The 71,445-nt window shown below is 45.5% G+C and overlaps 1 protein-coding gene across 1 annotated transcript; it reads left to right on the forward strand.

Annotated features, from left to right (window-relative positions):
* Nucleotides 1–7,596: 7,596 nt before the first annotated feature.
* Nucleotides 7,597–31,305, forward strand: RIPK4 (receptor interacting serine/threonine kinase 4). Its single transcript, XM_066571687.1, has 8 exons — nt 7,597–7,866; nt 16,945–17,236; nt 25,066–25,214; nt 25,954–26,003; nt 27,014–27,172; nt 28,052–28,158; nt 28,677–28,929; nt 29,865–31,305. The coding sequence occupies exons 1-8, from the start codon at nt 7,685–7,687 to the stop codon at nt 31,040–31,042; spliced, it is 2,370 nt and encodes a 789-aa protein (XP_066427784.1). The 5' UTR covers nt 7,597–7,684; the 3' UTR covers nt 31,043–31,305.
* Nucleotides 31,306–71,445: the final 40,140 nt, after the last annotated feature.

The raw sequence follows: 71,445 nt of genomic DNA on the forward strand, positions 1-71,445 counted from the left end.
TTCAAACTTTATGTTAATATTTTAATAAGATGTTAAAATTTTAATAATATTTTGTTAAGATTATTTCAGCATTTCTTCAAATTTTTTGATAATACTTTTAATAATCTTGTTACAATTTTAATAATCTTTTGTTAAACTTTTAATAATACGTTGTTAATTTTATTTCAGTGTTTTTTCAAACTTTATGTTACTATTTTAATAAGATGCTAAAATTTTAATAATATTTTGTAAAGATTATTTCAGCGTTTTTTCAAATTTTATGTTAATATTTTTAATAATCTTATGCTAATATCTTAATAATCTTTTGTTAAGATTTTTAGCATCCCAAGATGCTGGTGCAAATGTACAAAATAAAATACCCATTCAAAAGCATTTTGGTGAAAAGACACACCTTTCCCCCCCCGATTTTGATAACAAATTTTATCTTTTTTGTACTGAAACGACTGTGAGTGAACCCATTTGGGTTTAAAAAGTGGAATTTTGGCTGTGCCTAATTTTGAAAATTACTCTGAAGTTGATGTCCCATAGAGGCATGGGTGCTCCCACTGGTGTGGTGTTTGTGGGGTCCCCAGGATGAGAGAAGAGATGAGAATCTCACTCCATGTTCTTCAGAAAGCTGATTTATTATTTTATTAGATAGTATTATATTATAAAACGCTATACTAAAACTATACTAAAGAAACAGAGTAAGGAACATCAGAAGGCTTAACAAGAATGAATAATAAAAATGTGACTGCTCAGAGCCCCGACACAGCTGGACGGTGATTGATCAACAAATTAAAACAATTCACATGCTGGGTAAACAATCTCCAACTCACATTCCAAAGCAGCAAAACAGGGAAGAAGCTGAAACTTCCCAGGAGAAGAAATCCTGGGATTTCTTCTCTTGGGAAGCAAAGGGATTTTTCAGGAAACACCACGGTGACACACCTGTGTCCCGCAGTGCAGGGGGTGCCTGCGCATGGAAATCTGAACTCACTCGGGGCTTGTGCCACGCAAGTCTCTTTGTCCCACACCCCCTGCATCAGGAGGGAGGAGGCTCTGCCAGGAACAAGGCATCATTTGCCGGGATTTGTGGGATCCAGCCTGAAAAACAGCTCCTGGTGCGCCGGGGGAGGAGGCGGCCGTGAGTCACCGGGGCTGGTTCTGGAGGAGCCGGAGCATCAGATAAGGAAGGAGCCGGCTCCGCTGTGCAAGGGTGGAAAAGCAGCGCGGTGTCTGCCTGGGCCCTGGCACGGCATCCTGCTGGATTTTGGTCCTGGATTCCAGCCCTGGGCTCTGGGGAGGCAGCAGGTGCTGCCAAAGAGCTCTTCTGACCATGCCTGAGGAGGTGGTGCCCTGCAGTGCGGCCAGCAGCTGGAAAAAAGATGTAGCTGAAAAATGTAACTGAGAAATGTACCAGAAAATGTACCTGAAAAATTGAAGCTGAAAAATGTATCGGAAAAATGTAACCGAAAAAATGTACTCAAAAAATATACCCGAGAAATGTACCCGAGAAATGTAGTCAGAAAAATGTACTTGAAAAATGTACCCAAAAATTGTAGATGAAAAAATGTACCCAAATAATGTACCTGAAAAATGTACCCAAAAAATGTAGACCAAAAAATGTACCCAAAAAATGTACCTGCAAAATGTACCCAAAAAATATACCCTGAAAAATGTACCCGAGAAATGTACTCAGAAAATTGTAGATGAAAAAATGTACCTGAAAAATGTACCCAAAAAATATACCCTGAAAAATGTACCCCAAAAAATATACCCTGAAAAATGTACCCAAAAAATGTACCCGGAAAAATGTACCTGAAAGATGTACCTGAAAAATGTACCTGAAAAAATGTACCCAAAAAATATATCCTGAAAAAATATACCCAAAAAATGTACCCAAGAAATGTACCCAAAAAAATGTACCCAAAAAAATGTAGCTGAAAAACGTAGCCAAAAACGTACCCAAAAAAATGTACCCAAAAAAAAAGCACTTGAAAAATGTAGCCAAAAAACATACCCTGAAAAATGTACCTGAGAAATGTAGCTGAAAAATGTACCCAAAAATGTAGACAAAAAAATGTACCTGGAAAAACATACCTGAAAAATGGACCTGGAAAAATTTACCTAAAAAATGGACCTGAAAAATGTACCCAAATAATGTACCTGAGAAATGTAGCCAGAAAAAATGTATCCAAAAAAATGTACCTGAAAAATGTAGCCAAAAAATTTACCTGAGAAATGTACCTGAAAATTGTACCTGGAAAGATGTACCTGAAAAATGTACCTGAAAAATGTACCTGAGAAATGTAGCTGGAAAATGTACCCAAAAAATGTAGATGAAAAAATGTACCCAAAATAATATACCCAAAAAATGTACCAGAGAAATATACTTGGAAAAATGTGCCCGAAAAAATGTAACCGAAAAATGTAACTGAAAAATATACCCTGAAAAATGTACCTGAAAAATGTACCCAAGAAACGTAGAAAAAAAAATGTGCCCAGAAAAGGTAGACGAAAAAATGCATGCAAAAAATGTACCCAAGAAATGTACCTGAAAAATATATCCCAAAAAATGGTACCCAAATAATGTACTGAGAAATGTGCCTGGAAAAATTTACCCAAAAAATGTAGCTGAAAAATGTACCTGAGAAATGTACCCAAAAAAATGTACCCAAAAAAATGTACCTGAAAAATGTACCTGAAAAATGTACCCCAATAATGAGTGTGGCTGCCAAGGAGCAGAGCAAGACCAAGCTGGAGGAAATCATGCAGAAAGCATTTTCTGTTCTCAGAGGTTGAAGAATTAAAATTTAAAACTGGGCATTCTTCTCCCAAATACCACACCAACAACCATGTTAGTCATTTGCTGCTAATGCAAACATGATTAATATATTTTTTTTAATTACTGTTTTTTCACATTGTACAGGCCCTCCATCATTAACAGAACTGATAACAAGGTGCATGTAAAAATCTGGGTTGTTTAATACTTCTCAATTAGGTTCCTGAATGTAGGGCTTTTTTATTATCCTTGCAGAGGAAGAATGTTAGCAAAGGTAGTTCAGTAGTTTCTAAGAAAGCAGTAGAGAAAAAACCACTTTATTTGAATCTGGGAAAAAAGAATCTCAAAGCTGGTTCACTAAGCAGTGCTATCATTTTGCACAGGCTTTGACTTTGGTGTCTGGGAGAGGAGTGGTTGCCCTGATATGGTTTTTAGCATATAATTCCATGAAATAAGACCTGTTAAAAGCAATGTGCAAAGCCTGCCTATTGCCCCAAACCAGTAATTTTCTTAGTAGATCACATCAAATACAGAGTTTGTTCTGTTGCTGTCTACAGCAAGGAGTTTGTGTGATCTCCAGCAAATGATGATGTGCCTCAGTTCTCTGCCTCTTAAAGAAGAGCTCTCATCTTTAAAAGGAAGTCACAAGGTTTTTATTAACCTGTGCTCATTTGTTCAGATATTATGAGTACTAAAACCACTCTGCTGAAGGCCCAAGTGTGGTCCTCAACCTGCCTTTTAATTCCTGGCTTCCTTTAGTGCATTCAAACCAATTTATAAAGGAACTGACTCTTGGGCTACTGAGCAGGCAGAGCTCTAATACCTTCAGCTCTGAACTCCCAAAAACTCACACATGTGCCCAGAGCAGCCCAGCTCCAGTGTGCCATTGACTTCAGCAGGATTATCTACACTTTGCTTTTTAAAAAATGCTCCTCAGCATTGTGAAAAGCTGGTTTCAGAATTACCCCTGTCTTCCTGTGGAAACCCAGGGCACAGGGAATATTTCTCTGTCTGCTCTGGGGTGCCCTGACCCCCAGGGGAGCACTGACTTTGACCCTCATTCATGGAGAAAGTTTCCCAAACTTCAAGATAGACTTGAAGTCTATCACAAAAGCGTGAAATAGATTATAGAGAGCAGTGTAGGTGCATCACTTGGTGAGAAATTGAGGTTTTGGGGTTTTTAGTATGTTGTGGATGGCAGCAAGATGGAGGGCACAGGGTGCTGTCCTGGGTTTCTTCTTCATGCTTCTCCTTCCTTCTTCTCCATGGGTTTGGGTGGCATTTTGTAATTGGGCAGAAAATTCCCCATTGCAGCTCTGTGGGATCAATTATTGGGGTAAAAGGGAAAATAATCCAGGTGTCAGTTCTTCATTGGATAGTTTAGTCTTAAAAGTCCTCGTACCAAGAGATTGTTGCCATTTTGTGCCTTCTAATGAAAAGCTGCAGAACTCACAGCAGTGAGACTGTTTTACTGATAAGAAATAATAAACACCTGAGTCTGAACATGAAACACCATCTCAAGTGTCTTCAATCCAGACCCAGAGAAACCCACAACTGGCACCCCCACATCTTCCCACTGTTCATTTCCATCTCCACACTTCTCCATGGTTGGTGAGGGTGCTTTAAGTGAGACCAGCAAGGAGCTCCCGCATCTCCTCCAGCCCAGCCGTGCCCCTTTCATCACCTCCTTGTGGAGGCAGTTTCCTCCCAGCCCACTCCTCTGCCTTGCTGTTGACATTTAGGATCACCTGGTAAGTCAGACCAGCTTTCTGATCTGGCTGCAAACTAACCAAGGGAGTTTTTTTTCAGTGAGATCACTGAGCTGATCCAGTTACTGTTCAACCATGTGAGTGGAAACGCAGCCGTGGGGATGGGAGCACAAGAAAGGGATGGCAGCCTCCTCCAGAGCTTGGGGTTGGCTCAACCCAGCTGCACTATTGCACCATCTGTGTAGGGAAAAAAAAAACCAAAAAAAACCAACACAGCTAAATATTTGCAGAGTGGACAAATAGATGGATGTTTGTTTAATAGTTTTGCAAATTAGTGCTGTTTTATATCGACTTTAAAGCTATTACCTAGTTGCCAGCTGCTCTCTGTGCGCAGAATGGAAAAGGAAAATGTTTTAGCTCTAACATGCAGGACAAAGGTGCCCTGTGACCTGCTGAAGCACCAGGCTGCTTGGGTTCACTCATGCCAAGCAACCCTTTAGAAGCATTTTGTTCTAAAAGGACCAAGCTGATTGGATCCAACTGGATTGGATCCTGTTCTCAGAAAGGACTGGGAGATACTGCAAGACAACAAAGCAGAGTAAGAACAGAGCTTCTCCGTGGTGCCCCTGCTAACATACACTCACAGGAGAAAGGGAATTATGTGAGACTGGTTATCTTGCCACAGAAAAGATAAATTAGGTTGCTTGCATGAGATTTGTTCTCAATAAACCTGGTACTCACTGTTGTTTGTCAGCCTGGCCAACTGTTAGGATATTTTAAATTTTTAATTAGTTAATGCATCTATTTATTTATGTATTCATTTTTATTCAGTGACCTGACTGCTCTGGAATTCCCTTGCTGGCTTCTTTTCCTGCCTCTGGAAGACAAGGTCTTCTGGTGTCCTTTTCCAGCCTTCCTACACTGCATCAAGAAAAAGCTCAGAGCCTGGGAAGCCTATCCTCCAAGCACCTTAAATGTGAATTTTATTTAGGCTTACCCCTTTTGAAAGCATTTAAGTAACTGAAATTCTCTCAGATGAGCTCTTTCCGTGTACTGTCATGCTCTGACTCTGTTCTTGCTTGGTGTTTGTTGGATTAATTCTCAAATCACAGTGGAGGCAGAAGGTGCACGATTCAAATTTTGGTTAAATTTAACTGCCAACTAAGTGCAAGGTGGGCTTTGTCTTGCTTAACTTTCACCATCTGCCCAGTGAAACAGGGGTTTGAATGACAATGACAATTAGAGGAATTAAAAATATCTGCTGTGGACAAGGTTGTGCACTCTTCCAGAAATGTCCAGGGCCCTGGTCCTCCAAATCCCTTCAGTTTAAGCAGAGCTCCTTGAGAGCATGGCACACTCTCCAGGCTGACCCACTGAGAGCTGAATCCCAAATGACAGCAAGGAGCAGGTCAGGATGATATCCAGGAGCAGGAGACCAGATAGAGGTGTACTGTTGGGTCATAGAGGTGACCCATGGGCTTGTCTCTGCACACAGCTGTTTCTTATTCCTGATTTATTTATACAAAGATGTTCTCATTCAGAGTAAGCCATTGTTTAGTTTAATCCAGAGTAAATTAAGCAGGAAGAAATCCATGTGGAATAAAGCCTTGAGAATAGGCTTCATGTCCTGTGTCTTTTGAAAGTAATTAAATGTCTCCGTAGACTCTTTTTTAAATAGAGCTTTGCAAAGAACTGCTATTATCCTGGCTTTAAAACACATTGTCCTCTATCTATTGCCCAACCTGCCAGATTAAATGACACACACTGGCTGCCTGGAACAATCCCCTCGAGTCTGATACTCAGAGTAACAAACAAAGACCAGCTTTATTAACCTTCAGACCTGTGATAGGTGGTGTGAAGGTTGTGATGCCTTCAGAACAGCCTCTTCACCAATCCTGTTACACACCAAAGGGTGCAGGCTCCTTCCTTCCAAATGCAGCATCTCAGGGTGAGACCCCATATCCACTGGTCACAGCTGGACATGAGCCCAGGTGTGCCCAGGTGTGCCCAGGTGGCCAATGGCACCTGGCCTGTGTCAGCAGTAGCGTGGCCAGCAGGACCAGGGCAGAGATTGTCCCTCTGTGCTGGGCACTGCTGAGGCCACACCTCGAATCCTGGGTCCAGTTTTGGGCCCCTAAATTCAGGAAAAGTATTGAGGTGTGTCCAGGGAAGAGCAAAGGAGATGGTGAAGGATTTAGAGAGTCAGTTCAATGAAGGGTGGCTGAGGGAGCTGAGGGTGTTTAGCCTGGAGAAAATGAAGGTCAGGGAGGACTTTCTCACTCTCTACAACTCCCTGACAGGAGGGGGCAGCCAGGCAAGGTCAGGCTCTGCTCCTAGGGAACAAGGCACAGGACGAGAAGCCACAGCCAAGCTTCACCAGGAGAGGTTTATGTTGGAATCAGGAAGAATTTCTTCACTGAAAGTGTGGCCAGGCATTGGGAGGACTACCCAGGGAGCCCCCATCCCTGAAGGTGTTCAAGAAACTGGATATGGCACTTGGTGCTGGTGTTTGGTTGACAAGGTGGAGATTGTCCAGAGGCTGGACTTGATGATCTCAGAGTTTTTTTCCAAACAAAACAATTCTGGGAGTCCTGTGGTCCCTGCAATTAGATCCACAGAGGGATCCTAGCACTGGCATCATCAAAGCTTCTAACCCCACGGGCAACTAAAAACCCAGAGATGTCTGAGTTCTCGGAGACTAAAAACTGTGGCTTCAGAGCATGCCAGGACAGACAGACAGCAGCAGCCTGGGGCAGGCTGGCCGGAGTCCCGCACTCCAGGCTGGGATGCACGGATCAGGGCATGGAGGGACAGAGACCCGCTGCGGTTCCCTGGGCAGGGGGAGGAGAAAAGGCAGGAATGAAGGAGAAAAGGCAGGAATGAAGGAGAAAAGGCAGGAATGAGGTGGCTGGCGCTTCCCTCTCCTTTATTTAACAGCTTATTTGTCCCAGCTTATTTGTCACAGTTTATTTGTCCCAGCTCAGCAGCGTGCGCGGCGCTCCCCTCCCGGGAGCGAGCATCGCCCCGGGGCAGCTACAACCGGGGACCTGCCCCGCTGCTCTATCCCGGGCCAGCAAAAGGAGCCGTGCAAAACCCACCCACGGGCCCGTCCCAGGAAGTGACGGCACCCGGTGCACACCTGAGTCACCTGGGCGGCAGCGGCGGCGCTGCGCTCCGCGGGGCCGGGCGGGTCCGGGCACACCGAGCGGCCATGGCGAGGGACGGCGGCTCCCCCTGGGCCATGGGGCTGCTGAAAACCTTCGAGGAGAGCGAGTTCAGCAGCTGGGAGAAGATCGGCTCGGGGGGGTTCGGGCAGGTGTATAAGGTGCGGCATCTCCACTGGAAGACGTGGCTCGCCATCAAGTGTTCGCCCAGCCTGCATGTGGATGAGAAGTAAGGGGGGGAAAAGGGGACGGGGACATTGCGGGGGGACAAGGGATTCTTCCCATAGAGGCGTTCCGAGCCCTCGGTCACCCCGCGGATGCGCAGCCGGGGAGCGCGGGGCGAGCGAGCGCTCCCGGTGCGCAGCCCTGCCCGTCTCACAACCAGCAGCAGCAGGAACCATGAAACATCCCAAATATCCTGAATTTAGGGGCCCAAATGTCCTGCGTGTTCCTTGGGAACCATGAAATATCCCAAATATCCTGAATTTAGGGGCCCAAATGTCCTGTCGGTTCCCTGGGATGCATGAAATACCCCAATGTCCTGCGTGTTCCTTAGGAACAATGAGATATCCCAAATGTGCTGCGTGTTCCCTGGGATGCATGAAATACCCCAATGTCCTGCGTGTTCCTTAGGAACAATGAGATATCCCAAATGTGCTGCGTGTTCCCTGGGATGCATGAAATACCCCAAATGTCCTGCGTGTTCCCTTGGAACAATCAAATACCCCAAATGTCCTGCATGTTCTCTGGGATGCATGAAATATCCCAAATATCCTGCATGTTCCCTGGGAATCATAAAATACCCCAAATGTCCTGCATGTTCCTTAGGAACAATGAGCTATCCCAAATGTGCTGCGTGTTCTCTGGGATGCATGGAATATCCCAAATGTCCTGCGTGTTCCCTGGGAACCATGAAATGCCCCAGCTGTCCCGCCTGTCCCTCGGAGCCATGCGGAAAGCATTCCTGCCCTGCCCAGGCTCTGCGTGTGCCGGCTTGCACGGACCCGCTGCGGCCCCAGCAGGCACCGACCGCGCCGGGAAGGGATGGGAAGGGAAGGGCAGGAGGATTGGGAATGTGTCTGGGATGCAGGGGCTTGGTAAGAGGCAGGCTCGGTTCACAGGTGCAGGAGTTGTGGCTGATGTGCTCGGGGATGTTGCGCTGCGGGCGCTGGAGCCGCGGGTTTGGTGTCTTTGGGGAGCGGGCGCTGAAAGGAGCCGGGCTGGGGAATGTGTCCGGCTCCAGGGCAGGGGCAGCGCTGGTCCGTGTGTCTGTCTGCTCGGGATGAGGCCGTGCAGGGGTGTTGTACTGCAGGTACAGGTGCCCCACGGCGGGACTCCCCTGCCCTCTGCCCCTCGGTGTGGTCCTCGATGGGCTGCGCTGCTCTCGCACCGTGCGTGATTGCAGAGTCACACATGGGTCTGGGTTGGGAAAAACCTTACAGCTCATCCCCTGCCGTGGCCAGGGACACCTTCCACTATCCCAGGTTGCTCAAACCCCATCCAAGGTGGCCTTGAGCACCTCCAGGGACGGGAGCTATGGAGTGCAGGTCTCCTTTCCAGGAGGGGAAGGCTGTCAGGCGCATCTTTAGCAACATCCCTGTGTTGTAGGGACAGTGGTGGCTTCAGCCTCTATGCACAGGGTGCTGAATATGCACAAGTCGTGCTCCTGGAGCTTTCCCAGCTCCACTTGATCTTTGGGATCTCCACCAGCTCACAAGCTGATTCTGCAGTTCAGTTTTTGAGGCGTGGGTTGGCTCAGTCACAAAAGGTTTCCTGTTGGTGCCTTTCCTGCAGGAGGCAGATCAGCTGGCCCAAGACTAAAAACGTTTGCAAACCCATCTTCTGCAGGATTTCTGGGGTCCTTGAGCATTTTTTCCAGTATGTGAATTGCTGACTTTGCACTAGGCATGGCTTGTAGAGTGCAGTAAATGAAATTAAATGTCCTTTGGAGAGGGAGAGTTTACTCTATGCATAGGGTAACTGTGCTGTCTGTGAATAAAATTGAAAAAACCTTGAAGTTGCAGGGTGTATTTTGTACTGTGCTAATCTGCAAGCCCCCTACTATTAAAACCTCAAAGGAGATTTCAGGTTTGATGCTTATTGATCAAAATAGTGCCATGGCTGATTAATTTTGAAGTTAAGATTAAATGACGTCTGAAAAATAAGCTAGAACTTTTCATTTGTGGTGTACATCTAGAAATTTACTCTGAAAGTTAATTTGCACTCTGAGACAAAGGATGCTGTCACTTTTTAATATCTTTAGTAATTAATTTTAATATTTATTTATTATTTTAATATTTAATAATTAATTTTGAGATTTGCTATCAGATCTCTATATTAATATGTACCACGTGCAGAGAGCCACCTGTCCCTCCATGGCTGTGAGTTGTGCAAATACTGGAAGACCATACAAACATGCAGCTCAGGAAGCAAAAAGCGCCCTGAGAATTTGGGAACTTTGAGGCCATAGGGGTCCTGCAGCTTCTGATTGATTTTTAATAAACCAGTCCTTGAAGCACTAATTTATTTTACCGCAGAATCTGTGCTTCAGATGCTTGAGGAGAGCATTGATAAGAAATTGGAGTGTCCCTGGCCTTTGAAAGAGCTGGCTCTGCTAAATAAATGTAAACTGATTTTTAAGTTTTTTTTTAATTGCTCGTGTGATTCTTGGGCTGTTCTATCAAACCCCTTTCAGGAGATGGTTATGCTGAGACTTTTTACCCAAAACTTTTCTAATAAACCTGTGCTATTCAAATGGTGGGGTGGGGGGCACAGACAGAATCAAACACAGCCTCTTTAGCTGGCAGGTTGCAACAAGCCCGTGTAATTAGGTTGTTAATCCAGGAGATTAACTTGACTAGCTGTTTCTTGGAACCCTGTGAAGAGTTAGAAGAATTGCCAGTGGTATCAGAAACATTAACTGAAAAGCACAGAGGCTTTTTCTGATGTATTTATTTGGTACCACATTAAAACCCTGTTTGTAATGGCTTGGTGGTGGTAATACCCTGTGGAGTCTCTCTTACCGTGTTTCTGCAGACAGCGAGAGATTTGGAGTAATTCCCTCGGCAATTATCACATCACAGAGCCAAGTGGCCTCAAGCAGAAGAAAAACTGAATGTAGAGCCAGAAGTGTTTTTTACCTTTAAACCCAAGCCCTCTCAGACAATCCAGCCAAATTCCATTCCTAACACCTTATTTACTCCCACTTTCCTGAGATCTCCTTTCTCTCGTGGGATTCAGGATGCCCTCAGTATGGGGGGGTTCAAGGTAAATCTGAACAAAAGAATTCTGTGACCCTGAAGGGTGGAGGAGCCTCGCCCCCAGGACTTGCAGTGGAAGTCTCTTCTTCTCTTTATCCCTGTGGTCTGGAGAAAAACAGTGGCAAACTCGGAGAGAGAATCCTTTGTTGATTTCTTCTGCTGAACATCAAGGTGCTGGCTGTAAGGTGTAACATTCCTGGAGAGGGATCTTGACTGGAGGTGTTGGCCACGGGGGTGTCTACAGGGTGTGGAGGTGGAAAAAAATTCTTGATCAGGCAGGAAAAAACCCCCAAAAGACAAGCAAAACCCTACATATTTCTCCTTCTGCACATCCTGGATTTGGGAATGGAGCAGGACTTTGAAGGTGAGGAGGTTTTAGAAATGCCTTGCTGGTAGTGGAAGCTGCATTTATTTAGGTGAATGAATGTATCTTCTGTGCAGGGAGAACCTAAGAGTCACCTTGTGCTCCTTAACGAGCTGGGGAGAGCTGGCTGTCCTGTAATCCTCTGCTACCAGAACTGCACAGATCTGTCAACCTGGAAAAAAGGGATTTTCTTCCTTTTTCCCACCCTCCTCCCCCCCAGCATCCCCTGCCCAGACTGACCACGCAGTGCTTTTTGTCTTCTCATATTCACATTCTTCTCTGCGAGTCAGCAGGGTGGAAATTGTTAAATATGTACCCTGCAGAGCAGAGGCCACTCTGTGCTCTCCAAAGCTCTGCCATGATGCAGGTGAGAGGAACTCTGAGGATATTCAGGGGTGGCATAATGTGGTGGACCCCCAGCTGCACCACCAGCAGCTTGTGAAGAGGGAGCTGAAATTCCTGGCTGCAGAGCAGGGCTGGATCTCCCCTGGGCTGGGAGAAGCCTGGCTGCTCTGTGTCTGGAGGTGGCTCACACAAATGGCCCCAGCTGCAATGTTTTTAGCTTCTCTGGAGCAATTTTTGAGTTTCTCTGGAGCAACTTTTAACTGCTCTGTCTCAGACTCCATTAGGGAAATGCGGTGGGGGAATCTAAAACTGCAAGGACTGCCTGGTGAGTCTAAGGTTGTAGTTTTACAGCAGTGTTATCTCTAGGGCACAAAGATTGGATCCATGCAAATGCAGGCACAGCTGCAATTCCTGCTGTTCTTGTGGCAGGGTTTGTGGGACAAGGGCTGGGCACTGGGGCAGTGGGCAAGAGTGAGGCCCTTGTGTCTGCAGGAGAATCCAAGGAATGCAGCCCTGTCTGTCTGATGTGGAGTGGGAGCAGACAGCTCTTTGGAGGTCTCCCATTCATGTAATATTGCTAATTGCTTTGAAAGTGACTGATCTGTACAGGCTTTTGTGACAGAGATGCTCTTTTGGCACTGGACCCAGTGCTGGAGCTCTTGATGTGTGGGCCCCTGTCTCCTGGTAATATTTACAGGAGAAAGTGTGTGCAGCCCATCATTTACATGACCTCAGCTGTCCTGGCTGTGTTTTCTTTCTTTTTTCTTTTTTCTCTTTTTTCTCTTTTCTTTTTTCCTTTTCTCTTTTTTTCTCTCTTTTCTTTTTTCTCTCTTTTCTTTTTTCTCTTTTTCTTTTTCCCCTTTCTTTCCCCCCTTCTTTTTCCCCTTTCTTTTTCTTTTTCCCTTTTGTTTTTTTCCCTTTCCCCCCTTTTTTTCCCTTCCCCCCTTTTTTTCCCTTTCCCCCCTTTTTTTCCCTTTCCCCCCTTTTTTCCCTTTCCCCCCTTTTTTTCCCTTTCCCCCCTTTTTTCCCTTCCCCCCTTTTTTTCCCTTTCCCCCTTTTTTTCCCTTTCCCCCCTTTTTTTCCCTTTCCCCCCTTTTTTTCCCTTTCCCCCCTTTTTTTCCCTTTCCCCCCTTTTTTTCCCTTTCCCCCCTTTTTCTCCCTTTCCCCCCTTTTTCTCCCTTTCCCCCCTTTTTCTCCCTTTCCCCCCTTTTTCTCCCTTTCCCCCCTTTTTCTCCCTTTTCCCCCTTTTTCCCTTTTTCCCCTTTTTCCCTTTTTCCCCTTTGTCCATATTTTTCCCTTTCCCCCTTTTTTATTTTTCTTTTTTTCTTTTGCTTTCCCCCCTTTTTCCTTTCCCCCTTTTTCCCTTTCTCCCTTTTTTTCTTTTCTCCCTTTTCCCATTTTTCTTTGTCCATTTTCTTTTCCCACCCCTTCTTCTCCCCCTTTTCCCCCCTTCCCCCCTCTTTCCTCCCCTTCTCCCCCCTCTTTTCCCTTTTTGCTCTTTCCTTTATTACAATTAAGTTCGGATACCCCACTGGAGGGAGAGGGGAGCGGAGCCGCGGCTCCTAGAGAAGATAATCCCAGCTCTTCAACCGCGTGGGTACGAAACAAAACCAGGCTTAAACCCACAGCTCTGGGCTGAGAAACCCCATCAGGAGCTTTGCTTTTCCTTCCCTTCGGATAGCTCAGGGTAACTCCTGAGCGCAGAACACCCGAGCACTCCCATCCCCAGCCCCGCCGCATCCTTTGATCCTCGGGATGCGCTCCCGGGGGCAGCGCTCGGTGTTGGGGCCCCGGGACGGCCTCGCTCCGTGCCCAGCGCCGGTGGCATCCTCAGGGGGAAGGGAAGGGAAGGGAAGGGAGAGACCTTTGATCTCTGCCTGCTGGAGGAGATCTTGCTTTAACCAGCTGTTTGTGCTAGGAGCGTTAATGCAAGCGCGCTCCCAATGACTGCTTTGGCTCCCTCCCTTCGCTGCTTTTGTCTTTCCCTTTCTGCTTTCAGAAGGTGACAGGGTCCTTTGGAAAGGTGCCTGAAAGCTGTGCCAGGCCTCTGGCTGGCTGGGTTTTGAATGCTCTGGGGATGGGAAAGTGCTAAGGGTGGTAATTGCTGCATGGGGGCTTTAAACAGGCAAATTACACAGAGGGTACTTGCCTGTTATTCTCTTAATTCACTCAATGAACTGCATCTGGTACAAGCAGAAATGAAGTTTTTTTAAAAAACCATTATTTTGGGTGGTAATTGTTGCATGGGGGCTTTAAACAGGTAAATTACACAGAGGGCACTCGCCTGTTATTCTGTTAATTCACTCAATGAACTGGGTCTGGTCCAAGCAGAAATGGAGCTTTTTTTAAAAAAACATATTATTTTAATGAAACAGAAAATTCAGTTTTTTTTGTCCTTTCCTTTTCTGCTTTCAGAAGGTGACAGGGTCCTTTGGAAAGCTGTGCCAGGCCTCTGGCTGGCTGGGTTTTGAATGCTCTGGGGATGGGAAAGTGCTAAGGGTGGTAATTGTTGCATGGGGGCTTTAAACAGGTAAATTACATAGAGGGCACTTGCCTGTTATTCTGTTAATTCACTCAATGAACTGGATCTGGCCCAAGCAGAAATGGAGGTTTTTTGAAAAAAACCCCATTATTTTAATGAAACAGAAAATTCTGGTTTTTTTGTCCTTTCCTTTTCTGCTTTCAGGAGGTGACAGGGTCCTTTGGAAAGCTGTGCCAGGCCTCTGGCTGGTTGGGTTTTGAATGCTCTGGGGATTGGAAAGTGCTAAGGGTGGTAATTGTTGCATGGGGGCTTTAAAAAGGCAAATTACACAGAGGGCACTCGCCTGTTATTCTCTTAATTCACTCAATGAACTGGATCTGGCCCAAGCAGAAATGGAGCTTTTTTGAAAAAAACCCCATTATTTTAATGCAACAGAAAATTCAGGTTTTTTAGAAAATGCCCCATTTCCAGCAGCCAATCTGTGCTTTTGGCGATGCTCTCTGAGGCTGTTGCTAGCCTGAGAGCCTGAGTCTAGTGGCTCTTGTCAGCCCTTGGCTGTTGCTGGGCTCTTGCTTTGCCTAGGAGGGCTCAGACAGGTATTTTACATCCCTGACTCCAGCTCAGGTGAATTATGCTGGCTGTGCGTGTGGCTTGGGGGCAAGGAGTTGGTTGTGTTATTCATGGGCGCTCCCTTCCAGCGTGCCAAAGAGCAAACTGGGTACTTGTCTGCAAAGGCAATTATTTCACAAGAAAGTTGCTGTAGGGAGCAGCAGGAGCCAACATGGTTAATGGGAAAGATTTATCTTTTTTGTTTCTCTCTCTGTGTAACATGGTTAATGGGAAAGATTTCTCTTTTCTGTTTCTCTCTCTGCGTGTACGTCCCTCTTTAAGGCATTTTTCAGCCTGATCTTGCCTCTGAAATGGGTTTGCTGCTCTGGCTGGGTCCTGGTGGGAAATGTTACCTGCAGCAGGCAGCAGACCACATTGCCAGCCTTGGGGAGTGTCCTGCTGCTGAGTTTGGGGGGCAAATGACAGCTCCCAAAATCTGAGGGTCCCTCACAGGCTGTGCTTCAGCTTCTGCCAGGTCATCCAGGCATTTGGGGGACTCATGAGAAGAAAAGTCTCAGCTATGTGCAGGCTGGATTTGGTGTTTTCTCTTTTTAAAAGTGCACAATGCTACTAGCTGGCCTTGGATTTGAAATTTTAAAACCAAAACGGTTTTGGCTGAGCTGAGGATCTGCCATGAGGCTCCCCCAGAGGTAACTGGCATCACTTGTTGGTGGCAGCACAGAGCACAAACTTTGTCCTTTTACTTCAGGTACTGTTGTCCATTAGATAGTTTGCACATCTTTGTGTGCATTGCAGGAGCTGCTGTGTAATAAGAGAGGGTCTGCTCAGGAAATATTACCTGCCTGACCTCCCTGTGCCCCCTTCTGTGAATGTCTGGCAGCAGCAGTGATGTGTCAGTGCCCAAAGCTGCTCTGGGCAGGGTTCATAATCACTGATAATGCAGTTTTACAGATTGAAGGGTCCAAACCATCAAGTGTGGCCCCTCTTTGTGGGCACAGCCAGCCTGGGGACAGGACCCTTTTTTCTTCTTTCCAACTTGAGGTCCTGTGGGCTGCTGCAGAAGGCTGTGAGTGAGGTGCAGAAGAAAATCACAGCAATTAAGGGTCCTGACCTGGGAGGCTGCAGCTTGGACTGAGTAACACTTACCCCTGTGCAGGGTCAGGCTGAAGTGACCTGTAAACAACCCGGGGTGCTCATTACAGCTGCCAGGCCCAGGCCTGTTACATCACTGAAAATGGTGAGCTGGGAGATTTGGGCACCTCCTGGAGCTGAGTGAGTGCAGTGTTGGACTTGTCAGAGCTGTATTTTGGGGAGGGGTTTGTTGTGTCTCCCTGGTTACAGCCAGCAGTTTGCTCCCCTCAATGGTGGGTCCAAGGATTCCTCTCCCAAGGTTTGGGTTTGTGAACACTCAGGAAGCACCAGCAGGGCTGTTGAAGAGATGCTGCCTGGCTTCTCTTCTGATTAACACAGCCTTGTGACTCACCAACAGGTAATTACTTCAGCCCAAGGAGTTCCAGCAGTGTAAAGCTGGGCTCTAAGTGTATCATCCTCCTTCTGAGCAGCACAGCACAACCATCAAAGCAGGGAGATGGGCTTTGCACTCAGGATATTCACACCATGGAAGTGTAGGGCTCACCTGTGCTCCTGCAGCTGGGAGCTGCCTGCTCTCATAGTTGAGATGGAGACAATACAAAGCACACACTCCATTTCCAGAAGGCTTCACACTGTTTTTTATTTTTCTTCTCTTAATTCACTCAATGAACTGGATCTGGTCCAAGCAGAAATGGAGCTTTTTAAAAAAACATTATTTTAATGAAACAGAAAATTCTGTTTTTTTAGAATATGCCCCATTGATAATTAATTTTTATTATGGCATGCATACTTTTTATACATTCTTACAAAACTCCTAAGTTTACATTTTACTCATTGCTCATGAGAGACAAAGTGCTTATTGGAATAGGCAGTTGCAGGTTTCTCTAATTTATCCTTCTTTCTTGGTTTCTATGTCAATGACCTTGATAGAAAATTCTTTTGGGGGTAAACATGGATCCTCTTATCAAACTTCTCTCTGGCTCACAGAAGTTGCTGTAAAACCTCTTCCCCAGCCAACCATTGAAAGCATAAAACCCCAAATCAGTAAATATGGAAATACACCTGGGGTGCAGCATGGGTCAGCCAGGGGATGATGTGAAATATGGCATTGGGTTTTATAAGAAATGTTTTGTGCTGTTTGACCTGAGCAGAAGCAGCTGCTCCATCCTTCACCTCCCACTCTCTTCCACCCAGGGAGCGCATGGAGTTACTGGAAGAAGCCAGGAAGATGGAAATGGCAAAGTTTCGCTACATCCTCCCTGTTTATGGCATCTGCAGAGAGCCAGTGGGCCTGGTCATGGAATACATGGAGACAGGGTCCCTGGAGAAGCTCCTGGCCTCCGAGCCCCTGCCCTGGGAGCTGCGCTTCCGCATCATCCACGAGACTGCGGTGGGCATGAACTTCCTGCACTGCATGTCCCCACCCCTGCTCCACCTGGACCTGAAGCCTGCAAACATCCTGCTGGATGCCCACTACCATGTCAAGGTATGCACTGGATGCTCTGTGCCAGGGTATCCAAGCTTTGGATGGTCCCCCAAATGCAAAAAGGCTGAGAGAAACCAGCAGCCTTCCTTTGGAATTAGAGAAATGCTCACTCAGCCAACCCCTCTGATTCCCATGTTAAAATCCACCCAGATAGAGCCCTTAAAGAAATGCACCTGGTTTTTGCACCATTTTATGCATTTTATTTTAGTACATCAATAGAGGTGTGGTTAGGGAAGTTGTGAGAACCCCCCTGAAATTTTAAAAGGTTGCAGTTCAGGAACTGCACCTCAGTTCAGGAATTGCATCTCTTAACTGCATTCAGGAACTCAGGAACTCAGGTTCTGAGACCTAATGGGTCCTGCTACAAATTTCTTTGAGAACAGCGGGGAGAAAAGTGGTGTAAACCTCTAAATCATCTCTGCCACTTCCACAGTTGCCACGATTGCCTTGTTCTGGGTCTTTGTCTGCACCACTAAATGCACAGATCTCATTTACAGCTGGAGCCTGGGGAAGCCTTCCCAGAGGCAGCTCATTTCCATTTGCTCAGGGCATGTACAGTGAGGAAGGATCTCTGTCCTGACTGTTCATGCATGCCAGAGGTCACTGAAAGGAATTTCTTTTGTGGTTGTAAAGGCATGAAATTATTTTCGTTATCCATTTCCAGAGTAAACAGGCAAACTTGTTAGCCTTCTCTGCTGGAGGTTCTGTGGTCAGCTGGACCCAAGGAGGTTGTGCTTGCTTTCCCAACTTTCTTTTTAGGGAGCACAGAGACTGAAATAGAGTTTTTTCCCTGTTATTTTTATTTTAGTGTTCAATTTTTTTTTTAGCAATGCCATAATTCATCTGGCCCCCTCACTGATCAAGTGCCTTTGATCTTGCCTGTATCATTCTAAAAATGAAGATTTCATTAAATAAAGACAGATTTCCTGATATCATGGTAGGGTTGGAGCCATAAGGAGGTGTGTGCCACTAATGAAATCACACTTGTGACGGTCTCAGCTTTTTTACTAGGCCTCTTAGTCATTTATTTCTTAGAAGGATTTTCTTTCTGAGGCAGGAGGCATCTGCAGGTGGTCATGCTATTATGACCAGAACATCAGGATTTCAACTGTTGAAAGCCTGTTCTCACACAATAGTGCTGGGAGACCTTTGCTAAGTATTTATTTACTTAAAAGTTCATGCTTGCTTGCATAACTTCTTAAATTCCTGAATCTTGACTCATCCATGAGCCCAGATAGCAAGGCTGTGTTTTTCTCACTGTTTCAGGAGGTTGAAGTGCCTGATGCACAGCCCATATCTGGATGGTGATGTAACACAAGGGGGCAAAGTGCAAAATGTACAAAAATAGAAAAGTCTCTGGTGAGGTCATTGCTGACATCCCTGATGTGCTTCTGTAGGAAACACATCAAGGTCTTCAGATCCTTTCCATGGAGTCCAGAAAGGAATGGTGCAATCCAAGCCTTTTCCAGCCAGCAGTCTTTTACATCCACAGGCATCTTGGAAAGCCCTCCAAGAAGCAGAGCAGGCACAGGAACCCATATGCAAAATGAGAGATGAACATATTCTGTGAGAGATGAACATATTCTGTGAGGCGCCTTCCCTTTAAAAGTGTGGCCCCGAACCTTCTCTTTGTGTGACCTGAAATTTACAATTAAATTTCAGACCCTGCAGCTTGATTTAATGTGCATTTTCTTGCTGGAAGGCTAATGGGAGCTGCTGATTGAAGTGTTTTTAAATGTCAGCAATAATTTAGTATGTGACCTGTCCCTAATAGAGTCCTAAGGTGAGCGAAGAGACATTGCAGACTGCAAAAGAAGAGTTTGGAGGTGGGGAGGACTTTACAAACTGTTTGCCCTTGAGCCAGGAAGCAGTCAGTCTTCCAGTGGAGAGCACTGGAAATGTTGCTGTGCCATCCTGCAGTTAAATGCAAACACACCCTCCTCCTTTTACGAGTGCTGTGCTCACTGTAAATCCCTGAGTGAGGCTGGTGACTCAGGCAGTGCTGCTGAGCAGAACTTATCATCAAGTGGGTGCCTCCATATCATAAAGCCTGGCCATTACATAAGCCTGTGCTGAACTGGGAGGATAATTAGGAGGATGGGCAGGGATATAGATAGACAGATATTAACTTTACCAAAGGCACATTGGGGGATTCCCTGGTGATTTTAAATGTTTGTGTGTAACGCGTACGGCGCAAGGTAAAGGTTTGCTGTGTTTTGGAAGGTGGATGCATCCATCCTCCCTTGTGAGTCGGTGCTGGGAGCTCCCTTCCCTGCCATGTCCCGCTCCATCTTGTTTGCCTTAAACACTGTGCTTTCCTTGGCAGGATTATTCCATCTTCCTTCATGTCAACCCTTTTCTCCTATTTGTACCAAGATCCTTCCTCCCCCCTTTCTCCAGTCTTCCTCATATCCAATCTTCCAGTATTTACACACTGTCTGGCATCCATTTCTTTACTCAACCACATCTTTTGTACTCATTCTTCATCTCTGCTGCCCTCCACACACATTCTGGACGTGTCCCCTGAGCTGCTGTGATGTGGCAATCGCTGGCACGGGGGAAGCAATGCCACATTCCAGCACTGCCCTCGTGGGCTGGGAGTTTGCTCCTTCCCTGCTGCAATGTGATCTCTCTGCAGGGCCCTTGGTAGGAGAATAAACACCCCACCACGTGCAGAAATCTCATGCCCAACTTGTTGCCAGCTGCCATGCCCTCGTGATCTCTGTTGCTGCTCCACAGCTCTCGTGTCTTCCAAAGTCTCGTGGTCAAGAGTGTTACTTTTTCGTTTAAAATTAAGCCAACCTGCAGCTTAATACTTTTGGGGGAAAACATTGTTTTTAAACTCTTGTTTCTCTCACTATCCAGCCTGGTTTTTTTGCAGCTCCTCACCTTGTCATATATATATTTGTACAGATACACACAGAGACATACATGTATATATGTGTGGGTTCATGTACACACAGAGACAAGCCTGGCCAGCTGTTATTCATCTCCTACATTTTGGTTTTCAGGAACTTGAAGGAGAATGAGCTGCTCTCAGCTGTGCACTGCTTTAAGCTCTCTGTAGTCACTTTTCTCCCCTCCCCAGTTCTCCAGTTTAAACCAGTGTGAAATTTGCTGCTGTGTTGTACTGTGCTGATGGTCTTGCCTCTGTGGTCTTCACTTTTATTTGCTTCAGCTGCAAAATTTCTAAGAATGGAGTTAGAAGCAACTTAGGCAGATGGCAAATTTCATGATGAGAAAGCTTCTTCATGTAGGTTGTTAAGTGTAGGTCCAAGTAATACCCAGAGGCCAGGCTGGTAAAGAGCAGTTGTCTCTTTATTAGACTGCCTGATGTAGGTAGCACAGCCACTTTTTTATCAGCTGCAGTTGCTCTCCTGTTATTACAGATGAAGAGAGCCTTTGTTTTGTGTGTCCCTTCTGCTTGTTTCCTACCCTTCCTGATCAAGGTTTCCATGCAGGGCTGTTGTTGCATGGCTCTTTAATCCCAACGAACAAAGCTGGTTTGCACCTTGATCAATTCTCTGATTGATCTGATTGTGGTGGTAGGGGAGGGAACAAAACCATCCCTGTTATGGTAATGCAGATTCACGATGGATTAAAATGGGTGTTTGGCTTTGGGTTGTTTTGTGGTGCTTCTGAAAAGAGCATTGCAAATGTCCCACTTGAAATTGGTTTGGAGGAGTTAAAAGTTTCAGGGCAGGTTGAAAAAGGATGGAAATACAGCCTGTTTCAGAAAAGTTTACTTTAGAAGCTAACTGAAGTGCATTCATTAAGAAAAACCTGTTCATAAAGACATAGGTGTGAAGTGCACATTGTGTTGGTATTTGGAATTAATTTTTAGTCATAATTTTTAGTAGTCCAAGTCTGTGACCCGTGCAAATTGCTTAAAAATTTCAGGCAGTTTTAAAGAACAAAAAATGTAACAGCCTTTCCCTCTACCCCAGAAAAAACAAAGGAAACATCCCTGCCACCCGAATACCCGACAGACAAATGTGGGGGCATTCTCAATATCCAAGTCAGAGACTTTGTACAGAGACAAATACTGGATGTTGGAGCACAGATTAAAAATTAATCCAGTGGATTTGATGCAGAAAACCTTTTGGTGAACTCTGTCCCTGAGTCCATTGCAGTGGGTTCTTGAGTTTTGCTCGCAGAAAAATGTCAGAAAGCATCAGGAGCTAAGTGCACAGTTCAGGACATCAGGAGGTGAGAGCAGAGTTCAGGGCAGCCTGTCAGGAAAAAAAAGCACTTTCCAAGCACTCATTTTGTTCCTGAGAGCTAGATCCCTGCAGTGCTTGGGAATAGCTGACTGGAGTAGCTGTTGTGGTTATGTGAGTGTATCTTCTAGTTTTCAAAAAAAAACAAACAAAAAACTACAAAATAGAAAAAAATTACAAAAAGCATCTAAAATTTTGCAAGTGAGCGTTTTTGTACAAACTAGAATGGAAAGATCCATGAATAGCAGAGGCAGAGAAAGTCTTGCGTGCATTGAGTTGAAAAACAAACTGAACTAAAAATAAAGACAAATAAATAGAAATCTTCAGATCTCGGAACCCTTCAGCAGAGTGAGCGTTGCTGGAAGTGGGCAGGAGAACACGTGCAGCTCTTGTCCCTGCTTGGTGCTCACTTGTTGGCTCTCATGCAGCCCTTGCAGGAGCAGAGCTGCCTGAACATGAACACCCCAGAGCCTGCGTGGGCTCTGGCCAAGGCTCCTTCCCCTTCTCCCAGCTCCTGCCGTGGGTTTTGTGTGCAGCGCTCCGTCGCCTCCGTGTCTCCCCTGCTGCTGCCACGTGTGCTTTTGAAGGGACCCACCTGAAATCACTGATGTTGATGCCTCAGGTTTTAGGTTTTATATGTTTCAGATTCTGTGCTGCTTTAGTGTGTGGGTTTGGGCTTCGTATTATGGGATGGTGAGCTCTGTGCACAGAGCAGGGAGACAAAACAATTCCTGCTCCAGCTGGGCACCAAGGACAAATGATCCAAATCTCAGCCCAAGAGCACAAACCCCGTGGGCTGGAGAGAGAAAAACAAGCAGGGTGGGACTGCAGGGGCTAAAGCTGCAATGGGACAATGAACTGCAAGATGCAAATGGAGCAGAACTGATCCCAGGGAGAGACCCCGTGCCCGGCCGTGCATTTTGGGGCCATTTTGGTTCATCTTGGGTGCAGCCCTGGCTGGGCTCTGGTGCTGCCCAAGGTGCATCCATGGAGGCCTTTGAATAAATCCCTGCTTTATTCTGTAGCTCTGCCCAGCCTCTGCTCTGGGTCAGCCTACACAAGGCATCAGCGTGGGGAGCAACATTGTGGATTCCCTTGGAATTTAGGGGAAGGGCAGAGCCTGGGGTGGGCTGCAGGGACCAGCAAGGATGTGGAGGAAGGGGTGAGGAAGGGTGCTCCACTTTCACTGCCTCCCCCAGCAAGGGAGTTGCAGAACGAGGTGCCTGGCAAGCAATTTAAAGGCAAACCAGGCGAGTTAAATGGCTGCATCTTCCACCCACTGCACAGTTCCCACTGGTGTTTAAAGAGCCTGCATGACTAAATACACCATGTAGTGTGGAAAATTTGCCCTAGAGGAACTAATAAAAGCCACAAAAAGCTGTCTGCAGAATGTTGCTGTTTTGTTGCAGCCTGCAAGATAACAATTCCTCAATTTCCACTGCTTTCTCCTGCAGAATTTGGTATGATTGAAGCCCTGCCATACAGGTGATTTTTTTATTAATTGACACAACACCCAGTCCTTCACACTAGGTAGGGACAGATCCACAAGGTGAAGATTTTGCTAGCCCAGGGAGGGTGTATGCTATGTACTTTAGCTGTTTCTTAGTTTGTAGGGTGACTTTTTTCTGTCTGAAGTGCTCAGCTCTGCCTTAGCCCCCAGCCTTAGATTCACACACTGTAGCTGGTGGCTCCAAACACAGGAGTGTCACCCTGCTGTCTGCATTTCATCTTCAGTTCTTAACCCAGGCAGTAGGAAACATGCCATTGTTTAGACAAAGAGGGAGGTGTGTGGCTTTAATTATGCCTGGATTTCTTGAGGTGTGCACAAGCCTCTGCCTCATGTTAATCAAAGGAGAGCAGCGCTTCGGATCCGTTCAGACTTGCAGGGTTCAGTTCATCTGTGAACCTGACACCACAGCCTGCTGTGATGCTGGGCTTGGGCTTTTGTTCTCCTGTGGAGCACCAAGTGCCCCAGACTTACGCAGCATTTCCCGTGGTGGTCAGTTTGACTCTTCCCAGGGTGACCTGGTGTGTGGACAAGGTTTCTTGCTGCTTTCCTGTGCTCCAGTGCTTGGCTTGCTGAAGAGTCCAGCAATCCCTCCCTTGAGAGTGTAGCTGCACAAGGATGAGAATCTATTCCTGCAGATAACTTTGCTTCTTTTTCCCTCATCTTTTGGTTTTGTTTTTTTTTTTTTTCCCCTGTGTGTGAGCTTTTTTGTTCTCAAGTCATTCCCACATTACCCTACAGAATAAAGAGGGACAACAGGTTGGACATAGCTGTGTTTTAGGGTGCAGGACTTCTCCAGCTCCTCAGAATTCCTCTGCTGAGCTCTTTGTCCATGGGAGAAGTTCTTGCTGAAGCTGTGTGGGTTGCTTTGTTTGTTTTATGGCAAAGGGAGATTCCTTGCATGGCTGTGTAATGTGCCTGTTCTCCAGGAGGCTGAAGCTGGCAGCAGTTTTCTCCCTTTCCAGTAATGGACACATGTTACAACTAGTTTTGTGGTATCTTTAGAGAGAAACTTCTCAAAGTGTACAGTCAGAGCCTATTAAAAAAAAAAAAAAAAGAGAAGCTTTTTTTTAATTATGCTTGTTGTTTTGAGGGAAAACTTTCTCAAAGGAGAAGCTGTGAAGATCAAAAGGGGAATGAGTCATTGAAAAACCTGAGTATTTATTAGATAAAAGGAATGTATAAATTAGGGGAAGGGGAATCTTATCTGACATGTAGACAAAAATCAGTGGGCTCAGTGGTCCAAAAAGACTTGACTTTTCTTGAAATTACCACTCGGCATAATGGACATTTTTGTTCAGTGGGAAATAAGTAAGACAAAGGAAATTGCTGCCCTATCTGTTTGCTCGATGATTGGTATGCCTTTGAGAGCAAATGAATGCATATTTGCCTGACACTTCAAATTAAAGTGGAGGTGTGTCCTTTTTATAAACTTGCTGTCACTTGTTGTGCTCATTTCAGCTGTGCTCCCTGCGTCACTGCACCAACTTGCTGTATCTCCTGGCTGCCAAAAAGAGCTGCCAGTGTGGCTTTTTGGTGTGTGTATGTGTGTGTTTCCATGTGGGTTTTTGTAGCATTTGGTGGCTCTGCTGTTGGGCTTGGTCCTCACTGGCATGGTCAGTGTAACAGGGATACCTGAGAGGGTGATTCTCCTGAGTTCATTGCAGAGCCAGGGCATTTAAACACCTCATACAGTGTGAGGTTATGTAGGGAAAGGGGGTGGCAGGGCCAATAATTACATTAAAGTAGTTTGCAGTAGCTAAATTCGACTGGTTTAAATTACAATAAATTGTCTTGACTGTTTGTTGTGTTTGCTATGTAATGGGCTGGCATGCTGCTGCTTGCAAGAACTGCTTGCCTTTATTTTTTTTTCCTTCTTCTTCTTTTAGCTTAACCATAAAGAAAAACCTACCATAGCATTATGCTTCCAGAGATGTTTTATTGGCTTAATATTTCTGAACAGCACTCCACTGTATTTGTTGGGCGATCCTGTTGCATCTGTTGTTCTTTGCAGAAAATATTTTCTGAACACCTTGAAAGTTTGACGGTACCATGCACTTTTCTCACCTTCTTCCTCCTTCTTTTTCTTTTTTTCCCCCCAGATTTCTGACTTTGGGCTTGCAAAGTGCAATGGCTTGTCCCATTCCCATGACATCAGCATGGATGGCTTGTGTGGCACCATTGCCTACCTTCCTCCAGAGCGCATCAAGGAGAAAAACAGGTGTTTTGACACCAAACATGATGTGTACAGGTCAGTGAACTATGAAAACACCTGAATGTTATTTTAGTAACCCTGTAAAATGAGCCCTTTTTTAAAGCATGAAACCCCTAAATCCAATTTGAGCCTTGTCTTGAAATGTGTCACATATGCTTTGGGTTTTGCAAAGTCTTTGTAGGGTAGAGGCCTTTTAAAAACTGCAGGTGATCCTGGGTCTTGAAATCATTTGTTGGCAGTGGGAGGCACTCTGCCCACCTTTAATTTCCCTTCTAAAGGTACATCCTGACCTACTTTTAAAGTCTGTGATAAAATTCTGAGTTATCTTCAGTGGATTTCATCACTAGGTCTTTGGCTCTTCTTTCATGGCAAGATTATTAGGAAAAGGAAATCACAGCTTTAGATTAAAAAGATATCTCTTATTCTAAATTAAACTGATTTATTTGAAGTCATCTTGCAGGGCAGAAGCATTAAATTAAACCCACTGTAATGCTTTCTCTGATTTTGTCAGGGTGGATGTGGAGGGGTTGGTAAATGCTACCAAGGACTTGGCAGCCTCCAGCAAGTCCCTGTGTTTGCTGCCTCAGGTTCCTCCCTGCCAAAGCTAGACTTTGAAATCATGGTTCTTAGCTTCATCCCTCTGTGTGTGTGTTCATCAGCTGAATTAGGTGCAAAAGTGGAGGGATAAGGAAAATAAATTACACTTCTCTGAGGGTGTTTTGGTTAAAAAATTTTCTAGAACTTTTTTTTTACCTTTTTAAAATTTTTTTTGTAGCTTTTCCATCGTGGTTTGGGGAGTTCTTACACAGAAGAAGCCTTTTGCAGGTAAGTTATGTGTTATCTTGGATTTTTTTTTCCTTTTTCCCATTGATAAGCACACTTCTTGCCCCACCAGCCTCAGATTTTTGTGCATGACCTCCAAATTCTGACAGTCTTTGTGTAGCAGAGACTTTGAAGCTATCGAATTCTGATCACAAGCTTAAATTCTCCTTTGTCCTACGTCATGAAAACAGAACCTGGATTGCTGCAGGGGCCCTTGTCTGCACATTTCTGCTTCTGCTGGGGTTTGCTGCACAGCTTCAGATCAGTGTGTGGCAAAGCCAACTTGGCAGGAGCTCTGCTGTTGTTCAGAGGCAGCTCCTCTGTGGAGAGGTTCTGTAGATTATTTGTAGATTGTGGGTACAGATTTGTTCCTTAAAAAAAAAAAAGAAGAAAAAAAAGAAAAGCTGTCTGTGAGAATAAGCCCTGTTCCACCCCACAGTAAATGCACCCCAAGAGGCAGCTATTTATTCTTTATGACTTTCCTGTGTCTGTGACTGGCCTATGTATAGCAAACATGTCCCAGCAAGTTCCAGTCTACTATTAGTTTTTCTCCCAGTGAGGGATTCCTTTTAGCCCAGTGATTGATTTACAGTCAGGAGCTGCATTGCTGCACCTCTTGGCTTGTGTTCCTCCTTCACCTTTATGAATAGTTCAGGTACCTGGTGAAAATAAAACCTGAGGTTCTGTTTTCTTACAGCAGATGTGGAAATCCAAAGAAAGTAGCAAAGAACTGTTTGAGGCTTTTGGTTTTTTTTTCTTTTGTTCTTTATCTTCAATGGGTGGAAAAAGAGCAGTCACTCGCTGCAAATTGTTTCTTTAAATGATAAATGAGAATCAGGTGTTACTGTACTAAAAAACATCTTGTTGGAGAAGACAACCAAAAATTTTTTTCCCTATTGATAAGAAATCTAGAAAGAAAAGTGTGAAAACAAATTTTCAGCTTAATGCTCTTGGAAAAAAGAGAAGTGATTTCTTTTGCTGGGACATCTAAATCTGTTGCTTTTGCTTTGCAGAGGAAAACAACATTTTACATATTATGGTAAAAGTAGTTAAAGGGCACCGCCCAGAGCTACCTGCTGTTTCCAAATCCAGACCTCATTCATGTAATAACTTGATCAAACTGATGCAAAAATGTTGGCAAGATGATCCTGGTGAACGGCCAACATTTCAAGGTAAGATTTCCTCTTAACTTGGCTGCCCATTTATTCTGCTGTGAGTCACATTATTGCTCAGGACTCTGCTAATCCTTGGGGTAAAGGCTGAGAAGCTCTGTGACAGAGTAAATAGAGCACCTTGTGTGGTGGAGACAATGATACAGGCCACTTACTCATTTGTGGAGGAAGGGATTATCTGAGGACATGTCTGACCATGATGGTGTTATGTAAACACGCCAGGAATAAAACTTGTACTGAGCCAGTTGGTCCATTTAGCCAGAAATGATTATTTCTGATAGTGAGTGTCAGGACATAAGCCAAGCTAGAGCTGCTGTGGTTTGCTGTGTACCAAAGCGTTGAAGGACCTGGCTCTTGAAATTTGTACTGTTGTGTGTTGAGAAACTGAATTGTTTTCTTGTCTTGAAACAGTTTGTACAGTCACTTCCCTGCCAGTAAAAGGTTTGAACTTGTCCAAAGCACCTGTTAGGAATTCAAGTGTGCAGGGGGATGTAGCTTCAGAAGAATGGGAGAGATTTGCCTCTTCCCTCTCCTCCTGCTCAAACAAGGAATGAGGACTGAAGGGATGTGGGATTCCATCTTTTAAAAAAACCCCATATCTAAATCTGCCAGCAGTACAGTGGTTCCCATTTCCCAGTCCTGCAGTGTGGCCCCTGTGTAACAGCAGCCTGGTGTGACTGAAAATGAATTGTTTGGGCAGCCTTGTGTGCCCTTGGCTTGGCTGCACACTTGTGCCCACTGGAATGGTCAGCACTGGAGTTCTTCTCCCTCAGAATCTCAGAGATTTAAAGCTCAATTGGTAGAGGAAGGCAGCAGGGTATCTCAGAAACTCCTTCTGAAAAAACCAAGCACTAAAACCTTCTCTCGTTTTCTTTAAAGAAATCACTTCAGAAACAGAGGCCCTTTGCGAAAAACCAGAAGATGACACAAAAGAGATGATAACTCAGGACCTGGACACCAAGAATGCCCCAGAGCAGCAGCCTGAGGTATTTTCTCTTTCACTTCTTGCTCAAACTCGCAGGGTTTTGGGAGGAACAGGCTCCTTTATGACCTGGAAGGTTCCGAGAAACCTTCTTTTTGGTGCTTTTGAGCACCACCTTGCCTGATAGAAGTGGGTCTTGGTGAAGGACTGGGATGCACAAATGACAGCAGGGGCATGGACCAGCTCAGGAAAACCTCAGGGCAGAACCAAATCCAAGTGCATCTTATTCTGTGGAGGAGAGCAGGACAGTTAGGAAATAAAGGCTGGAACTGTGTGGGTGTGACTGATCTTAAAAACCATCATAGACAGAAGAGCCATGAGGCTTTAGTGGCTGTGTGAATACTGATGGAAACTGCCCTCCTGCTTCTGAAAAAATTCAGTGACTTTATTCATAGATTTCATTTAATACAAACAGTGCTTAAAGGCTACCTGCAAACTAACAAATTTATGTTTCTTCTGTAGGGCCTCGTGCTCAGTTTTGTTTGCTGACCTTTCTAAAATGCTTATGTGCTTCTCTTGAAGGGGATTTGTGCACTATCCCAGAAGAAACAGGAGCCCGCTCTACCATCAGTTAAGGATTACAGTCTCTCAGAGTTGTTGTCCCAGTTGGATTCAGGGATTTCACAGACTATGGAAGGCCCTGAGGATCTCAGCCGCAGCTCTTCTGAGTCCAAACTTGCCTCCAGTGACAAGAGGCTTTCAGGAGTTTCATCTGTAGATTCAGCTTTTTCATCCAGAGGATCCCTTTCCCTTTCCTTTGAACGGGAGAGTTCAGGTAATGGTCAAGTTTTCCTTTGTAGTTGTTTGGACTGGGGCATGGGAGTCAATGGGTTGGAGAGTAGAATAACATTCTGGAAATTACTGTTAGCCTTGCTTTCTCTTGCTGTCAGCACTACAAATTTGTTTACTGGAGGTAGTTATTTAAAAGGAAAAAAATAAAAACAAAAAAAAATTATGTGGTTCCCAAACATGATCTAATGAGAAATAATAAATCTCATTTAGTTTTGTAAAGGAGTAAACTCCCATTAAAGCAATTACAGAATCAGTCATGTAGAGGCTGGTTGGAAGGGAGGTCACTACTAGTCCAGCATCCCGCTTGACATGGGATTAAAGCCACTGCCCAGTCAGGTCAGCTGAGTTTGTGGCTTTTTCAGTTATACTGAGCCTAAACCTCAGGACTTTAGTTTTTGAGAGGACTTCACCTTCTCAGCAGCCCCTGGGGTCATTGTGATAAAGACCCCCTCACTTTTACTTTTTATTCCAGGGCTGCAAACCCCAGACATCTGTTTTCCAGTGAGGTAAACAATGGTTAGTGCAGGGAGATGAGCCACATCCTTTGGTCTTCATACCACAACAAAGAGAATTAGTGGGGGCCCAAATCTGACCTGAAGATGTTTTGGGACTCCTGTGGGGCAAGGGGGGGTGAATTGCTGTGCAGGCAGCTCACTGCTGAAACCATGGGCAGGTAAGGTTTGATGGGTATCAGAATTGTGATGCTGTCTTTTCCATAGAATCTTAGAACAGTTTGGGTTGAAATGGACCTTTAGTGAGAAGGGACATCTTCAAATAGATTAAGCTCAGGGATGTGGCATCCACCACCTCTCTGGGCTCTGGGCAACGTGTTCCAGTGTTTCACCACCAGGGTAAAAATGGTAATCATGGTAAAATGTTTCTCATAGTAAAAAAATTTTCTTCCTTGTATCCATTTAGATATTGGTACCACAGACATACAGAAGAGGAAGCTAACGGAGGCAATTTTATCCGGAGATACCAGCAAGCTGATGAAGATCCTCCAGCCTCAAGATGTTGATATTGTTTTAGATGGCAACTCCAGCCTTCTGCACTTGGCTGTTGAAGCAGGTCAAGAAGAATGTGTCAAATGGCTCCTGCTGTACAACGCTAACCCTAACCTCACCAACAAGAAAGGGTCCACTCCTCTTCACATAGCCATCGAGAAGAAATTCAAAAGCATTGTGGAACTGATTATGGCCAGGAAAATCAACGTCAACGCCAAAGATGAGGACCAGTGGACCGCTCTCCACTTTGCTGCCCAGAATGGGGATGACTTCAGCACCAAAATGCTGCTTGACAAGAACGCGTCCTTAAACGAGGTGGATTTTGAGGGCAGAGCCCCCATCCACATAGCCTGCCAGTATGGCCAGGAGAACATCGTGCGCATCCTGCTCAGGAGAGGCGTCAACGTCAACATCAAGGGCAAGGACGACTGGGTGCCCCTTCACTACGCCGCCTGGCAGGGCCACCTGCCCATCGTGAAGCTGCTGGCCAAGCAGCGCGGCGCCGACGTCAACGTGCAGACCGTGGACGGGAGGACCTCGCTGCACCTGGCCGCCCAGCGGGGTCACTACCGTGTGGCCCGGCTCCTCATCGACCTGGAGTCGGACGTCAACGTGCGCAACGGGCTCCTGCAGACTGCTCTGCACATCGCCGCCGAGACCGGCCACACCAGCACCTCCAGGCTGCTCCTCAAGCACGGGGCAGACATGGAGGCTGCCACGGCTGAAGGATACACGGCCCTGCACTTGGCGTCGCGCAGCGGCCACTTGGCCACAACGAAGCTGCTGATGGATGAGAGGGCCAGCGTTCTAGCCAGAGGGCCTTTAAACAGGACAGCGCTGCACCTTGCTGCAGAAAACGGGCACTCTGAAGTGGTGGAAGAACTTGTCAGTGCGGAAAATATCGATATTTCTGACAGCGAGGGGTTCACGGCTCTTCACCTGGCTGCGCGAGGGGGGCACGCCAAAGCGGTGGAGGTTCTGCTCAAGCACGGGGCCCACACTGACATGCCGAGACCCAAGGGTCAGACCCCGCTCCCTCCTGCTCAGCACAGCAGGAATAGCTCGCTTACAGTGTTGTTAAGTGATACTTAAGCCAAAGGTGCCCAGTGGTGCTTTTTTACCTGGTGTGAGGAGGCTGCTGGAGCTCAGGGCCTTCTCCAGCCACACAGGGATGCGCTCACCAGCGGTGGCAGATGATGGACTGTGGTGAGTGGGACTGAGACCAGGTGCTGGAGTCTGCCATGGTCTGTGTCACTCATTCCATGCCTGCCCACCCTGCCTGGATCCGGACATTCCCCTCCCCAAGGACATTTTGAGAGAAGGATGCAACTTGTGTGCTCTCCCTGCTTTTTTTTTTTTTTCTTATGTGCCAAACTAATTTAAGAACTAACATTATGCTTTTTTTTATTTTCATCAAAGCAAAAAGTAAAAAAAAAGGATGGCATAGACTTGTGGTTCATTATTTTCATCAAAGCAAAAAGAAAAAAAAAAGATGGCATAGATTCGTGGTTCATTGATATATTGGGCTGAAAGCCTCCAGTGTAGAATAAGCACAACAGTAGTCTGCTGGAAAATAATGCAGGAGTTGAGGAAAGGGCTGTTTAAGGTACAGTTAATCACATTTCTGCTACGTTTTTTAATGGAGACATTGATTACAGATTTCCACATACTCAAAGTTTATGAGGCAGACTTAATAACAAGGCAGGATTCCAAAAAAAATTAAGCAGAAGTAAAAGCTTAACACTGCTGTCTTCATGTACAGTACTCCCTTGTAAGTATCCTGAGATCAGTAAACTGGATTAGGTGCATAGTGGTTTGTCTTAAATGAGCAAGTCAAGAGCTGAAATTTGTACTGGACTGGAACTGGATGGTCTGTTCTGACACCATTGTACCAATTTGTAAAACACTGTTTGGAGGGGCTGATGACTAGAACTGATATACTGTGTATATAGGATTTCTACCTGTTGTATGCTTTTTTCTACTGAAGAAAATAGATTGCTTAGAGTGGGTATGTTTTAATACACCTTTTAATTTCACTCTTTTCAAAGTACAAATGTGGCCTGTTATTAATAAAAAATTGTGTTCCATAACTTGTCTGTATTTTGGAGTCGATAAAGCAAATGAAAACACATTGACCAACAACAGCAGAACACAACTATCATGTGTTTAGTGATCATAGAAAGGGTTAGAAGGGACCTTAAAGACCCCCTGATCTGAGCAGGGACACCTTCCACTAGATCAGGCTGCTCAGAGCTCCCTCCAGCCTTGTCTTGAATGATGTTGAAGCCCAAACTGTTGACATGTAAGGCTGCCCTCAGTTTTACATTCCCCACAGCTTTACAGAAAGTCAGGAGCTTGAAGGAATGGGAAGTGTTTGTTATTTACAGAACAAAGTAGTAGAATAAAGCCTCATAAAACCTAATCTTTATGCATTGATGTACAAATGGGATGGTTTCCTCTCATGCTGTAGCAGTTAGTGGAGAATGAAATGGTATTAAAAAGTAGATGGTGAAGCCATGCTCATGCCACTACATGGAGGTTACAAAGCAATGCCACTCTTAGCAGAGCATGGCAGTCCCAGCAAGCTCCTAAAGGTGCTGACAGTGGAACTTCTCACTCAGTAAACAAAACTGTCATCTTCCTGCTTCCTTCCACTTCTTTGGAGACCAGTAAGGTGGCCCTGTTTCATTAAGCTGTGCTTAATCACTGCCTCAATATAGCAAATTCAACCACAGACCACCTGGTCTCTCAAGCTTAAACGCTTGGCTTAGCCTAGCACACACCATTCCCTTCTATTTCACAGTCTCCTGAACAGTGAGATTAAAGATACTTAAATCCCAGTGCTTGCCTGAAGTGCAAAAGAGCTGTAAGATCAGGTAACAGCAGTCTTGCACCTCCTAATAAAGGTGGTTAACACCAGCAAGGCAAAGGGAAAGTACACTTATAAAATGTTTTTAAAACAGCTCAAACACTGCTTCGCCAGTGCATTCCTTCAGTGCCTAATAATAATAGTACATTAGCTTCTAATTAAACATGAGGCCACACTCATGAGTCTTTATTTCCATGCTGTCTTTCACAATAACAGGCACCAGCTATGCATTACAGGGAAGGCAACACAGCTGGCATTAGACAAAAAAACCCCAAAGGATTGCAATGACATGCTGCCAGTATTGCAGTATTGGAGTGGGTATTTTTCCCTGTGAACCAGCCTTCCTTGGGGACAGGAGGGGTGAGGGGGGGTGCTAAATTGGCACTAATGCAGCAATTAAGAATTACTGTTTTGTAAAGGTCTCCTACGGGTGACTTTTCTAGTCCTGTGTGCACTCCTCTGACTTAGCTGAAGTCTCTGGCTGTTGACCTAAAGCTTACAGGCATTTCTTTGTCTCCTTCCACTCTCAGGTGTATTCTTAAAAAAAAAAACAACAAAACCCTGTAGGCTTGGGAGGTGGGTTTGAGGTGGTGTGTGACGCAGAGGGTTCCATGGAGCTGAGCCTGCTCCAGGTCCCCCAGCTGCTCCCTTGCAGGTGAGAGGGCTGAAAGATGAACATCAACTCTTCCTGCTCACCTCCAAGATCAGGCAGAGGTTGCTTGCAGGGTTTCTGCAGACATCTCATTCACTTCCTTCCCTCCTTCCGTCTCATCCATGGGCTTCTGACCATGGCCCCGGGTGGCTATTTCAGCCCAGGGAGAAACGTAAGAAAAAAACTGATACAGTGAAATGCTGTTCATGACGGTAACCTTCACCTTTCCATCTCTGGATGTGGTTTTTCTGCCTCTACAGCTCTGGTGGCACAGTCTGGGCTCCTGCCAGCACCCACTGGTGCCATCTTCCCAGACAGGAGCCCCAGCAGCGGGGAAGGTGCCTCACACCATCCCTCGTCCTGACTCCTCCATCCCAGCCTCTGCCCCCGGGGGAGGCACAGCCCCTGCTGCATTACCTGTCTTTGCAGCAGTTTGTTCCCAGCACCAGGCAGCTTTATTTACCTGCCTGCTGTGTTTGTACAGGCCTCGAGAGGACTCGACAAGTCTGCGGTTCAAACACGCTGCTGCTGCCGCTGCTGCTGCTGGAGGTGGTGCAGAGGGGAGAGAATTGCTGGGTGATTGCAAAGAGGCCCTGAGGCAAACCTCAGCCCTTTCATTCCTGCCTCCTCTCCTCTCTTGCACCACCTCGGCTCCACTCAACATCAGGCTTGCAAGAAAAACAAGGCACGTGGGAGCTGCTCTGCCAGGCCTCCCTTAGCAGAGGGCTCTGGAGGAGGGGATATCTCTTCTCCCCCATGCTCCTTTAACCCCAGCTGGGTGGCACGGGGTGCAGACCAGCCCATGGGTGTCTCCAAAAATCCCAGGCAAAGCCTTCAGGTGCTGAAGTGCTCGTGGGGTGCAAAGCTGTGCTACCTCCCTGGCTGTCTCTGGGCTCAGCTGTTGGGTCAGATCCCGTTTTCCCTGTGTTTTTGGGGAGGGAGCATCCAGCCTTTCCCCTTCCTTGACTTCTGATGTGTTTCTTTGGAGGAGACCCACAAAGCAAGGAAGACAGAGCAGTGGGTTCTCCAGACACCAGTCCTGGGGTGAGGAGTTTGAGGGAAGATGCCCAGCTGCACTTTGCCTGTCCTGTTCTTTGGCCAAAACAACCTGAAAGCACACCCACATCTCTGCATGAAGCCTGTAACAGCTTTGGCCACACCAGTTTGGTATTGGAGAGGGATGGATCATTCACAGCACTGCTCCACTGCCTCCTCTCTCCCTTCTGGGACGCTCCTTCATCCAGGGCTGTGATGAAATGCCAAACCCAGGAACCACAGAATCGTTCAGGTCAGGAAAAACCTCCAAAATCATCCAGTCCAACCATTTACCCAGCACTGCCATGACCACCACCTACTGCCAGCCAAGCCAGGGAGAGGCTCAGAGCCCAAAGGGAGCAGTGCTGAAGCAGGGCAGGGTGAGAGCACAGGTAGCCCTTTCCAGGGGAGGTGGCACAGGCAGATCCCAACACGTCCAACTGGGCGTCAGGGGCTGTCACAGTGAGACACAGGGCTGGGAGGGCATGAGCTGGGATGGAGAGAGCAGGGTGGGGAGGCTGTGCCCTGGGGACACCCTGCAGAGGCTGGCACGGCACCCAGCTGGGCTGGAAAACTCTCACTGCTGCACCAGAGAAGTCCTGAGCTTATAGAGAAACACTCAGCAGGCACTTGAGGAAGAATGGGATTTAAAATCAGTGCTGCCACTACCTTATTTACCTGGTGTTTTTGAAATACTGTGGGAGAGGCTTTCAGGCTTTGCTCTGCAGTCATGTGGAGCTAAGACCATTTAAAAGCTAATAAAGAGCAACTTGTGATCCACACAGAAACACCTTGCCTGAGAGCCTTGAGTAGAAACATGCAGGAGTGTAAGGCAAACACTCCAGCTGTGGCAAGGAGAAGGGGAAGGATGTTCTGCACTCTCCCCTGGAAGAGCAGGCAGGAGCCCGTTTGCTCTGCCCCAGAGGCACAGAGTAACCCTTGACAGGAATAAGGGCCATGGGCCAACTCAGAGCATGCACAAGGAGAGAAATCTGCCTGACAAGTCTCCCCCACCCCAGTCTCCACTGCCTGATCAGATCAGAGGAAATAAACCCTGGCAGAGCCAGTTTTCACAGGAGTTCATGCCCTGACCCTGCCTCAACAGGGAGCAGGTCCAATTCGTTTCCCTTTTATCTATTTAAATAGGATTGCTTGTCTTAGTCCACTAAGAGGCAGAACATGCCAAGTCCTGTGCTGAATTACTGATGTCTGCTGTGTTTTAAAACCCCCAGTGAAGCTGGCTTTGCCCCAGCATTACCTTGCTTTTGCAAAGATGCTTAGCTAGGGGCATTGTAGGAGGTTTAGCAGGGCACAATTATAACTGACATTGGAAACTTCTATCACATCCAAAAGCACACGTGCAGTGAGGTTTAGGCATTCGCAAAATCAAAGTCTAGACATTTGTGGTGAATATAAAAGCTGACTTCAGCCTAACCCCTGCCAGTCTCCACAGCTCACAAAAGACTACATCTTCCTTTAAAAAAAGGTAAGATTTAAAATCTATTCAGCAGATCTTGAAGAAGATGCTGGATGCCCTGAGATTAACTCAGCCCCACCACTCACTTTCCAAAGCAGAAAAGCCTTTATTCCCCAGGTCTCAACATAAATCCAGATTCTGATGGTGATTTATTAAAGAAAGGTGATACTGCTCCATTGTTTACCAAGCCAAACTGCTCTCAGGATCATCTCTGTTCTCTTGACACATTTCTCACTGCACCAATTCCCAGGAAAGAAGTTTGCTTTAGTGCAGCAAACCAGGACAGCCAGTGCAGATGCAGACAAGCTCTTGGGCCACAGGTACAACCCACAGTCTGCACCTCCCTCCCTTTCACCAGTGTTTTCTCTGCCAAAAAGCTCCAAGCTGTAGGTCATTTCCAAAGCAAAAATCTTTGCAGAGTTGGAAACTGAGGGGCTCATTTCCCATCCTTGTCTCCCAGCTTTGGGGAAAGACAGAGCTTGCAGAAGTGCTCCTGGCATCCTGTCCTGGGTTGACTATATGATGCTTTTATCCCCAATAGTCTCATTCTGTTTATGCTGAATAATAAGTTTTGCACCTTTAAGCCTTGTTCCAGAGAGTGAAGGGGGGAAGAGAAGAAGCTGCAGTTTGTTTTCAGACACTGCACTCACTCCTCCTCAGTCCTGCTCCTGACTGTGTTGTCTGCGGATGGACAGACAGCAGCACAGAGCTGCTGAGGAGCAGCAGAGCTCTCCTTTGCTCTTAGTTAGTTTAGCTAGCTGAGGCAAAGAAGTTCCCTGGACTGTGTTTTTTTCCCTTTTCTTTGGAGCTGTTTAAACCTGCTCTGGCCTGAACACCCAGGGGAGCACCGGCAGCTCCACCTGTGGCCACCGGGCCGGGCCTGGCCTGCGACATTTCCAGCACCGGAGGGACTGAGCAGAGGCTGAGTGAGCTCAGCTGCAGCCCGGGGAGGGGGTTTTCTCAGTTTGTCATCTCTTTTGGAGCAGCAAGGGGTTTTATTGTTTAATATTGTTTAGGCTTTATTGTTTAATAAACAGGTTTTTTCCACTTTTTTCCAAGGTAGTTTCTCCCAGACCGGTTGGGGGGAGGAGCCGATTGAATCTGCTTTCCTAGAGGAGCCCCTTTGGGGATTCTCTCCCAAATTTGCCCTGAACCAGGACACATCCCCACGGCTGTGCCAAGGACACAGCCCCAGACATGCTGTCAGCACAGCACCCTGTGTTTCCTTCCCAGAGGCCTGCCAGGATGAGGCAGCCCTGCAGCAGCCCATGGCCCGGGGGGCAGCCAGCTCAGCATGTGCCAGCAAGCTCCATGCTACAGCGGGCTCTGGCTCACAGGGCTGGCTGGGCTTTGCCAGCCAGTTTTTGGCACGCAGGTGGTGTTGAAGATGCCACTGGACTTTATCCATTCATTTCGCCTCATTAGTAACCAAAACAGCCACTCCAGCCAGGGTGAAGCCTGATGGTGGAGGCTGCTGTTAATGAGCTGTGCTGGCAAGCACACCCAGCAAAGAGAAAGGGCTGGGGAGGAGTCACCGAGGCTCAGGACCAGCCTGTGCCACTGGGGAAGCTGAGGCATACCTGATCCTCCCCCTCCTCCCTCTGAGCTTGCCTTCCCTCTCAATTAGCTGAAAGGTAACTCAGCTCCTCCTCCCTGGAGGAGTTAAAAGAAAAAATAAACTAAAAGGCCAACAAATGTGGAGGAATACGTGAGCCTTGCCCTGCTGGCAGAGGCTTGTGCCTAGAGGGGGTTCCCTTTTTCCCCCCAGTGGGTGGGTGCTGGCAGCTGAAGGGCAAGGGAGCAGCAGGGGCGCAGCTGGCCAAGCCCACCCTTGGAAAGGGACTGTTCTGCTCCGTGGAATTTCAGCACTGTGCTGACAGACTATCTGGCCTGAAGCAAGCCAAGAAAAAGTGCTCTAGGGGAGGCTATCATTCCTTTAACAACAGCAGCCTGTTCCCAAGGCTGGAAAGAAGATTTTATGCATCTGAGTCTCATTAAAACCACAGGGATGCTCACCTATGGGACTTGGCCAGCATTGTGCTTGATGCCTGCAGACATCTGCAACTGCTCCTTCAAATGCCACCTCCTCTGCTCCCTCCTGGCCCACACTGCAGCACCCTGCTCCAGCCAAGGCTCTACAGCATCCAGAAAAACGTGTAAAGTCAGGTTGTTTCCATGTAAAATTCCCAGAACTGCTCTGAGGTGTGCCACAAAGGCTCTCAGAGCATGCCACCACTTTGTCCCCTCTTTAGCTGGCAGGCAGGGCTCTCCCAGTGTCAAAAGGCTCACAGCAAGGCAGAGGGACATCCCAGGGAAGGACCCGGACCCAACCCACTGATCAACCTCATCTGGGCTTTTTGTGGGGAATCAATGGGACAGGGTGAGGCAGGAAGCCATAGGGATGGGATCTCCAGCCATTCCAGTTTTTTAGAGTGGCTCTTTCCTCACTGCCCTCACAGGGACAGCTGGGTGCCTGCGCCCCTCCCTGCACATACCTGTGCTCACTCACACAACACTCACTTCTTGTTTTTATGCTGAAAATTCTCCACTTCTCACGGCAGGGAGCTCTCACAGTGTTGTCATCTTAATGCAAATCTCCCATACCTTCTTGGTGATTTCTCATGGGCATCTCCTTGCAGCACTGATTCCTTCTTCCTCACAGCACAGCCAACAAACTCCAACTCTCTCCTCACCCAGATAACCCACTCTTTTATAGCACTCATCCTCACTGGACACAGCTGTGGCCTTGTTAAGGGCAGGCCTGTTCCTAATCTTTGGTGATTAGTACAGCTGCAACTCCTCAGGTGTGAGATTACCTTCTGCACTATCTTTATTTTCTTACATTCTATCCCCCCACATCAGAGCACTACATCCACCAAACTGCCCCCAGCACAAGCAGGGCCATGGCTCTCTGCTTTCAGGGGTACTAAATCACGAGGATGTGTCAGACCCAGAACATCCCTCTGGCTGTCCAGGATGGCCAAGACCCCTGCCAGAGGCTCAGAGACCCTGGCACAGAGCCCAAGACCCCTGTGGTTTTGATTATGACCCGTGGAGCAAATTACCAAACTTAGATGAAGATCTGCAAGCCACGGCGGTTTAAACAGAATAATAGTGAAGTTATCATGGGGTGAAAAAGTAGATTTTGGGATTTCTAGAATGGAAGTTCAGGGGGCAAGATGGAGGGATCTAGGCATGTCCAGCCTTTCTCCTTCTTCTTCTTGGCCTCCATCTTCTGCTGTGATGTTGGCACTTTTAGACTGGTTTAAAGTAGAAGCTCACTGTCTAACATAGGTGATAGGGATTGGAAAGTAATTGTAAATATTGTACAGGTAGTTTTTAATATAAAAAGCTAACACCACCCTGGGGGCAGGCAGAGTGCCTCTGACTGTGCTGCTGAGTGGACCTTGGCAGGACAGGAGAAAAAATTTTATATTTAAGAAACAATAAACAACCTTGAGACCAAGAAATGAAGAACCCTGACTCTTTCTTCAAGCACTGGGCTGGGAAAAGAGACTTTCTAGAGAGACATCTTGGGGTCACTCCGACAAGCTGAAGATCCCAACAAGGATGGAGATGGCAGGAACTCATCTCTGCTTGTGCAATGCTTTGCTGACCTGATCCCCCAACTGCTTGCTCCCACAGCAGTCAGCAGCTCTCCCCTTTGGCTACTCCCTCCCAGCTCCCTGAGGTCTAGCAGAGCATCCATGGGGCTAAAAGCTGCCTCAGGGTGTGTCCCTGCAGGCTGACAAAGGTTGGAGTTTGTTGTGACACATCACAACCTCATAATCCACTCCTGTAGGACACTGCTGCTGCCAGAGAGGAATCAAATCCCATCTGCAAAGAAAGAGGAAAAAACACCCAGTTCCTCAGCCATGAACCTTGGTTTGGTTGTTCCCAGCTGAGAAAGCACAACCTGGGTGAGACCAGCATTCCTCAAATTTGGCTTTGCCTCAAGAGTTTCCTGTGTTAAAAGCCCAAGGAAAAGTCAAATCATAATTAATAATTCCTCTCTAAGAAGTTAGGAAACACAGTGCTCATAGGGAAAATGCCTTCTGCATCCCCGTCACTTATCATAGTGTCCACTTTATCTATAGTAAATATTTAAATATTTCCAGAATCCTACACTGCTCCTCAGTTACCATTTAAAAAAATATTAATAGATACATATGTATTGTTACACATATTCAGACACATAAATAAATATGTGTGTGCATATATATATTATTTCACACACACTTAAAAAAACCCTTGAAACCATTTATTTTACAAGTCTAAAGGCATCCTAACTTTGGATTCTGATTCAACCTCCTCTTGTCTTATTTAATAATATTAAATATATCAAGATATTTAATTATATGACAAGATATCCTCTTGTCATATTTAATAATATTCAATAAGTCATATTTACCTAATTTTCAGCAGTCACATGAGACAGGATACAAACTCCTACTGATTCCCCTACAATGCTACTTGTTGACAACAGCTCCAGCCCTATCCCATCCCAACAACCCAAATCCAAACCCAGGTGCAAGGATTCGGGTCCAAAATGGTACGTGAGGCTGCTGCTCCTGCATCACCAAAAACTAAAGGAGCTGCAAGTAATTTACTCACTTCTGGCCTCAGCTCTTTGCAGGGGTTTATTGTGGTTTGTTTGTGCCAGGCTGGATGGGGCTCTGAGCACCTGGTCCAGTGGAAGGGTCCCTGCCTAGGGCAGTGGGGTTGGAGCTGGATGATTTTTAAGGCTCCTTCCAACCCAAACCATTCTATGACTCCTCCCCTTGTCCTCCAGCTGCCTTCTTCACCGTGTTTTAATAGCTGCTGCTTCTCTAAGGGACATTCTTTGGCCCAAAAAGAAGGGATTTACCAAGTATTTCTAACTTGCATTGCAGACATATGTGTGCACACACAGAGTGGGCAGTTGCAGAGCTACATTGCTTTTTATCAAACCTCTTCCTGCCCTGCTGCTGTTTTCCTTTACTCTAAAGGCCCTCAATGTATCCCAGATTAACAAAATTCACCAGAGACCAAGATGCAAAAGGGGCAAAACCTTCCAGCCTAGTGGATGAAGGCTTCCAGCAAAGTTAGGTTTATATATCTCAGCTAAAATTGTCCCCTTGCCCCTGGTGAGTGCCAGGGACTCTCTGCCAAGCCCTGGCCATTCCTCACCAGCCACTTGTCATGCCAGAGGATTATGGCTTCCTCGAAGGCCTCCTGAGAGGCTTCAATTATCTTCCTTGATCAGATATCAGAGCTCCTGTGCCAGCAGTGAGTGCCAGGAGCAGACCCAGCCACAGGAATATTGGCTCCTGAGCAAGGCACTGGTGTCCTGCAGGGACAGCCAGCCCCAGCAGCTCAGCTCCACAGAAAGTTCCATTTCTTGAGACGTCTGTTCTGGGAGAGGCACAGCCCAGCTCTTGAGAGATGTTGAGGTGTGGCATTCACATTCTCTGGAAAAATCCCTTTGCCCAGGATTTTTCCCTAAGAAGCCTCAGAGAAAAGGAAAACAATTTTTATCTCATTTGCTTCTCCTGTGTTGTGCTCATGTGGAATGTGTTTGGAGATTGTTTACCCACAGGTGATTGTTTCATTGCATTCTGCTGTGAGCTGTTTTCACTCTTTGGTCAATCAGGGCCAAGCTGTGTCAGGACTCTGGTGAGAGTCACAAGTTTTCATTATTATCTTTTTAGCATTCAGTAAGTATCTTTTCTGTATTCTTTAGTACAGTATAGTATTCTTTAATATAATATAGTCTTATAAAGTAATAAATTAACCTTCTAAATTATGTTATAATATAATATATAATATAATACAGTATTATAAAGTAATAAATTAGCCTTTTCTGTATTCTTTATAGTATAGTATTATATAGTATATATAGTATAGTATTCTTTAATATAAAATAGTATCATAAAGTAATAAATAAGCCTTCTGAAAACATGGAGTCAGATTCATCATTCCTGCCTTCAGGGGTATCCCTGCAAATACAATACTGGGGCTCTGGGGGCAGCTCTGCTGCTCCCCAAGAGGCCAGGAGACTTAAGTGAAATGGAAGAGGGAAGTCATTGATGCTGATGCTGGAGAAACCTGCCAGAAGGCCAGAGCCAGACTCAGTTTTTGGGTTAGTCTCCCCCTCCAGTGCTTTTAACTCCTTAAAGCTCTTCCTGAACAACCAATCCAGCCCTCCAGTTTTGCCCAAAAGGCATTTGGCCGACAGCAGGGAAGTTAAGATGTCAGTACAAACACATCTGATGCCAGCAGAGTTTGGCTGCAGATCCGAGTTGTGACACAATTAATACCAAATGAGGATATAAATATTATATTGTGACACATGCAAGATCACCAGGTTTCCACAGAATATGTTGTTGTTGAGGAGCCAAGAAATAATCCTTTAACCATGGATTAAATGTAGTGCTATTTGACATCACATCCTTCAATCAAGCCATTAAGAGAACCTGGGACAAGAAGATTTCCTCACCAGAAAAAATCACATCTGGGTGAGATATTTTCTAGCATCCATGCAAATAAGAAGTTATAAGGCTCTCTGAGGAATGGCTGTTCCAATCTTGTGCCTGCTTTGTGCCTAGGCTGCATTAAATGCTGATCTCTTGTCTGAAAAAGATCATTAAGCTGCAAATCTGTCCTGTCTTTCTTTCAAGTCAGTCTTAGCTGCAAACTTCACCCACCAGACTTTAGGCCAGCTCCTAAGTGCCCACATTTGGTGTCCCTTGAAGCAGCACTTGCAGGGGTGTTGTCACTGTAGGGTGACACGAGGCTGTGCCTGCAGTCACCACACATGCCAGGGGTCCAGCCTGCCCTTCCTTTCCTCAGGTGTGCCAGCTGCCCCTGCAGGGCTGCTTCAGCCTCTCTTCATCCCCTGCTCCTCTTCTGGGCCCTGCCCTTTGAGTCATGCTGAATTCATGCACCCAGAGCTGAGAGGTGAATCCTCAGTGACTCACAGGGCAGGGGGAGGGAGGGAGATGAACACAAAGGACAGCCTGTGTTATTTCAGCCCTGTTCAGTGGAGATTTTCTCTCCCCTCTGTATCCTGCAGGGCTGCACTGTGATCTCCAGAGGCTGGAGGTGTCTGCTTCCCTGGAGAAGCTGTTTCAGTGTTTTACAGCTGCCTGTAACATCCTCTGTAACTCGCTCTGTGACCCTGCACAGTCACTACAGGTTTTTTCTCTCTCTCTCTGCCACCTACAGTGGAGGTCCCCAGGGATCCGCCTTGCACTTCCTCGTCTCTTAGCTGAGTTATTAGGGATCTCTCTCTCTACCAGCAGCAAAATGGGGACACACATAACAAACTTGAGAATTCAGAAAAGAAAGCCAACTTCTGTAACAGAACTGTGGAGGAAGAACATCAAGAAGAGAGCTGGAAATGAAAAGCACATTGTAGAATTATGCAGCATCCCTGTAACAAAATCAGTTATACAACTACTTGTGAGGGCACCTATTTGCATTATTCATGAGGTATTAATTACACAGCTCTTAATTTTTCCTTTTGAGACTTTGCCATTGCAGCTCAACACCTGCAGCAGGTAACCCAGCAGTGCTTTTCTGCCTCCAACACAGCCTATTCAGTTTTCTCCTCCTACCTAATTATGACAATTACTTTCTTATCCTCCTCCTTTATTTCCCTTGACTCCCATTGTTTGAACCAGCCATTACATCTTTAATGTTCCTGTACCAAAGCTGTTCTCTGCAGACCCCACCCAGGGCAGCACCATGACATCACCTGGTGTCAGGTAACAGCTGAAATCAGCTCTCCACCAGGTGTTTTACTGACAGCTCCTAACAAAAAGGAGGCTGTGGGTTTGTTTTGCTTTCCTCTGACTGCTGCATCTCTCCCTGGCCTCCTCTTGCCATCCGTTCCTGCTGGGAACGTGCTGGATGAACATGGATGTGTGGTCTCAGAGGCTGTTCCAGGAGTGGCAGGGATCCCAAGGAAGGGCTCAGCCCCAGCACAGCATGCCAGCTTCTCAGAGCTGAAATCCTCAGCACCGAGGGTCTAAGCATCCCCCAGGACTCAGAGTGCTCCCACAGCAGCACCAGGCAGCAGTGCAGGGTCTCCTCCCACACATCCAGGTCAGGGGCTGTGCTCAGCCCACAGCAGGTAACATTCTTACCCATTAATTATTGGGAGCACCAACTGAGGACCTAAAAAGCACATTTGCAGGGGCTAGAAATACCTGACCAAGCCAGAGACTATTAAACCAGGGTGAATAGGGCTACTCAGCAGCACAAGCACAGGTGTTTAGGTTGTTCATTAAATATAAATTTTCTTAGCCAGATCAAATACAGCACACCCCAGCTTCAGGTATCCCTGCAAGTGTGCCAAAACTTCCCCAGCAACCAGTGGAGAGAAAATGAGGAAAACACTGAATTTATTCATCCATCCCACCTTTCACAGTCTGGGTTGTACCTCTGGGTGAGCTCAGTGCTAGGGAGGAAGGAAAGGTGTGGAAAGGTGCGGAAAGGAAAGGAAATTTCAAGGAGAGGAGAGGAAATCCCACATAGGGATTTGCCTCCACTGTGTTGTTAAACAGCCCCAGGAAAGCCCAGCAGTGAGAAGCTCCTGGGACACACCTCAGGGCAACACTGGAGCTACAGGAGGGTTTTGATGGAGATGGAGCACTGGGCTCATGCCTGAGTTTAGAGGGAGGCAGAGGAGTGCAGGAGAAGCAGAGCCAGGTGTCTCCTCTGATGGGTCCTCCTGGGGAGAGTGCAGCTTGTGAGAGATTGCTGGCAAAGCTGATTGTCCAACAGGGTGGGTTGAGCTGCCCAGGCTCCTGGGCTAACCCTGGGGTTGGGTTATCCTTGTGGACATGAGTCCAGAAGGAACCAAAGAGCTGAGTCCAACATTCTGCTTTTAGCAGGGACTAAAGACCTCCAGTGAGTGCTGCTGTCTCTGGGGATAATTGTGTGATCCGCCCTGAGCTAAAAAAGCTTCTTTAGGCTCCTGTGTTAGGGTTCTGCCCTGACTGTGAAAATGAGTCATTGTGGAAGTTTCTGGAAGGATGGAGATACTGGCTGAGGATTCCTGGGTGTAGGGAAGGCTCAGAGCTGGAGGCATGTCAGGTGATCTTTTGGGTGCATTGGGTTTGCATGGCAACATTTTGGGGGTTGGGGTGGCTTCTGTGAGAAGCTGCTAGAAGCTTTTTTTGTGATCAAAAGAAATAACATGAACAATATTACCTAGAAGATGAATGCAAGCCAGTGATCATCACAGGAACAAGTAATTTATTCCAGTAACACTTAACATTCATTTATCCTAAACAAGGGTACCTGACTCAGCATTCCTGTGATGAGCCAGTTCTCACTTCTCTTCACAATCAGGAAAACTGCTTTTCTGAGACCTAACACCCATCTTGCCCTTGTCTTAAGCCTAGACCACAACCCCATCTGCTTTTACCTGTCACAGGCACCTTTTATGAAAAATCCTTTCCTTAGGATTTTTTCTCCTGAGAAGCTGAGAGGCCTCAGAAACAAAATGTAACCAATGGTTATCTGCTGCTGTGGAATGCAACAGGTGCATCTGGGATTGGTCTCATGGGGTTGTTTCTAATTAATGGCCAATCACAGTCCAGCTGGCTCGGACTCTCTGTCCAAGACACAAACCTTTGTTATCATTCCTTCTTTTTCTATTCTTAGCCAGCCTTCTGATGAAATCCTTTCTTCTATTCTTTTAGTATAGTTTTAATATAATATATATCATAAAATAATCAAGCCTTCTGAAACATAGAGTCAGATCCTCGTCTCTTCCCTCATCCTTGGACCCCTGTGAACACTGTCATATTTACCCTGTAGTTTGCTTTTCATGGGTGCAAATCAAAATACCTGTTCAGTATATAGTCTATACATATATCTACACAATTAGCTGGATCTGGCCCAGAATAATCAGCACTGGATTACACCAGGAGGCACTGGCTGGTTTTTGCCATACAATAAAATCTCATCTGCCTTCTGAGCCAATCAAAGACTATTTGCCTCCACATAAATCAGCCCTTCTCTTAGCCAGACAGGCCCTGCAGATGCTCATGTCATATCAAACTCTTCAGCTTCTGCTCTCAGCACTCTAATCCAGTGATGTTGAGCTGAACCTAAGTGAATTATGACCCTTTTGCCCCAGGTAATGCTGACTCTTCAGTTTTATGGGACTACAAGAACCAAACAGAAATTACAGCTTTGTGAGCAGCCTGAGCCCTAATGATGGGGTGATATCCTTGCTTACAGGCCCTGAGCTGGCACAAAATGAATAAGGATTCTTCATCCACAGGGTAGTCATCCTATTCTTAAAGGTCCATCAGGACACAGCAGAATAGGACATAAAACCCAAGAGATCTTGAGCCTGTGATAAACCAACCCCATGACCGTCCTGCTTTCTGCCATTTAAAAAAACCCCAAAAAACAAACAAACAAAAAACCACCAAAAAAACCAAACCAAACCAACAACAACAACAACAAAAAAACCCTTCAGAATTTTTTCACACCTGAAGAAATCACAGATAACTCAGGATGACACCCTCACTTCTGCCTGTTTGGCCTTGCAGGCACACATACATATTGATCCATGCAACTCTCAGCCCCTGAGTTTTCCACATCTTCCCTTAGACACAGGAGCCTCAACCCCCCACCCACGTGGCACCAAAGCTAATCCAAGCCCAAAGGCAGTGGAAACACCCCAGAAAGCTCAGGGCAGGGCCAAGGCCTCATTCAGCAGGATCTGAGGAATTTCCTGTTTTACCACGAGGTAAATCCAGGAGCCTGGGATGAGAGCCTGCTCAGCATCCTGGAGGGATTAGTGCTTTCCATAGGGATGAGCTGCCAGAGGTCCTGTGCTAAGATGAGGGCCAAGATTAGGAACAGCAGAGTTGGTGGAGCCCAAGTGATCCACAGAGCTCCCAAGCAGGAGGAGGGCAGGCATTAAAACAAGCCAATGACTTTTGGGGTGTTTTGGGATGAGGCAGGGACTCCCACATTTGTGTCTACGGGCACACACACAATGCTTGGGTTGGCAGAGCCTGTTTTCCTGCTGTGATTGGCCCAGTGGGTGCTGGTGTCAGGGTTATTTAGCCCTCCTCACCATCACTGTCTGTCCAAACTCACCATCAGCTCCACCCATGGGGCCTTCCCAGCTCCCTTTTCAGGCCGCGCTGACTCTACTTTGCCCAGTGCTGCCAAACCTCCAGCATCTGGTCCCTCCTCATCACCCCTTGGCAAGCTGCAGCCCTCTGTTGCATATCAAAGGAGGAGGACCCGGCAGGATTAGGGCTCAGAACAATGCATGGGAGATCTCAGCCTGCTTCTGAATCATTCAGGGCTGGGAGGCTGGATTAGAGATGGTGCCACTGGAAGCCAATAGCTCCTGTTTTTTTTTCTTTTTTCTTTTTTTTTTTTTTTTCTGGGGCTGGGATGCTACTCCATGGCATGGTAGTTTTTAAATACAGGTTTGGCACTTTATCCCAAAAGTCTAGGCCAAGTGATAAATCCTGGAGATTTGCATAAACACTGGTGTCAGTCTGGATGGCTTCTGTGTAACTGTGGGGCATGTGTGGATCTCCTGGGTATACAATAGCAGGAGCAAATAACTTAATAGGTCTGTTGTGAGTAAAGCCTGCATCAAAGGCTGGAGTTGAAGCCCTGATTAAGAAAACCAAGGGATGAAAAGCTAAGCTGATTTACACATTTTGCAACACCTCCCAAAGTAGAATGAGGGCTGCTGGTAATAGCAGCAAGCGTCTCCTGGTTTGTCTTGGGGCACAAAATGTTCTCCAGACAAACACAGGCAAGCCTAGAACCGGGCTTAATATTAGGGAAGGAGACAACTGAAGACCTCTTTATTGTTGTTTTCACTTTAGCTTAGAGCATTGCAGTGGCTGCTCTCCTGGCAGGAGATTATCAACACGCTCAGCACTCGCTGCCTGCCTGGTGCCTTGGCTTGGTCAGGGTGCTGCAGTCAGCACTCAGACAGTGGCAGCTTTTTGCCCAGGCCCAGGAGGTCCGCAGGGATCAGCTCAGGTTAACACCAGAGCCACTTGCCCTCACCAGCACCACCTTTGCTCCTCAGTCCTGGCACGAGAAACCATCTCAGAACTGCTCTCGTGGCACCACTCCAACCCCACTGCTCTCGTGGCACCACCCAAAGCCAGGATTTGTGGCCCTTGCTTCTGCTCCCTTGTTATCCTGGGCTATTCTGCAGCACAGGTGTGTCCTGACACCCACCAGACAAGATGTATCCAGGGAATTTATCCAAATCATCAGGGGAATTGTTTGGGAGCTACAAATTCCAGAGAACACATCCTGCTATCCCCCCACGCCCCACTCCCCCAATAGCAGATGTTGGCTTAGACAACCCATCTGAATTTTTCCATTCCCAATTAATTCACTTTAAAATTTACAATTTTTTTTAGAGTTTCTAATTGAAGTTTTATCTTCTTTTCAAGGTCATTGTTATCTTTTAGAGCTGGAGAACCTCTGTTGACTCTGAATGTAATTGCCTTTCTACTTTCAGCTGGCATTACTGAAAGGGCTATTGAACACGAAGCAATATGAACTTGGGTTTATAAAATTTACATTTTATTACAATAATCTTTCACATGAGAAGTACCTCTTCCTCTTTTATGTACCCCCGTCCACCTTCATGTGCAAATGTATTGCTCATGAATTTTAATAGATATTGGAAATGCTCACTGGAGTGGGAACGGTCTTTTTTCACTGGCCACAAACACAATATGACAAGCACTAACATTTTTTTCCATCCTGCTCATTCTCTTTTTTTGATCCTGCCTTCTTATTTAATAATAAACCAGGCTGTGAACACATTGACTCATCTGTTGTTTTCTCAAAATAGTGAGAAGTTTTATTTATTTTTTTTAATCAGTAACTACCAGAGAAAGGAATGCCTCATAAGATAAAGGCATTTAATTAGTTTGTTTGCTGTTAAGAAAAATATGTAGGTGGATGTGGGCGAAATGCCAAGCCAAAGTGGTCTGGCTTTGCTGACAGTTCAGCAAAAGAAAAAGATTAGACGTCATGGAAAAAATTACTCCCTGAACAGGAAAAGCTGGACATGGCACATATTTCTCTTCATGCTCCAGCTTTGTAACAGTAAAAGGAACCTCTAGCAGCAGCTAACAGAACATATTTAATGTGCAAGAGGGCTGCAAGACAACAGAGCTGGCTGATTCACAGGGCTTTGGTAATTACATGACATTTCTTGCAAATCTCTTGTTCTTCTTCAGTATTATTGTTAATATTATTATAGCAAGAGCTACATCCCTTGTCTTCCCAGACTGCATGAAGGCCAACACTTCAGTATTGTGAACCTTTGGCTCCACTGTGCACATTTCAGAGCAGACCCAGACATCAGAATACATCCCTTTATAAGCCAGAGCACACTACAAAGCAGAATAAACTTTTGGAACCAGGTTAGCAAACAAACAGCACCGTGTCTATCACCCTCATCTTGATTTCAATGCTGCTCACATTCCTGTGGACACAAAACACTCGAGGTGCAACGTGCTGGAATCCCAAAATACAAACAAATCCAGAGAGCCCATAACATAGCACAAGTCTGCTTAGAGTTTGGCCATTCTTGCTGAAGGCCAAATTTGCCACTGGACATCCTCTGTACCCTGTGCACACCTGGGTCCTTCTGGTCTGCCAAGGAACTGCTCCCCACACTTGACTTTGTGCCACCTCTGAAGTGGGGTTGTGCCTGTCTGTACCAAACTCATCTCCAGGGCGTTCCAGACAAAGCTTTCCAGCTGGCTGCTGCATCAGGAGAGTCTACCAGCATGTTTTGGTACAGTCTCCTAATGCCAGCCATCCTTTACCCTTTAGACTTTTGTCCCAGATAACATCCAAACAGCTCCGTACCTTTCCTGAAATCCACGATTCTTATCGTGGTGACCCAGCTTTTTTTATGATCACTTAGCTCACTCCCACCTTTGGGATTGTTCAATCCATTCCTGTTAACCAGGAAGGATACTGAAATATCCAGTCTATTATTAGCTGCCTCCCATTTCTGAGATGAGCTGTCTCTCCCATGTTGGAGGAACCTGGCCACACAACTCCTTCTCCTGTTGACCTTTTTCTCTTGACCTTTGGGAGAGTGAGATGTCTGTTCACCACATGGTCCCACCCTCAGACAGTCATGGCAGGGATTTTTATTTATTTTTTTTTTAAATCACCATGCATCCCTTTCCAAACTGTAGGGATCTGTTACAGACCCTCACATTGTCACAATAGGACATGAAAGAAAACAAGCACACACCGCTGCTCTCAAGGTGAAGAAGAAAAGGGGAGTTTATTTTCTGACTCCAACATTTATAGTTTTTCAAAAGCAATAGTGGATTGGAGGGCGACAGTGCCACCTCTCCAATGACACTGGACAAACCAACAGTCCATCAAATTTCTCCTCCTCTATAAAAGAATGCAAAACAATTGGTTATTTACAGAAAGTGTGTGAGAAAGTTTGCTCCAAGAATGTCAACATCAGAAGGCTTAGAAAATCTTAAAAAATCAGGGTGACACTCACATCATGGTACCTTGGTCTTCCCTTTTATAATTGAAGAGTTTGTGTGCCTGACTGGTAAGGAATTTTGTCACAGCCACCCAAGTCCAGGTGTGTATAAAGGGCACATTTGTACACATTTCCAGGAGAAATTGAACCCAATTTTGAAGAGCAAGTCTGACACTTGCAACTGCTAGTGATGGCATAGGGACCTGCTGGGCTCAATAGCATGGATATATGAACAGATAACAGGGATTTACATCAGGTCAAACACCATGAATGACAAGCATATTGAACCAGCAGGTGAATGATCTGCTCCCCAACCAGCAGACAGAAACCTGGCTGTCACCATCTCTTCTCCCACAGGATCTTACCTTGCCTACATTTATCCCATTATAACTTCCCCTTCCCTGTGCCCCAGCAAGAATTCCAACCTGCATCCTTACACAACCCTGATTTCTCTGGGACTCAGGATGGGAACCCTACCTGACAGCATTTGCTCAGCACTTCTGCCTGCTGAGGCAGTGACACTGAGGGCAGTGCCCACACCAGAGGCTAAAAGGGTGGGACTGTGCCTGGGAAGCCACAGCTGGGGCAGCAGGGGCAGATTTGTCCCTCAGCACAGCACCAGCAAATCTTCCACGCTCCCAGGCAGGGTTTGCACCTGGTTATTTCAGCCTGCACTGCCATTGCATCAGGACTGGTGTCAGACACCCTAAACCTCAGCTGGTTACTTTTGCTTTCAGGCATGGCAAGAGTAGAGGGGGAGAGAAAAGAATGAGATGAGTTCTGAATTTTCTCCTCCAGGAGAAATTGTAAATTAAATCCTGTGTTAATAAATTTGCTTTACCCAATCTGGCTCCCTAGAATGAGGCTAAAGGCAACAAGTTCTGCCTCACTAGATCCACGTGGCTTGGCCAGCTGCTGACACAACTAGAATTTTGCAACACCTTGCCTGTACACACAACCAGTGTGGGCCTCCCTCGTCTCCTGCCATTACCCTCCCCAAAATCATGAGCTTCTCCCTCTTCTGCAACCACAAGTGCTGCTTTCTACCAGGGAATATCCCTGTGCACACAGAGCTCTCATTGCTGAGCTGTGTCCTTGCTTGGTTGAATTTGAAAACTGACTCTTGAGCACAGAAAAAGGTTTCACAGGTATGAAACCTCCATCCTGATGGCAAATTGCCCAGCATGGTGCCCTGCAAAGTCCCACCCCTGTTCATCGTCCTCTCTTCTGCTCTTTGTCCAGTCTCTATTTCCACTCTTTGGTCCCAAAGGATGCTCCTGGACTCCCATTTCCCCACTCATAGAATAACTTGGGTTGGAAAGGACCTAAAAGATCATTTTGTTCCAACTCCCAGCCTGGGCAGGGACACCTTTCACTGTCCCAGGTTGCTCCAAGCCCCATCCAACCTGGACTTGGACACTTCCAGGGATGGGGAGTCCACAACCTCTGTGGGCAACCTATTCCAGGGCCTCATCATCCTCATCATCCTTCCCTATCAGGGAAGAATTTCTGCCTGATATCAAACCTAAATCTGCCTTCCTTCATCTAAAGACCAGTCCCCTTGGTGCTATCACTACATGCCCTTGTGAAAAGTCCTCCTCCAGCTCTCTCATAACCCCTTTAGGCACTGGAAGGTGCTCCAAGGTCTCCCTGGAGCTACAGTGGATATTTTTGCTCCCGATGAAGGACAGGGATGATGCATCTGACTCCATCTTAACAGAAGGCTAATTAATTACTTTATTATACTATATTATATTACATCTGTATTACATTACATCTAAACTGAATCTGCCAAGCACTCAACCGCCCAGAATCTCGTGGCTGTCACCCAACAGTCCCAACTCACACACACGCTTGGCCCTGATAGGCCAAGGAAACAAAACACCATCACGTTGGGTAAACAATCTCCATATTGCATTCTGCTTTTGCACAAACACATAATTACTGGGGTTTTGTTCCTCCTTTGAATGGTTAACATATGATATGTCTATACATTGTATATACTTAAAGAATGGAGAATTATTTGCCTGGCACTTTGGATTTTGGTATTACCGGTTTTTACAGCTGTGAGAGATTAGTTTTTTTGCTTTAGCCTCTAGCACATCGCAGTTCTTTTATTTTTCCAAGCTTCTTCTCTCTGGATTCCTGTAGTCTGGGTTTTAGGCAGTCTGTAAGCCTTGCTATTCCTACCCTTCCTTGTATTCAAGAATATGTTGTTGTAACTCTTACGTATATTTGGACAGAATCCTGCCAAGGAATCCTTTCCTTCCTCTCCATTATCATTAGGTTTACAACTGTCCCTGTGCCTAGAGCATGTCTGAGGATGGGCAGTGCTGGGGCCTTGCTTCTCTGGCTCTTATCCCTGTACTTCCTACAGAGCATCTTGTATTTTTTGGAGGTTTGTTGGTTGGCTGCTTGTTTCTTTGGGTGTGTTTGGGTTTGGTTTTTTTTTTTCACCTCATCCTTGGTATTGAAACTGCTGTCATGAAGGTTCTTTGTCCACTGGTTGCCCAGGGCTGCTTTTGGTCCTCTGGTTACTTGAAGCAAAATGCAAACGCTTTGGATGCACAGGACATAGGGCAGCAGTATGTGCCTGCTTTGAATGCTTATCTTCTGTCCCAAATGACTTTGAAATGTGATATTATACTGTTTGTTTTTAGGTGTTTCGTAAGAGCAAGTGGGATAAGAATTGTTTTTCCTTTCTCTGAGGTTCAGAGAATGTGAATCTCAGAAATATCCTTGGGAAGAATTGTGCCTTGCTTTTCTCTGTGAAGAGAAACGTGGCTACATGGAGCCTTCCCTTCTCCAGGCTGAACAGCCCCAGGTCTCTCAGCCTGGCTTCACAGCAAAGCTGCTCCAGCCCTGTGATCACCTTTGTGGCCTCCTCTGGGCTCCTTCCCACAGCTCATCTTGTGCTGGGGTCCCAGAGGACTGCAGGACCCCAGACAGGAGTGTGCCCCGTGGGGCTGTGTGTCCTGGTTCAGAGCAAATTTGGGAGAGAATCCCCAAAGGGGCTCCTCTAGGAAAGCAGATTCAATCGGCCCCTCTGCACAACCGGTCTGAGAGAAACTACCTCCTTGGAGAAAAGTGGAAAAAACCTGTTTATTAAACAATAAAACCTAAACAATATTAAACAATAAAACCCCTTGCTGCTCCAAAAGAGATGACAAACTGAGAAAACCCCCTCCCCGGGCTGCAGCTGAGCTCACTCAGGCTCTGCTCAGTCCCTCCGGTGCTGGAAATGTCGCAGGCCAGGCCCGGCCCGGTGGCCACAGGTGGAGCTGCCGGTGCTCCCCTGGGTGTTCAGGCCAGAGCAGGTTTAAACAGCTCCAAAGAAAAGGGAAAAAAACACAGTCCAGGGAACTTCTTTGCCTCAGCTAGCTAAACTAACTAAGAGCAAAGGAGAGCTCTGTGCTGCTGTCTGTCCATCCGCAGAGAGCACAGGCCAGGAGCAGGAATGTGGAGGAGTGAGTGCAGTGTCTGAAAACAAACTGCAGCTTCTTCTCTCCCCCCTTCACTCTCTGGAACAAGGCTTAAAGGTGCAAAACTTATTATTCAGCATAAACAGAATGAGACTATTGGGGATAAAAGCATCATATAGTCAACCCAGGACACTGTGCCATCCCTGGGGGCTTCAGGCTCAGCAGGCTGAGGGTCCTGGTGCTGTGGGGCAGGAATGGGCACAGATCCCACTGGCTGCAGCTGTGCTCTCATCCCAGGTCTGGGGGATAAGGAATTACAGACTGGTGTGTGCCACCAGTCTGGGAAGACACCTCAGAGAAAGGAAAAACAATGCTTATCTCACTTGCTCTTACAAAACACCTAAAAACAAGTAGCAGAGACACCAGTGCCTGGGAACCCTCTGTGGCCCCAGGTGAGGAAAAGGTTTCTCACCCCACTTCAGTTGAACAAAAGCCTTTCCCCTCCACTTTTCTTTCTGCACTTTCCATACCCAGACCAGCTTAATCTTCACTGCACCCACAGAGAGCATTTAGCCTTGTTATTAAGCCTTTGGAGGCTGCAGCAGACACACACCACATTAGGTGAAAAATACAGGAGTTAATGTAATTGTTTTTGAACAGGGCACAGTCTCCAGCATCAATTAAATACTTAAAGGAAAAGATGTGCATGGGAGGTAATGGTAGGAGTATAAAAATGGCACTAGGCAAAAGAACATGTATTTCTGGTTAAGGGGGAAAAAAGGCATCAAGAGAGGAAGCCTGAAAGAGTCCTCACCATATGAAACATCTCCAAAATAATTCATGAAAATTCTCTTGTGAAAGTTAATATAATATATAGAGATTTGAGGACTTAAAGAACCTTAACATTCCTTATTTTTATCCATTTAGCATGTTTTGGTGCACATGGCAAATCATATATTTATCTTGAGAAACCTTAGGTAGACAAATTGGCTGATCAGATGTTCAAGTGAACAGAGTGAATGGAAAAGAATCAAAAAGTGGGAGGAAGCATAAAGAGAACATGTTTCTTTTTGCTAGCACACAGTAGGATACATTAAAAGTGCCAATTAAAAGTGGAACTGGAAGAAAAACTTTGTCTTCATGAAATGAATATAAATTCTGAGCAAATTACAGGTTTTGCCCTTAAACTAACCATCCCAAACCCACTGTAGAAATGTAACCCCAGCTCCTCACATCATCCTCTGCTTTTTTCTCCCCAGAGATGATTTGGAGGTGAATGGGGAATTTTCTGGCCACAAGAGGTGTGGGAAGTGTTTTAAAGGTATGAGGAGGCTCCACAGGAATTGCAATACAGAGGGAAAGAGAAATGAGAGAGGTGAGAAGGCTGGAAAATACATCCCTCAAGAGAGAAACCTGACCAAGCAACAACAAAAAGGTGCTGGGGAATAGGAAGCTGACTTAAGCTGTGAGCAATGATGACCATTTCCAATTCCTGACATTTCCAGTCAGGAGTTCAGGCTCAGCTTTCACTCCAGTGTCTGTCTCTCCAGCTGGGAACTGAGTGAGTAAAAACCCAGCACATTTCCTGTACAGTTCACTCAGGAGCAGCAGTGGTTACTTATCACCAGAGCTTTTATTTAGACACCAAGTTACAACCTTGTCATGTGAGTGGGTCAAAGGCACTACTAGAAACACAAGTATTGATCCCCAGCTAGCCCCTCCCTAAAATTGTACAGTTAAATATTGACATCTAGAAAAAGAAACTGAAAAGAAGCTGAATCTGGGACATTTTTCCTTCCTTAAGTTGCACACAGTTCTTTTCATTCCTTATACCACTTTCTCACTGTCATTGAAAAATATTTCTTTTTTTTTTTTTCAGCTCATCTTTTGCCTCAAAGGTCAGCTTGACTTCTCCTGCCTGTTCACATGCATCCACTGCCTGGCAGATGATAAAATTCTCCTTCCCACCTCTGCTCCCTGACAGGGCAGGACCACCAGGCTCCTCTGCACATCAACAGCCTGAGTTTGGAGGGGGAAAAAGAAAAGAAAGCAACAGCTATTACAGGACACAGCATAATGGCACTTGGGGAAGGTTATTTGTTTCCAAGTTGTGCAGAATGAGGCCAGTTTGAGCACCAAGCTCTCTGAAGAAGGGTCAGTTTGAGGGATCTGATTTCACAGAGCAAAGTATGGAGGAGTGAGAATGGTAAAAGGAGAAGGAGCATCCTGAGATATGACTGAACCACATCAGAGTCCCCACTACCAACAGCAGGACAAGAAAAGCTTCAATTCTGACAAAGAGAGTGGGGTTTCCCCTCCCTTTGGGGCTGGGATGGTCCGGTGGGGAGCCCTGGTGTCTCTGTGTGCACTCCCAGCTGCAGGAGCACGCAGGTTCCTCGCCAAGGGCAGCTTATCAGCCAGGCAGCCATGAGAAAATGATAAAGGCCAATATAATTACACCTGCTTGTCTCATGGCTGGGTAAATACTGTGGGACTCATGCTCAGCTGTGCTGAGTCCCAGAAAATCCATCTGAAGCCACCCTGCAGCTCCCAGGTGGAACACTGGGCACTCGTGTGCTGCTTGAAGGTGGTCACAACATCTGGGGGAAGAGTTTTCTATTAAAACAACAAAAAAAAGGAATTTTAAAAAGGAATAGGAAAGGAAATTTTAAAAAGGAAAAAAGGAATTTTTAAAAGAATTTTAATTTTGAAGAATTAAATGTATTTTAGAATTGGTTTGATGTAAGTGTTAAGAAGAAAGCAAGAAACCAAACAATTTTTCATATTAACAAAATTAATGAGAAAATTCTTTTGATAAGGGGATTTTTTTTAACTATGATCTTGCTATTAAAATCTGTATGAAAGCAGAGTATAAGAAACTTCAGTATAAGAAAGTATAAGAGTATAAGAGTATAAGAAATAAAATATAAGAGTATAAGAAACTATAAGTACTATAAAAATGAAAGGTTTCTGGAAAAGTTTCATTAGGAGTAATTGAGTTTTGTTTTGCAAGAAATGCAGGCTTTTTTATTCCCACACAGCATTTAAGTGTCAACACTGAACTTCAGAACAGAAGTGCTAATTTCTTAGCAGCCTCACCACTAAAAACATGCTTCCCCTAATTAGAGTTTTGTGGTAAGTCTGTAATAAAGACAGGAATGAGATAAAGATACTTTTCCTCAAAGAGAGAGGGGAAAATTCTGTAATCCATACATGCTTGGAAAAGAATTAAACGACTACATCTTTCCACAATGGTATATTCCTTAGACTGGAAAAAAAAAAACCACACAGAAGAGTCATGCAGCACATACCAAACCCAAGTAACTTCTCACTTTCCCACAGAGAAAATTGGCCACTGGGCATTTTCATTTCTGCATCACCAAGTTATTACATCCCAACCACTCACAGGATAAACTTCAGTTAATTAGATCACAGTCTCCCAGGTTTTAATCCTTGGATATAATTTAACTTTGCACCAAAAGATCCTTGACACTGACAGCTTAATTTGGTGTCGCTGATCTCTCCAGTGCCACTTTAATCAGATAGGCTGCAGTGTCAGGGAGCCCCTGAATTACACCTGTGGTGTAATCAGGGATGTGTAATACTGACTTTTATATTAATAAAGGCTGATATCACCATGATGCACTCCTGAGGCAGATAGCAGATGCTGAAATGAGTGCAGTAATAAGGAACCCCACCCTTTCCATATATACCTGTTAATAGCTGGTTTCCCTTAATAAGACTCTCCCAAAGGACAGGCCTTTTCCTTCCCAGCAGCCACACTTAATACCCACAGCAGCAGAAAGGGAGACATTTCCTCCCAGAGCATTGCTCTTGCACAATGTCAAAAGCTACATCTCCATCTTTTCTAGTGGAAGGTTCCCTGTCCATGACAAGGGGCTGGGGTGAATTTGTCTTTATCCCTTCCAAGACAAACCATTCTGTGATTTTTAAGTACCCATTGTTCTGGTAAAACACTTAAAAGTCTTCCTTAGGTACATGTTGAAATATGTTCATGAGTAGAAATCCTGAATTTGTACTATTGACTCCTGAGAAAGGAAACTGACTGTGAGTTCATTGCTGGGTAAGAGCTTTGGGAAAAAAAGGACATCTCTTCTGGCAAGTTCTGGGCACTGCTGGTTCAAACCTACCCCATTTTTATGGTTCATCAAGCCAGGGGCACATAAAGAGAAATATAAAGAGAGAACCACTACTAAGCACAATTAATTGAAGTCAAAGTGGGAACTGTCCTGTCTGTGGATGAGTCCAGCCAACTAGCCCACAAGTCCACCTTGCAGCCTCCTTTTTTCTGTAAATCCAATCTTTCTTCTTTTTCCTTTGGTGTTGCCACAGAGCAGGACTAGGACTCCCTAGAACTTCCTTTCCTCCTCACTGTGCTAGCTTGCATTTGGGCTAATTGGGGACAGATCATCAGCCAGGTGAGCCCAGCTGTGTGTCATATCTCTGCCTGTCTCTGAGATAAAGCTGGGTGGGGCCCAGGGAGGAAAGGAGAGCAGAGGGGAGCTGGCCTGGGGCAGATGTGAAGGACCCAGGAGGGGAACCCACAGCTCAGGAGAGGGCCAGGTGCAGCTCCTTGCCCAGGACAGTGACTGGGGAAAAGTGGGAGATGATGAGAGCCCCTGGTTTTTAAGCTAGGAATGCAATCCAGTGGAATGGGGAGCAATGGGAGATGATGAGAGCCCCTGGTTTTTAAGCTAGGAATGCAATCCAGTGGAATGGGGAGCAGTGGGAGATGATGACAGCCCCTGGTTTTTAAGCTAGGAATGCAATCCATTCCTGCAAGAAGATGGCATGGGAGGGGGATAAGGAGGCAGGGAACTGAAAATCCCTGAAATAGAAGGCTGGGGACACAGTGTGACACAGTTTAATGTCTAGTAGTGCTTGTTACACTGACATTAAGGACTACCCAGCCACAGAGTCCTACCCCTCAAAAAAAGCACAGCCACCCTCTCCTGCCCTGTGGAGATCAAAAACTTTGGTCCAGATCCTGAAAGCTGACCAAGCCTTGGACCTCCAGGGTAAAGACAGGCCCTGGAGGTGGGCTTTGAGGAGTAACACCAATTCAGGGAGAAGTGTGAAGGGTCTGACACACCCAGGATTTTGCCCCAAAATACCATGGCTCTACCATCACAGAGCTCGAGAGAACACAAGAGGAATCCCCAGTGCATACAAACCCCAAAAATGTACAAGTGGAGCAAAACATACACCTGCCTCAGGACACTGTGAGGCTCAGAGGATACAGCAGGGCTGTCAGCAGGGGCCCAGGTACCAGCAGTCCTCCCTCACCACCCTGCAGTGGGGAAGGGACCAGCACAGCTTTTGGGGAAGAGTGGATGTGAAAAATGCATGCATTTTATGATTGGCTTTTTACAAATATTAAAATGAATATTATATGTGTTGTGTTAGAAAATAATGCTGTATTAATTCTCTTAAGTAGTGTGTTAAGTATGGTTTTAGGTTATAGCATAATGTTAAAATAGAAACTATGTTTTGTAGGATACTTTTTTTAAAGAAAGGACTCGCAGCTACAGGACACCTGAATCTTTCAGAGAAAAAGAATTTATTGCCCTCTTATCAGAAGAAACGAACTTCTTCCCACCTCGAAGCCACTGTTAGGATCCAGAGGAAGAAGCTGACAATGACCAGACAGAATCCTGTATTTGAATGGAATTTATGCATCATGTATGAGGTGTATGAATATGCAACAGGCTGTTGTTTTTAAGGGTTAATCCTTTGGTAATCTGTGTCCTTTTTTGGGCTTATGCTGCCCAGAAAAAGGTACCCAAACATCTGTAACTCTTTGTCTATTGTCTCATATTGTCCTAATTCAATTTGTCCATATTATTATTACTCTAATTGTATTACTATTTTTATAACCATTTTATTACTATTAAACTTTTTAAATTTTAAAAACAAGCGATTGGCATTTTTCACAGTGGATGAAGGGCACGGTATGGAAAGGCAGGGGAGGGTGATCAATTGGCTGTGATAAGTCCCACAAGCAGCATTGCCTCATCCCTGTGGCAATTTTGGTAGGCACAGAGATGGAGGAGCCCACAACACAAGGTTGTGTTTCCTCTCCCAGGGGATGGGGTGATGTCCAGGGTGATGCCAAGCCTTGCCTTGAGTCAGCAAAGCCCTGAGTGCAGGACGCGCCCAGCCGGGAGCAGAGAGCGCCTGGAGCTCCTCACAGGGAGAGCAAGGTGGCAACTGGGGGCAAGCACAGCAGGGACAGATCCTGAGCTGATTACTCTGACCTTACTCAGTGGGAATTTTTGCCTGAACAACAACTGAGTAATCACTTTGCCTGTTGGCACACACATGACACACCATTGCGTTTTATATGGGAGTTGTCTCGATTTCTAATTAGTTTGTGCTTGTCCTGGTTGTATTTTGACAAAACAGCACTAGACAAGTCTATTTTCTTCTTCCCCCTCCCGTGTTTAATAACACCTGGGAAACATCTGGGGGGTCCAGCTCCCTGCTGCAGCCAGAGCACAGCTTGGAGGTGCACAAGTGCAGACTCACTGCAGGCTTTGGGCGTGCTCCAGGGATGGTGCCAGGGAAATCCAGCTCTGCTGCTGGGCTACAGGATGGACAGGGGCTTTTCCACCATGTTCACGGCTGGGTTTCATCCACCATCTCCTGTCCCATAAGGTGCTGTGACTGTGACAGCAAGGATGTGCCCTTGTGCTGTGTTTGCTGAAGGCTGTGGGGCAGCTGGGGTTCATGGGGCAAGGAAAGCCCTCAAACACCCTCTGCCCCCCTGATTTCAGCTCTGATTCACCACCTAGGGCACAGGTCAGGAAGCACCTCTCTGTCCAGCACTGCCCATGGACTGACAGATGCCTCATCCCATTTGTGGTTTAATGCTTCTCCACAATCAGAGTGTTTGGGAAGAAATCCCAAAGCAGCAGCAGCACCTCCAATCCAGCTCTGCTCCAAAATCCCCAGGCTGCCTGACCTCCTCCCCACCACACACCCTGACCTGTGATGACTCTTCTCCCCAGCCCAATTTCCTGGCCAAAGTGCTCCAGCACACACTTAACTTGTTATATAACACCCTCTAAGTGCTGTAATGTGTTTCAGCATCATCACAACATCATTTCTGAAGGTGAGAAATAAAACCCTGGCACCTTCAGAGACCTCTGCCACCAAAGGTAATTGCAGAATTCATTCCAGATGAGGCTGAAAGGAGAAACAAGGCAAGTTTTACAAGAGGGCTCTGATTTGTTGGAATTGATAGAGATGTCCCTTGCAGACTCCTGCAATTTTATTTCTAAACCCAAAGCAGGACATGTGTGTGTAATTACACAGCAACGTGCTTTTAACTGTGAATTTAATAGTAAGGCACAGGAAAGAAAAACACCACGTGTGTCAAAGTAAATATTGTCCTCATGAAACGCAGTGATAACAGCCCAAATCAGAGCCCAGAGTGCAACACACACTGCAAAGAGCCCCAAAAGTCACATTTCTGTACCGTGGAGGGGTTCACATCCCTCCCACAGCCTCCCTGAAGCTGAAGGGAGTGCAAAGAGCAGCCAAGCCCAACATTCTGTTCAGTCTTAAACCTTCACCTGTTGCAACAAATGTGTTGCTATAGGAGATATACTGCCAGCATTTAGCACCTTTAAAATCTATTTTGATCTGCAGATAAGATCAGTTTACTAAAACAAGCACAGGGATTGCAAAGGTCTCGTTGTTACCAGCTTAAAGCAGAACAGTTCCAGCAAAGCTTTGCAGGGCATGGGTCAGGCAGGCAATGCCAAGTTGAATAGCTGCAATTTAGGATGCTGCTGCTGCCTGCTGAGGTGTTTGCCACCCCGGCCATTGCACTGCAGGGCCAGCCACCAGCAAGGCTCAAGGCTGAGCTCTGGCTGGTCCAGACCCTTTTGTGGGCAATCCCTTGGCACCAAAGCAGCCAAAGCACAGGGGCACAATCCCTGCCACTGCAGGGACACTGCCAAAAGTCACACTGACCTTAAAGCACCCTGGGTATTTCTGGCCCAAATGAGTTTTTTAACCTCGTTTCATTGGCACAATTAGAAGTGTGCTCAAATAAGGAAATTGGGTAAGAACCCAAAAGCAGACTGGCATACAGCACCTGACTGGTTCCTCTCCAAAACATGAAGAAATTCAGATTTCAAAACTGACCAGATGAGTTGACATAAGTGTTCTTCTCATTTTGAACAGTGGCCACATTTGTAATCCATCCTGAGTGCAGGATGACTACAGAATCACCAGATTTTATTTTTTTTTGCCCATTACCATTTGTCATACAGAGCTTGCTGTGTAGTCTGGCATTTTACTGAATAAGTCTGTTGACATATATAACTTTCCTTAACTGTCAAGGAAGTTCACTCTGAGTCTATTTCTGAAGTTACCACACAGGATAACTCATTGCAGCAGGATCTATAAATCCCTGCACACATAAACCCTTAAGAAAAAACCCCATTACTCACTTGAACTTTGTCATTGTGTGACTGCTTTGCAGACTGCATACAAGAGGCAACAAGTGTACGTGCAGAGTTACACAAAAATAACCTCTGCCATTTTCATATACAAACTTGAGTTTCCTGACAAAAATATTTTTCGATGAAAAATTACTCTGATCAGAATTTAGCTTTTTTTTTTTTTTGGTGCATTTTCAGGTTTATCTGGGCAGCTTCACACCACCTTTCCAAAATCACTCACACAGGACAGAAATGTCCTTATTGTTTCCTAATGACCTGGATTTCTTAGAACATTTAGACTTTGATGGTACATTTTCTACTCATCCAAGCCATATAATATTTCCTCAGTGGAGATGTTTTTTAACATAGAAGCTTGATCCTAAAAGAAGAGAGGAGATGACAAGCCCTAATTCCAGTTCTAACTGGACACCTGAAAATCCAGTGGCAGCAACTGACAGGTTTTAATCTGAATAATTTATGAACCTTTTTTTTTTTAAAGACAGTTTTATAAGGCATAAAAACATATAAACTTTTCAACTGACAGGAAACCCAGGTTTCATTTGCCTATAAATATCTCCTTATCTACTCATATCTGTAGAGATCCAGAATATCACCTATCCTAAGAACTGACCTATGTACATTTTTCAAGATATTCCTGTGCTGGCAGTAAACTTGTGCTTTGTATGAAAGGGTCCCTTTGTTCCACACCTTTGTACAACCCAGTACTGTTGATAATCAAACACTATTAAAAAAAAAAAAAGAACAAAAAAGAGAACAACAACAAAAAAAGAACAAAACAAAAAAACCCTCAAGAGTCTCTCCTCCCCTCAAAAAATCCCAAGTATTTTGAGTGTGGATGATTACTTGGGGAAGCAGGAAGACAAGGTGTCAACAGACAAGTTACCATCCCAAAGCATTCATGTTTAGTGCAGAAAAACAGATGAGGCAATAATAGTTCTTTTGAAGGCAATTAATTCTTGAAATTCAGATGAGACACTTGTCAGTCAATGAATCTGCTTAGTGCAAGTCATCTCCCTCTCCCCAAAAATATCAGCATGAAGAAGAAAAAAGAACATAATGAAAGAATCACCCCTAAAACAACTCCCCAAAAAAGCATTTTCTTCCTTTACTAGTTGAAAAGTGCCCTCCTACAGATTTTTTTGGGCTTGCTTTGCAAATATATATTTTTTTCCTCATTGTGGCTCAGCACTGAAGTAAATAATTTTTTCAGTGAGAGGTTTAGGAAACAAAGGGGAGGAGGAGTGGCTTGTTTGGAAACAGAATGACACAGCCGGACACGCTCAATGTCAACAGAGATTTCAGTGCCCTTGCACAAGATGATATTGTGGGAGAGGTCTGCAGGGTAACTGGGTGAAATATTCTTGTATCAATAATGTATCATCATTACAGGGCAAATCTGTCTGTGCCAGGCTCTGCCTTGTGCCATTGGGACAGACACTCATTACCAAGCCAGCCCTGGTTACAAGAAATAACAGATCATTTCTTTCAGCATCCCAGGAGTGACCTGTCTACAAACACCTGAGTTCTCAGCCCCAGCACACAGCTGCCATGACAGCCTTAGAGAGGATTGCTTCATTTGTGAAGAAAAAAAAAAATCTATTAATTAGATTCCTGTGTTGAAAGATGCACGGATTTTAGAATCATATTTCATGAAATGTTGTCCCTGACAGGGTTTGTGTGAGTGCACTTCCCCTCAAAAAACCATTTTTGAAATAATTGTCCTGTCCTCCTAAGAAATCTGGTGTTTGGAAAATTATTTCTTTGAGTGAAGGTATTTCAAATAATACCAAGAAAACAAAGAAAGACAGCCACAGGAAGAAAACACAGATCCTTTTTCTGAGCACAGACTGGCATCTCCTCCAGCTCTTGCTGTGCAGCTCAGGGTCACCCCAGCTCCATCCTCACCAGCCCTGGCAGGGTGGCTGCTGCCCCTGCTCTGCCCCTTGTGCTCCATGCCCTGCTGCCAGGCAGGAGTTCAAGGCAAGGCTCAGCTCCACAGGTGGAAGCTCCTGCTCTCCTTCCTTCCTTCCTCCTCCTCCCTCCACCCACACCACGGCAGGGAGCCAGGGGAGGATATTGGGGTGTGCAGGGAGAGAGCAACCAGGGTTTGGCCTCTGAGCAGTCACCTCTTCTCTGCTTAATGCACACCTGGTCTGTTCTCTGCTCCTTTTTTTTTGCATGAGAAGCCTGATGGTCACATCTAGCTTCTCCTATTATTTTCATTTTTGTGAACCTGATCTTGCTGCTGACTCAGGTGGGAGTTGACTCAAGTGTGCCACTCACTTAAATAAGTTTAATTCTATGTTAAAATATCCTCAAACCAAATGTTCTTCAGCTTCTTGTTCATGCTGCTCACTTGCTATAACTATACCTGTAACTAGACTTGTTTTTTTGTTCTGGAATCCACTTGGCATGCAAGCAATCCCAAACTTTGTGAAAACACAGATAGATATTTTTCTATATCTATTTCTACGGATGTTAAGGCTTAAGGGGGAAACTAAACATCAGTCTCAGTGCTACTCCTACAGCAAAAGCTAAGCTCCACAAAGATCAGGACATGTCTGTGCAGAAAGATAGCAGAGCATGTGGTTTGTAAGCCTGGTTTGAAAACCCAGACACAAAGTGTGAGCTCAGGATTGTTTTGCTTTTCATGGTTTTTAGTGGACAAGACTTGTTTGTGACAGGGGAGCCCTGCCAAAATAAAAAGAACCAAGCAGAGACAGTCCCACAGGCCCGAGCTTGCAGAGGTCTCCAAACAATGACTGGGCAGGCAGAGCTCTCTTGGGCACCTGGCCCTGAGCAGGGCAGAGTGACAGCAGTGACAGCTCAGTGCCAGCACTGGCTCCTCACACCTGAGTTTTCTGCAGGTTATACAAAGACTTTTCTGCTGGTTAAGCAGTAGGTGTGAGGATCATAAACTCTGCAGGGAGGAAAAGGCAACAAAAAGGGGAAGAAATGACCCAAAAGTGGAAATGAGAGGGTTGGAGAAGAGGAGGCAGCAGAGTCAGACGAGTCAGAAATAGCAGCAACCTTAAGGGCTAGCTTGTGAAGGAACCATTCAAAAATCCCACTAATTAAAGACCAGAGAAAAATTATAACCTTGCCTCCTCTATGCTTCTTGATAACAAGGTTTCTTCTACCAGATGAAGCCCTGACCTTAGAGATAGCTATTCCTATAAAGGAGCTACAAATAAAAAATTAAAAATAACAAAATCTGCTGCCCGTGAGGCCAGAGGGGAGTCCCTGGGCTGAGATCCCTCCCACCCTGAAGTGCCAGCACTGTAAGTGATGGGGAGCAGCCACAGCACACCTGGTCTGCCCAAAAAGCTGCCATGTCTTCCCAAAGAGTGCCTTGGACACAGCAGATCTCCTGGAGGCAGGGGATGTGCCAGGGGAATTATCCCTGAGCTAATTCCCCCCAGCAGGAGTGGTGGCTGAGCTTCCTGCTCCAACCTGATGCTTGCTGGGGCTTTCAAAACACCCAGATATGTGATAAATGATTTATCATTCCCCAGCACAGGTCGGCTCCCCTCCCACCTCACAATACCCCAAGGGTACAATTAAAGTCCTTGTGGATAACAGGAACACTCCCTGGAGTGCTAATCATGTCAAAGAGATTGCTGGAGCATTTAGAAGCCTAAAGCTTATCTTCTGCCCCATACAAAAGAGGATCTAATTCTGCAGACATCCTAATCTGCAGGATTCCATTTAAATTTCAGGTGATTCCCAGTGCCACACCGGAGAATAAGAAAAAGCTGATTAGAAGCTGGGTGAATCAATATGTGCTGAATGGCCAAGAGAGGCAGGAGCATTCATCTTGGCAGCAATAAAACTGGGAAAGCTGTGGGTGGATGACTAAAAGGAACAAAGGGCTGCTTAGCAGCGTTGAGCTAGGGTAAAAAGGCCAGGAAGAAAAGCACCCATAAAACTTTATGACTAAGTGCAGAATGAGATGAGAAATACTCTGGGAGAAGTGTTGGATCAGGAAACATGTCACTCAAACCCAGGGTGAGTCACACCAGCTCCTGCCCTGACTCCTGCCTTTTAGGACATGAGGTCTGCCTTGCTGAGAAGGTCAAGCTCCCTTCTTGGATGTCCCCTTGGAGGGGCTGATTTCCTTCAGGGAATTCTTGGGACTGCTCAAGGGAGGTCCAACAAAGGAAGAAAGGAGTCCACAGGAGCTCCTATGGCCAGCAGAAGCAGGGAAGTCATTTTCCCCCAGTACTCAACACTGGTGATGGCAAACCCTGAGTGCTGTGCCCAGCTCTGGCCCCTCAGTTTGGGAAGGACCTGGGGACACTGAGCACATCCAGAGGGGCCAAGGAGGCTGGAGAGGGGCTGGGAACACAAACCCTGTGAGGAAGCCCTGAGGGAGCTGGGGGTGCTCAGCCTGGAGCAAAGGAGACTCAGGGCTGCCCTCCTCACTCTGCACAGCTCCTGAAAGGGGCCTGTGCTCAGCTGGCCCTGGGCTCTTTCTCCAGCAGCACTGACACACCCAGAGCACACAGCCTCGAGCTGCACCAAGGGAAATCCAGGCTGGAGAGCAGGGAAAAGGTTTTTCCAGCAAGGGTGAGAAAGTTCTGGAATGGCTGCCCGGGGAGGTGGTGGAGTCCCCATGCCTGGGTGTGTTTAACAGAGCCTGGATGTGGCACTGGGTGCCAGGGTTCAGTTGAGCTGTTGGGGCTGGGCTGGACTCGATGGTCTTGAAGGTCTCTTCCAACCCAGGGATTCTGTGAGTTCTGGGATTCTGTGAATTCATTCAGTGATTCTGTGAAGCTCCCATTTCAGAGCAAGATAAGCTCGAAGGCGCCAGAGCCGCCCGCTGGCTGTTCCAGAGCCCTGTGAGGAGCACCAGCATTATGACAAGGGGGAAAAAATTACCCAGAGGAGCTACAGGGCCACAGTTGTGCCCTGAAGGACTCAAAACAAGGAGAAAGAGCAGCAGCCCTGGGGAAGAGAGGCTGAGCATTCAGCCAGGCTGGAAACGGGGTGACCTGGGGCCAATGTTGCAGCACTTTGTCAGGGCCCTGTTTGTTCTGCCCTTGCTTTATTTGCCCCAGGGCTATTTGGGGAACTTTCTTCTCTCCAGTTATCAATTTGCAAGTCTCATGAGTGCTTAGCTCTCTTAATAATCTGGTTTTTGCTAATGTGTGTTTTGAGCTGGCAGTCTCTGTTCATTAAAAACAATTTTCTTGTAGAAATATAGGATAGTTTCAATATTTTGAAACAGCAACATGTGAGGTCCCATGGAGAGCTAGTGTTCAGACTTATTAAAAAGATTACTGAAACATTCAAATTAAAAAGATTACTGAAACATTCAAATAAGATTGTTGTCCATTATGTTTCAGAAGCAGAATTCAATATTAAAAATAAATATAGCACTGGGATAGATACCTAAGGGTGCCTGGGTTTTTGTGCCTTCTAATGGTTTTGCCATCCCTCTCATCCCCCTTCAAATCTAAAATCCAGATTTTAGAATCTGATCTACTACACATCACCTTTGGCAGTGATGTGTAGTAGACCATAAACAACACTGAGCACAGGTTTGTGACTCCAAGTTTAGTCATGAGGTCACTGTGCCCCTCACAGAGCTTCAGTCCAGATTGTGATTACTTTTAAAGATTATTTACAAAGCTCATTAGGAATACTAGCACAAAAATTCCAGAAAACACAGAAAAAAACCAGTGGGATTTTTAGGTTGTTTGTTTGTGTGTTGTTTATTTTTTTTAATTTAGTGCAGCTACATTTGGGTTGCAGACACTTTGAACCACAGTCCTTGTCAGCATGCTGATTTTCTGCCTGAGAGGCTCCAAACACCTCCACTTTCTGCAGAGATTTTGAATTTTTGCTGTCCAAAAAGGCAGTGAATGAGATTAAATGGGGATCACTGAAGTGAAGCAGGGATGCACTTGGAGCCTTCCACACCCTTCCCACCACCTCCAGCACAGCAAAAGGAGGGACACTGAAGTGAAGCAGGGATGCACTTGGAGCCTTCCACACCCTTCCCACCACCTCCAGCACAGCAAAAGGAGGGATCTGAGGCAGTAGTAGCACAGCAGTGCTTGGAATATTTCTAACCCCATAGCAAAAAATGCACCAAAAAACTCAGAAAAAAAAAAAATCTTCTGACTGCCAGGTGACCTCCACTGATTGGAGAGGTTTGCAAGGTCAGGTAAAATCTGGTTACAGGCACACACACTTGGGTATTTCCACACTGATGCTGATAAACATCGATTCCATTTTGATTCTAGATATTCTAAATAAATCCATTATTGATTCTAAGTTCTTCCAATTGGATGTGTGATCGTCTTCTGAGCACACAGCACATCTGCAGTGTGTGTGTGTGTCAAGGCACATCCAGAGGAACACTCATTTAAAAGTCGCCTTGCTTTCCACGCCTCGGACTCCAGCTCTCCTCCGAGTAACTCTGACAGACGAGGGACACCTAGTGGGGCTTTGCCAACACCACAAAACCTCTTCTGGCAGAAAACGATTCTTTATGTTATAATACTTTATAAATATAACATGTTAATATATACATACATATATACATACATACATATATATATATAAAATATGTTATATATATATAACATATAATATGTTATAAATAAATATTATATTGTTGGCTTTTTGCAAATATTAAGATGAACGCTTTATGTATAATGTTAAATTAACTTTGCTTTTATTAATTTTTTATGATTATACTTATTTTTTATTATTTATCCTGTTTAGTGAGGATAACATCCAGTAAGCATTTAATAAAGACCCTGCTGTTGATATGCCAACTATCAGCATGTACCATCTGAAGAGAATATAGACTAAAGCCCAAACTAAAATACAAAGTTATTATAGATAATATAATAAAGAAAACAGACCAAAACCAAAGCCAAAAACCACACATCCTCTAAAAAAGCAGACCCAAAAAAACCCATTCAAAATAATTCCTAAAATATATAAAATAATTTATATTTTATATATATAATAATTCATATTAAAATATTTATATATCTATTAAAAACATTAATATGCATAAGTCTATAAATATACAACAACCTGATGTAATGAAAAGTATTTAAAGAGTATTTCAAAAACTAACAGTGTACTTTTAACTAAATACCAAACACCCAACTGTTTTTAACCCTTTACTTTATTTCTGTCTCCTACTGTCTTTTTATCAAACTTTTTAAATTTTACCAAGAAAATAAACCTCATTTTTCACAGTTAAAAAAATATTATTATCACATAGATATTTTTTTAAAATTCAGTTGATGATGCTACAGAAAAAAAAGAGAAAAAAATCCCAGTGTGTTTTCCCAAAAGTTTTCTAAGCTTGGTCACAGCACCCACACACTGCTTTTTCTTTCCCTTTCCATATTCTTTGCCTGGTGTTTCTCAGGGTTTGGAGTCAAGAGATTGCTGCCACATTTTGAAAGTGTTTCATGCCCTAAAGTCAGAATCTATTGGCATTAACAAGACTCATCAGCATTGCTGCCTAGAACAGCTCCATGGCCAGCACAGCTCCAAACTCCAGCACTGCAACCAATAATTTAAACTGCAGACAGTCAGAACTTTTCATTTTTATCCCCTTGTAACAACTAGAATATCATCCTGTCGACAGAAAAACAAATACCTGCCTAAAATCTTACTGTTGAGTCACTAACACATTATTGATGCTGTTGGCAGGGTTTTTACAGTGGGCACTGTAAATATCAGCACACAACTTCTATTTTAATAAACAGGAGTAACAACATGAACACACTGTAGGACACAGCCTGATCCTTGACAGATTTTATTATTTTTTTGGTGGGCTAAAGCACTTCTATCCTCTGGATTTCTCTAAGCTGAGCCCTGCTGTTTTGGATTACTGCAGCTGCATGAGAAGGTTTTTTAAAAAAGAGCCATAGCTAAGTGTTTTGTGTCACTTTGGGATTCTCAGTCCACCTTCTGCTTTAATCCTAAACTCTTATTAGCCCAGAACTCTGGAAAAGTTATTTCCTATTTTTATCTCTTCCAGGGTATTGATTTGGAGCACTACCTGAAACCATAAGACATTGAGCAAGTAAAGCAGCAACTTTATCCACTTCATTGCAGATTTAGCTGAAAGAGAAATACAAAGCAATGCCCAGACAACCCCTGTTCTGTACCTGCAGTACTGAATGTGCTGAGTACCTGCACAGTTCTTTCATGTCTCCAGGTAGATCTTGCAGTGATTGATAACTCAGCCTCTGCTCCAGCCTGCTCCTTAATTGCCTTAAATACCTGTTTCATCATATTCCCTCTGCTGGCTCCCAAATTTGAGAGGCAGACAAAGCCAGGGGAATGAGGTTTGATGGCTTCAAAGTCAAACAGAGTCAAGCAGAGACAGGAGAACCTCTTCCCACCCCTCCCAATCAAAGCTGAACATACTTTAAGAGGGGATTGACTGGGGAGGGCCATTTCTTCTGCTCTCTCTGATGGGAACACAAAGCCAAAAACTTCCCAAAAAAAGCAGCACAAGCCTGAAGCAGGTCAGAGGATGTGGGGAGGGGAAGATGAATGGAGAAGCAGCACCAATACAGTCTAAACTCGGAGAGAATTTCAGTTTTTCATACTAGGAAGGTACCAATGTTAAACTGGCAACTGAGCCACTGTTTAGTCTCTCTTTGGGCAAATTCACCAAAATGGGCAGGGCAATCCCCTGGTACAACAGTACTGTTAGTTTTTTTATTGTGTGAAATCAAACTGCTGCCACTGTCATATTTTCTGAAAAATCATCTTTTCCCAGCATTTTCTCCTGGTCAGCTGAGAAGCCTGAGCTTCTCCATGTTTTGCTGCTCTGGAATGTGGTCTGGAGATTGTTTATCCAAACATGTGAATTGTTTTTAATTAATGACCAACCACCATCAGCTGTGTCAGACTCTCTGAGTCAGTCACGAGTTTTTATTATTCATTTTTGTTAAGCCTTCTCATGTATCCTCTCTTTCCGTAGTATAGTTTTAGTATAGCATTCTTTCTATAAAATACATAATATTAAAA

Source organism: Molothrus aeneus, chromosome 2, assembly GCF_037042795.1.
Source record: "Molothrus aeneus isolate 106 chromosome 2, BPBGC_Maene_1.0, whole genome shotgun sequence".
Taxonomy (NCBI): domain Eukaryota; kingdom Metazoa; phylum Chordata; class Aves; order Passeriformes; family Icteridae; genus Molothrus; species Molothrus aeneus.

Bases quoted from the DNA above. Each gene is read 5' to 3' on its own strand.
- RIPK4 (XM_066571687.1), top strand. From the start codon at position 7,685: ATGGCGAGGGACGGCGGCTCCCCCTGGGCCATGGGGCTGCTGAAAACC. The intron at 27,173-28,051 runs GTAAGATTTCCT...TTTTCTTTAAAG, and splicing joins TGAACGGCCAACATTTCAAG to AAATCACTTCAGAAACAGAG. The intron at 28,159-28,676 runs GTATTTTCTCTT...CTTCTCTTGAAG, and splicing joins CCCCAGAGCAGCAGCCTGAG to GGGATTTGTGCACTATCCCA.